At 39.9% G+C, this 72089-nt stretch overlaps 2 protein-coding genes across 2 annotated transcripts; one reads left to right on the forward strand and one right to left on the reverse strand.

The window, feature by feature from the left end:
* The first annotated feature begins 10152 nt into the window (after positions 1 to 10152).
* Positions 10153 to 11457, forward strand: LOC127529226 (uncharacterized protein F54H12.2-like). Its single transcript, XM_051932229.1, has one exon. It carries the CDS (start codon positions 10153 to 10155, stop codon positions 11455 to 11457), a length of 1305 nt encoding a protein of 434 aa, XP_051788189.1.
* A 314-nt stretch (positions 11458 to 11771) lies between these two features.
* On the reverse strand, positions 11772 to 23726 carry LOC127529227 (uncharacterized). The gene is given in 8 exon segments (XM_051932230.1): positions 11772 to 11861; positions 12107 to 12742; positions 13514 to 13763; positions 13863 to 15602; positions 15980 to 17297; positions 17300 to 18366; positions 20515 to 20728; positions 23203 to 23726. Coding segments are annotated over 8 exon segments (5730 nt in total). The 5' UTR covers positions 23618 to 23726.
* Positions 23727 to 72089: the final 48363 nt, after the last annotated feature.

Consider the following 72089-nt stretch of genomic DNA (forward strand, 5'->3'; position numbering starts at 1 on the left):
ATGACCACTTTGCATTAATTGACTTAACAGTTCTAAATTGCATTTTTTTATTTTTTGTAAAGACAAGAAATGTATAAATATGAAAGTTTATTTTTTATCATCTTACACTTACAAATTCTAGAATAACTTTAATGAACAGTATCATGATTTAAACAAAAAAAGTTGTGTACCAGAGTACTTAAAAATGATGTTAGTTTTGGCCTAAAATCAAAAAGAGCCTTTCAGAAAATTACATTTTCTTTTATTAATTCATGGATGAACAAAATTAATTGTAGGTTTACTACTCAGATCATGAATAATATTGCACTGCCAGTGCTCATTGCCATTACTCAGAGTTAAGCAAAAGTAGTTTAGTTATGTGTTTTATGTTTATTTACAAATCCATGAAGTATCTCACATTGGTGAATGAAAAAGACAGCTGTATAATGATTATAATGTCCTCTTTTGAAATAAGGAAGCCTTGATTTTATCTGTTCTCCCCAATCATCAGCTTTCAGAACATGTTACTTAAGGCACAGAGAACGTACAGATTACGTCTTCCTAGTCCTAATGTTCCTATCATTTCCATCAATAGCAGACTTGTAAAGTCTACTCTCATCCACAGTGAACTGATGGCTCCTCTGCAGCAAATTTAGTCATTTAACATGCAATACTTTACAAAGCAACAGATTAAGTGCACTTGCACATTTCTTCTCATTACCATTTGTAGCAAAAACAGCTTTCCACATTACAATCTGGTAGTAAGGAGAGAAAGCACACATAATGTTTCAAATGTAATTTCATAGTCTTCATTGTAATTCCATACAGAGCATGAAGACTTCTAGAACAGTCACAGCTCTCCAATTAAAACTGAAAATGCTTTAAGCACGCATATTGCTTTGGTAATTTTATAACCATTGAAATCTAAAGTAAGCCGTAAGGTTTTCAATTTGCCCAACTTAAATTATAAGCAGCTTTTATTATAAATGCTGTTGAAATCAACAGTATAGAGCAAAGCAGAATGTTCCATTTCTGAAAGTAAAATTAGAAGGAATAACCAGTACATATTCAAAAGATGCAGGTCCTGTCAATGCAATCTGTTGGATTTCTTTGAAGAATTTGACTCTGAAGCAGACACACAGAGCATTTGATGCTATCTGCTGAGGTGCTCAAAAGGCCTCTCACACTGCACCGCATGAAAAATTAATACTCAAGATTTTAAGTCAGTCAGATCTGAAAGTAATTTATGCATATGGAAATGAAGTGTACAGAAAAGGAATGCCATCAAACTGACATCATGTAGCTTTGTGAACATCTGAGGAGCTGCTGAGTGCCACAATATGGAACTACTTCACTTACTATATGCTATATCACAGAAAACGAGGTATTTCTTCTAATACTAGCAATGAGAATTTTGATTTTTACCAGAAATAGTTTAATAATGCATTGGTATCCTTCGGCACCCAAGTTGAGTTCCCTGGTCAAGCAAGTGTTTTTGTCACTTCATGTTTTCCTAATCTCTGCTTGAGTATTGGAGCTTTCTCTTAGATTCCAAACACATTCTTGTTTGGTTACTTGATGTACTAGTATAAAAGAGGATGGGTGTGAACTGCAGTGCACTGGAATTCTCATCTAAGGGGTTGTCCATGGTAGAAAATCATGTAATGAAAACAGTCTTGTGGTACCGAACTAGAGATGAAATAAATCACACATTCTACTCCCATGTTTCCTAATGTTGACTTCACAGATATATGTCTAAATCTCAATAATAGCACTTTCCATCGGTTTTCCTGGTGATAATTAGGTTTTCCTGTCCTGAGCATCTCTTTTCAGCTTATGTTGGCAAATTCTCAGTTGCTCCCATTTTAATCCAATATAATTCCTCTAGTCATTTGTCAGCCTGCCTCTATGCCTTCTCCAAGTGGGCCATGACTGGTATATACCTTCACAAATGCAAGGCACCAGGGGAGTCTAAACTATATGCCCAAACCATCTTAACAGGCTGATCTTGATCTAGAGAAGCAGCAGGTATACTCTAAATTTCTAGCAGTTCTACTCTAAATTTCTTCTATATTGCTGAGCTCCTCAATCTACCATTTCAACATATACCCCATAACACTAGTAATTCCTAAATCCTTCTCATTAAATAGGCCAATAAGCTTTATATTCCAGGCATATGGAAAATATAAACAGAAATAAAAGACCATTTATATGAAAATAAAACACAAAATAACAGTCAGCATGGGATTATGAGAAGAATACCACCACACCAATTTACTATATTTAATATATTTATTTTATATATTTAAATATAAGAAGGACATTACCACACCGATTTACTGTACTTTTTTGAAAAGGTAACTGGAATAGTAGATAAAAAAGCAAAGAAATTGAAGTAATTACTTAGACTTTCAGAAAACCTTTTATATAGTTCTGCCTCTTAGGGTTCTGTGCTACCAAGCATAAGTTTTGTATTCTTCAAGTTGAAGGCATTTCTTCACAATCATGGTATATATTAATTTGCCACATGAAAATTGTGTTCTGAAGTTTGTGACAGGCGGCCTCGGCCATTACTTGGCCGGGACGCAACCTGGATGGAAGGACCAGGGGAGAGAGCATCTGCAGGGCACCACCTCCCCTGGGATGCTAGAGGGCTGCCCTCCTGGGCAGCTGTGGCACCACGGATTCCCGCAGGGCATGCCAGGAGTACAGCCCTGTTCGGTTCTGTGGGGGCTGCCAGGGGGAGCTGCAGAGCCATTCAATGGATTTCCACCACAACTTTTAGTGATTTCAGGTAATGCTGATGAACCAACTGGAGCACTCCCAGGTGCTGAATAAAAGGAGCCGGCCTCACTCCGTTCTAGGAACCAGAGTCGTGAGGAGGTGCGCAAAGCTTGCTGGCAGAGGATTGGAGGCGGCAGAGAGAGAGAGAGAGAGAGAGAGAGAGAGAGAGAGAGAGAAGAGGACTGAGCATTGTGTGCTTTGTGCTTGATGTACTGTATTGAGACAGGGAGCAAAGGAAAAGTGCCAGTCTGTATCCGGGTGTGGGGAGCTTTATACCCCCAGAATTCCATAAATTATAGTAAAAAAAAAACAAACTAGCCTGCTGTTGACTTTAATAGTGAAGCTTAAGGATACCAGAGTAAAATTACTAAGAAAAGCCTTAAACCTTACTAGATACATACATTTTTTAAAGCCAAAAATGTTACTGAGTATTGATCCGCAATTTGAGATTACATACATATTGCAAAACAGAGTATCCATGTCATTTTAAGTAGGACAAAAAGCACAAAGCCAAACATTGTTGTAATATACAGCCATTTTTAAAGGTGACTACTTTACTTTGCTTCTTGTTGGACTCCGTGGCAACTTTCAGGGCCAGGGGCATGGATTCTCCAAGGAAAGTCACCACAAAGCGCCATTATTAACATTTAGTGTTGATGCCCAAATGTGAATTACTGTCTTTGTTCTGTAGACAACTACAAAATAACTGGAAAAGTCAAATTTATGATCACTTATATTTTTTCACTATATGGGCACTTACATCATTATGTCAGCATTATATTCCCAGCTGTTTTGCATCAGTCAGACAGAATACTCTAATGACCAGGAGGGTGCAAGAAATAGAGGAATGGAATTAGCCACTTAATACTGACTGCTGGTGTCCCTAAAAATGTCTTTTTGGTTTCTTCAGTGGCCACCGTTCAGTGGTGACACGTGATCCAAGCTGCTTCATCCTTTTTGACTGGTCATAAAAGCCGCCCTAATCTGCTCTTCCAGAGCCAGAAATGTGTCCAATGTGCTGTGTCTGCGTGTCCCAAACCCTCCCATATCCCCCCGCCCTAAGCGGCACCTGAAGTACTGTATGTTTATGCTAACTTTACAAGGTAACATAGAACTGTCATTCCTGCTTCAAAGCACCAGAGATTGCATGAGTTTTATGTTCACCCCATGTATTTATAGATTGTTATGAGTGAAAGTCAGTGACTTTACTCACTCAAACAAATGTTCTTTTATCATCATAAACAAATATTGAATGTATCCTTTAACTCTTAACTTTTCTAATATATATTAATGATATTGACTGTGATATCATTAGCAACCTTTTGAAATTTGCATATAACATTAAAATTGGAAAAACAGAAAATACTAAGGGGCAGCAAAATAATTAAGAATTCAAACAATCTCTAAATCTTGGACAATCTTTAAAATAGAAGAAACAACTGGAAAAATGTAGTTTAAAGTAGAAAAGACTAACCTTGAGGAAGCAAACTCTCAAAAAGATTTAGAAGTTTACCTTTACACAACATTTGCACTGTCTAGGTAATTGACAGTATCTATTAAAAAGAAAAAAAATGGAAAGGTTATACAGTAATCCCTCCTCCATTGCGGGGGTTGCGTTCCAGAGCCACCCGCGAAATAAGAAAATCCGCGAAGTAGAAACCATATGTTTATATGGTTATTTTTATATTGTCATGCTTGGGTCACAGATCTGCGTAGAAACACAGGAGGTTGTAGAGAGACAGGAACGTTATTCAAACACTGCAAACAAACATTTGTCTCTTTTTCAAAAGTTTAAACTGTGCTCCATGACAAGACAGAGATGACAGTTCCGTCTCACAATTAAAAGAATGCAAACATATCTTCCTCTTCAAAGGAGTGAAGCAAACAAATCAATAGGGCTGTTTGGCTTTCAAGTATGCGAAGCACCGCGGCACAAACTGTTGGAGGCGGCAGCTCACACCCCCTCCGTCAGGAGCAGGGAGAGAGAGAGAGAGAGAGACAGAGAAAAATCAATACGTGCCCTTTGAGCTTTTAAGTATGTGAAGCACCTTGCAGCATGTCGCTTCATGAAGCAGGCTGCACACAGAAGGTAGCAACGTGAAGATAATCTTTCAGCATTTTTAGACGAGCGTCCGTATCGTCTAGGTGTGCGAACAGCCCCCCTGCTCACACCCCCTACGTCAGGATCAGAGAGAGTCAGCGCAAGAGAGAGAGAGAAAAGTAAGCTGGGTAGCTTCTCAGCCATCCACCAATAGCGTCCCTTGTATGAAATCAACTGGGCAAACCAACTGAGGAAGCATGTACCAGAAATTAAAAGACCCATTGTCCGCAGAAATCCGCGAACCAGCAAAAAATCCGCGATATATATTTAAATATGCTTACATATAAAATCCACGATGGAGTGAAGCCGCGAAAGGCGAAGCACGATATAGCGAGGGATCATTGTATTGTAAAAACCGCTAAATACAAATCAAGAGACACATTCTCAAACTGTATAATGTGTTACTGAAATGCATTCCATGGGAACAAAATTCCCAAAGGTGTCAATAAAGCTGGTCCATTGGAATTCTTTAAATTAACTAGTGAATAATATGTTCAAAGACAAAGCAATGGTTTTGAACTGGGAGTGGCAAACTTATTTTGGATGCAGAGGATGATCTCTGGGAGGGATCGTGAAGATAAAGATTGTCAGTTGCACAGGATAGTTTCTGGACAGGAGGGGATGGTCAGTTGCACTTGATGGTTTCCTAGGGTGGGGCAGAGTTACATTTGCAGAGGGTGGTTCCTAACCCTAACTTCCTGCTGTCTCTGCATATAGGGCAAGTGTGGCACAGCCTCCAATCTCCTAATAGCTCTGTTTTTTCGTTCAAAAATGAAATAAATAAACTTTCCAGTATTCAATGAAATAATGTAACTTCTTGTCTAGAAAGAAAATTCTTTTTGGGGAGTGTGAAATTTTTCTTGTGCCTGGAACCTCTAGCCATTTTCCAGGTAGTTTGGGCAGGTAATAGGACACTGCAACGTTCTTGGCATACCATTGCTCAGCCTGAAAAATACAGCCCCAAATCATTGCTTGATTTTTTGTGACACAATTACAATTGTAATTGAATTTGAACATATCACTGTTATGGAGTAGTTGCCACTATATATGGATTCAAGCCTATGAGTGAATCTTTAAAGTTTTTCTGATCATCTCTCTGTCTATCTCTTACTCATACGCAACAACCCCTCTTCAGGTATGGGCAAGCCACAAAACACTTTCTGTGGATTATAGAGTGGCACATTAAAAGTGGAAATGCATTCGCTTTAAATAAGCAAATTTATTCTCAGAAGGCACCTTTATAGTGTAACATTGGTGGCAAGCGACACAACGGATCAATTCTCTGCTCTTTACGTGGCTATTTGAGGTGACTGTCTATCTTTAAAAGAACTGCTTGCCTTTTGCCGCACTAGTTGGAAAAAGCACCTGTGACTGTACGGAGCTGCTGTTTTTATACGTTCTCCAACTATATATGATGTAAAGCCAGCTCATTCTTTTAGTGATTCATCCCTGGCTGATCCAACTTGTCTGGCGTCATTGCAATAGCAATGTGCAGGCAGTTCACAGTTCTGATAATATTTCCAAAACCGGATGTTGCTGTGAATTGCACTTTCATGTTTCTCAGTTCAACCACAGTGTAAGGAAATCTTGTATATCTGGATGACAAGTGGATAATACCATCCTATACAGCTGGCATGGCACAACTTGGTAATGTTTGTGAAATACCACATCAGTCATCAAATTCATATTGAAAAGCTCCAGTGGTTAAAAACCTGAGAGTGGACAGAACTTGCAAAGGAGAAGGTAGAGTACAATTCCTCAAAGTCTGCTTTGGTAAAACCGGCACCAGTTCAGTACACAGCTCCAACTGTATAGTTCTTGGAAATCGACTGAGAAGTCAGTCATCATCATCATCTATAAATACGCACTCTCTTCTAATTCTTCCATTTGTGATGTCTTCTAACAATGCTAAAGCAGGTATGGTAGTTGGAATAGTTTGGCCATTCAACATACCATTACATTGTTACTGAATGGTTAACATCAAGTGAATTACATTTTTGAACGATATGCAATTAATTTCGGTGTATTTGATAAATCCTGTGTCATTGATGTGACTATGAAAAAAAAAGGTAAACGACACAGAAACAGTATCACTGCCTTGACACAGGGTACTGGCAGTCTGCAAAAACGTGCGTACGTAAGGTAGGGGGCTACCGTGAAAATGTGTGTGGCTTTACGCCAAGTTTAGTTTGAGATATATGAAAAGTGTGGGAGGAAACAGGTGTATGCAACATTTTTGTGTATGCGCACAGTTTATACATGAGGCTCCAGGAGAAGTGGTTTCAGATTATGGGATGAGGTGGATTTTTAGACAGGAAAAGAAACTGTTCACTTCAAAATAAATATTAGACCATCTCAGAAGGGAAAGTCCAGGATGGGACAAAAGTTAGTTAAGAAGTAGAAATATCCAAATATTTTGAAGTACGGTATTATGATATAAACAGAATAAAATTTTGAAGACTTTGGAATCTTAAAGATTGATAGTGAAGTCTAAATCTGTGTTTTCATTGCACAAATGCTTTAATATTTTGTTTGTTACTATTTGTAATTTATAGCATTTAGATTTGTATTTTATTTGTATGATTTAATAAATAAGATAAATTCTTAATATTAATTTGGTCTAGATTTTTAGATTTTTCTGTCAGGGGTTTGGAGAGGTGTTAACTTAGGTGTTTCATTAAAAGGCTAAGCAGGGATAGGAATGTCAAATACAGGTCCATGAGACAATGGTCTACAACAGGTAAACCAAGTCTGTTGAAGTCTCAAAAACAGGGACCTCATTTATAAATCTTTGTGTGGATTCAAGCATAAAAATATGCATGTTTTTTTAAAAAAGATTTATAATAGTTGACATAAGTACATTTTTACACAGTGCTAATCAGCTTCATACATATACAATCATGAGGCTGCAGAACTTCATTGGCAACCTTCCACCAAGAAATCACCAACTGTATTTAAGACTATCCGATTGCAACTTAGAGCATAAGATTATGCATGGCATTATATCTCCTCTGTATTCTCAGGTTCAGGGAAAGATGTGAGGTTCCAGCATCTGAGCAGATAGCTGCAATTATCTGGCACATGTAATGACATGATTGCTGTTACAATGAATAGTACAGGCCATATGAAAAACTGAGAGTTTAGCCAGTTACCTTATCAATAAGCATGCCACCAGGTACAGTATCATCACATCTGTCAAAACAACTTTGCTTCAAAACAAATGAATGACAGGTTGACCCAGGCCACTGAGCCACAAAGTTTGTCTAATCTTGGCATCACAGATGACTTGTGCGTTAATGCAATGTCACTACTGACCGTTAACAAATGCAACTTCATTCTTGCCGAGTGCCCTTATTGCTATATGGATACAGTAAATTGCTCCGATTATGTTAGGAGACCTGGACACTGCTTCAAATTGCCTTTTACTTTGTAGTCAACAACATGCTATGTTTAATGTATGTGCACCAGCACCTTACGAAAACTGGATGTAGCACCTCACCAGTTGATTACTAGCTTCCAGCACAGGATGTATGATGGAGTAAAGCTTGAGGCTGAGATATTTCTTTTTTGTTGGTCAGTTCCCAGAGAAGAGACAACTGATATAAACTGACAAATAACCAGAAAAGGATCTTCAGTGCAAATATGCAGGATTGCCCCTATTAAAATGGGAACTAAAATACAGTCCTTACATCATATTCATCTCCTTTAATGTGTAATAAATTTGTCAGATCAATGCACATTATAATGGCTTGGTGATAAACATTATTATGTATGTGAGTGGTCATTTATCTATCCATTCATCCATCCATTTTCCAACCCGCTGAATCCGAACACAGGGTCACGGGGGTCTGCTGGAGCCAATCCCCGCCAACACAGGGCACAAGGCAGGAACCAATCCCGGGCAGGGTGCCAACCCACCGCAGGACACACACAAACACACCCACACACCAAGCACACACTAGGGCCAATTTAGAATCGCCAATCCACCTAACCTGCATGTCTTTGGACTGTGGGAGGAAACCGGAGCACCCGGAGGAAACCCACGCAGACACGGGGAGAACATGCAAACTCCATGCAGGGAGGACCCGGGAAGCGAACCCAGGTCCCCAGGTCTCCTAACTTCGAGGCAGCAGCGCTACCCACTGCGCCACCGTGCCGCCCGTCATTTATCTAGTCTGGCTGAATTTCCCTACTCTATCAAGGGTGTTGTAATTTCCCAGTTTCTCCGAAATGATGCCCACACATGGGTCAGATTTGATGTAAATATATGCAAATTCTCCCATTGTGTTCTCCTTTAGGAATCCTGAAGTTTGCATGGGGAGATGTATATGCAGATTTTGAGCCTCTTTTTGTGTGTAAGTAGTTATATGCATGGACTTTCTGTCACTATGATTTATGACCTTTAAGCCCCGCCCCTTTGGACTTTGGACCGGAAGCCCCGCCCTTCGGGGGGTTAGACCGGAAGTCCCGCCCCCTTTACTCTGATTGGTGGATTTGAAGGACGCGCCCCTTTACTCTGATTGGTGGATTTGAAGGAAGCACCCCTTTACTCTTATTGGTGGATTTGAAGGATGCGCCCCGCCCCTACAACTGTTTGCCCCCCACCCCCACCACCTGTTTACCCCCTCCTTGAATATGCGTACATATTGAGGATGAGATGAATAAGATTACCACAATCACCTACGACAAGCCGCATTACGTTCCGGTCAGCAAGACTCAGTTTGATACTTTGACCGTTGAAATAAAGACGGATCAGAACAAAGCGGTTCCATTTCAGTTTGGCAAGGTCATAGTCAAGTTACATTTCAGACCCTCTAAGAGGTGCGTGCACGACTAATACAGAGATGAGATCTTACCTGGACCTTAGCCCTTACGTGCATTATTACGAATCACAAGCGGGTAGCGGACTCCCCGGGTTCTCTGGGGCTCCCGTGATGTATGGTTCTGGGATCGGAGGAATATTTCGAGGCCTGTTTAGAAGAGCTTTGCCTCTCTTGAAAAGAGGATTCGAAATCGTCAAACCACACATTAAATCAGCCGCCAAGAATATCGTCAAAGACGTGGTGGCGGGGGCCATGTCCGGAGCTATGACTCGAGGAAGCGAAGAAAATCAAGGGGGGTCGGGGCTGATGGTCATGAGGAAAACTAAACGTAAGAGACCTCCTGGGTCACGCGCCGGACCCGTCCTCAAAAAGACGCGCCGTTCAGCTTTTACATCATTTTCTTCTCTCCGCCACAAGGATAAGTCCCGCAGAAAAAAGAAATCGAAAAACATTTTTTAACTCAAAATGTCTTTCGTTCATCGCCTGTCTCAAGAGTGTGTGAAATCCAAATTGGATTTGTTTACGGTACCCTATACTCAGACTAGCATAGAAAAAAGCATCTACGTCGAGGTACCCCCTCTCTCGGCTCTATCTGAAGTCGCGCCGCTAGAGTTTCTGATTACTGGGAACGGTGAAGACTACTTGGATCTGAACAACACGCTTCTACACATCCGATGCAAAATCGTCAACGCCGACGGAACTAATCCGGCCCCCGTGGCCAAGGTAGCCTTTGTTAATTATCCAATAGCCGCTTTATTTTCACAAGTGGACGTGACCCTCGGAGACCGCCTAATATCACAGAGTTCCAGCCTTTATCCGTACAGGGCACTTTTTGAGGGCCTGCTAAATTACAGCAATGAAACTCTCAGGTTCCAATTTGCGTCGGGTCTTTTTTACAAAGACACGGCCAACGAACATGAAAACACCGCCTTGGACGGCCCGAATGAAGGATTCAAAAAAAGAAACGGTTATACAGCCCAGGGTAAAACGGTAGAACTCCTCGGTCCTATTCATTCCGACCTATTTTTTCAAGAAAAATTAATTCTAAACGGAGTGGACGTCAGAATAAAAATGGTGCGGAGCAAAAATGAATTCTGTCTGATGTCTGGAGATGCCAAACGCTACAAAGTAAACATTTTATCCGCCGCTCTTTTTGTCAAGAAAGTTAAAGTTTCGGCGGCTGTGAAATTAGGGCACGCCCACGCCCTCACGACCGCCAATGCCAAGTACCCCGTGGAAAGAGTGAATATGAAAGTTCTCAGTATGCCGGCCGGGATACGTGTGAGCAATCAGGAGAACTTGTTCTTGGGACAGCTGCCCAAGTACGTGGTCATAGGTCTGGTGGATAATGAGGCCTTTTCGGGGGATTACACCAGAAACCCCTTCAATTTCAAGCATAACCAGGTGGAGTTCCTGGCCTTGTATATGGACGGAGAGCAGATTCCAGCCAAGCCCTTTCAGCCCGATTTTGCTAATGACAACGCAGCTCGAGAATATTACAACCTCTTGTTGGCCTCCGGAAAACATTTGAAAGATCTGCCTCTAGCCATCAGTCGTTCTGACTTCTCCCAGGGATACACCCTGTTTGCCTTTGATTTGACGCCCGATCAAGAATGCGGAGACCATTTCTCCTTGGTGAAAGCCGGGAACATGAGATTTGAAATACGCTTTCGACAGCCCCTACCCCATACTGTGAATCTGATAGTGTACGCCGTCTTTGACAACATTGTTGAAATAAACCAGAGAAGAAACATCCTTTATGATTACTAAAAAAGCATGAACACCCTGCAGATCGAGGAACTCCTGGCCGGTAATCCGTACACAGAAAATCTGTTTTACGGAGTGCTGGCGTGCGACGAACTGCCTGAAAAAATACTTACGGATCTCCCGGCCATGATCATCATCAATACTCACCGTCAAAACCAACCCAGAGAACACTGGTTGGCGATACATCTCAGAGAAGACGGAACTGGTGAATTTTTTGACTCTTACGGAGCCCCGCCAGACTTTAGCTATTTTCCTGAGGAAATATTCCGCTTTTTAAACAGAAACTGTAAAGAAATTATTCACCATACCCGACAGCTTCAAAGCTGGTTTTCCAGCGTCTGCGGGTAACACTGTATTTTTTCCTGCACCACAGAGGAAAAGGACTCTCTTATCAAGAGGTCATGAACCTGTATTTTAACGAGGACACCAAAAACGATTATATGGTTCAAAAATTTGTCAGTACCTTGTCTAAGAACACTTCTAGAGGTTTTCATGATCGACCCTGTATGCAAAGTTCTATGGCCTGTAATTATCTTAATAAAGAATAGACAGTCTGTATAATCAAATGTAATATTTTATTAAACAAAAATATAATTACATTTCAATATGGAATCCATTCATTCTTTTTGCGAGATTTGGTTTTCTTGCCAACAGGTGTAGCGGAAGCAGAGATCATGGCAGCAGTAGCGGCAGTGGCAGAGGGTTTGAAACTCTCTAAAAGTTCTCTCGTGTCGGCATTTGGCACGGCTGAGGCCGGAATGTTCAAACCGGCCAGGGCCTTAACAAATTCTTTCCACCCCCGAGGTCTCCGATAGGAGGGAATGTTGTGTCGGGCGGTCAAGTTCCGCATTAGATCGAACATATTTGTCCCGGGTAACGGTTCTCCATGAAGCACAAACTCTCCCAAGCCATTCCAGTAGGTTATATTAGGGTTATACGACATTTTCTGTAAAATAATTTTGATGTATTTCTTTGATTTATCCGGCGTGCTTATCAAAATCTCGTCGTACACCCGGTCTTCGGGGTTACTAGGAGGCTCTTTGAGAGCCCCCGGCGGCTCCTCTTTGCTCTCGGCTGGCAGCAATAGCGTCAGAGGCCCGGTTTCTTTATCCGCTTTTTTCACAAACGTCAGGTATCTTTGCAAGACGGATATATAAAGTTTTACTTTTGCCTTGGCGCTCAAGTCATTACGTTCGAGTATGAATTTCATTTGTTTATCCAGTTCACTTTCCGTAGCGGTTAAAAGGTCGGGGGAAGCTGGGGCTTTCTGTTGCCATTGAGCCATTTGCTGTTGAGGGACCAGGTACATCTTGCATGTGTATTCCATATTTATCCTCTCGAACCTATTAAACTAGTAATGAAAGGAATGGTGGCGCTTAATAGGGCACCGAGAAAACCCCCTTTCTGATTTAAAAGGACTTTTTTCTTTTTAACGGTGAGTTTTTTATCGCTGAGTTTTTTAACGGAGCAACGATGCTTCTTCAGCACCTTGAAATGTCTGGACGTCAGGGGGACGCGGCCTTTTAAAGTATTGAGAGCTATTTCCGACAGAGCGTAAATTAAATCGTCCGGAGCCTCGCTCAGCACCGCTTTTCTTCGGCGACAGGAACCCCTGTGTAGGGCCTTGAGCAGAGGGAAATTTCTTTTTATTCTGCATGACATGCCGGCTCTTTCTCAAATACTGGGAAAATGGCCCGCTTTATCTTTTCACGACGTACACCGCGGGCCAGTCGGGAGGAAACAAACCGGTACGTAAACAAAATTCGTCAGGCGTAGGGGCTTTCAGATCCACCAACAGATAACTGTAAGGTTGTCTGGTAGCGTCCTCAAAGGCCTCCAAGAAAAATTTAAGCCTCCCAGGATACATTTGACGAGCTAAATTGGTAATTTGCAATTTATCTCGAGGGTTTTTAAAGAGGGTAATGTAATTGGCGTTTAGGTTTATCGTTCTACTTTTCTTGCCTTGAAAAAATAAATTTTGGACCAAGTAAATGATGGACAGATTCCTGTGGTGAGTATATTTTGTGAAGGCCTGCTCTATCTCTTCGCTATGACTCGCCTGTTCCATCAAATCGTCGACGATCACCAGGTTAACGCGGTCAGGGGGCAGTAGTTCGTCGTCGCTTAAGGAGACGGGTAATCCCTCCAAAAATTTGATTTTGGGAAATCGGGCTAGTAGCTCGTCGTACAGAGGCTGCCAGCAGCTGTAAAACCAAACTATATTGTCGGGGCGACGAGAAAGCACATGGTCCACGTGTTCCAAAACTTTTTCGCATAATGCGATTTGCCCGAACAAGAGGGTCCCGAGACTATTTTTGAGAACGGATGCTGAAGTCTAACGTCAAAACCCTCTTTAGTATCCATAAGGGAGAGTGGTGAAATCGGGCAATAGCACCCTTTTGTTGTACACCACTCTGAATCTTTTTCTGAGTGGACGAATTTGTAACGTCAGGTTCTTTTTGTTCCTATGAATCTGGGAGCCCTGAACCGTTATTTCTTTTGCGAGATTGTGTTCCACAAAACTATGCACTAGATCCATTAGCGAGTATAGGTTTACCTTTTGAGCCGTTTCGTGATTGAGAGTAATGCCCTTTACCTTCATGCAGACCTTGCCTTTGAACGTTTTGTACGCGTACGTTTTCGGACCCCCAGAAACAAATTCTTCTATAAAATCGTCAGGATCTAGTTCGCTGGTGAGTTCCCCTAAATAGTCCCCGAGCGGCGGGGTGTACTGCCCGGGCGTGGCTGTGAAAATAACGGAATCTGTATCATAATACAGAATCCTCGACCCTAAGTGTTCCAGCACATTGTACAATTCTAGGCGGGCATAGGCTGTGGTAAAAGCGGCGATCACCACGTTGACGGGGCCGGGTAGAACGTATCTGTCATCCGAATACCTCCACTGCACTTGAGCGATTTCGTCACTGACAAAACCAAAATAGGACACCCTATACACGTCTGAGAACAGGTAATCGAAAAATTCTTGGGTGTGTTTAACAAACGTCGTGGTCGGTTGATTAGGCTTCTGACCGAATTTTCCCCAAAGAGAATTCAGAAATAATTTGGAAATTTGTCTCTTAGTGGGGTTGGAGGCGATGTTTTCACTCTCCAATAAGACGCCTTCTTTTATAAAATAGTCGTCAACATAGCGTCGGCGGGAGGCCTCGTCCTGGGCCCACGAGGGCCACCCAGAGGCTTCCTGTTTGCCTTTGAGATGAATTTTGATGTAATCGGCAAATAAATCGGAGGTGCTCTGTTCATAGTGCCATGTCTCGTGTATTTTTAAAACTCTATACCCTTTATCTAAGGCTTTTAGTATTTCGACGCTGCACCAGGTTCCTGTTAAAGACCTTTCCCGGTCATTGTGACGGCAAAGGCCGGTGGTTGTTTGGGTTTCTGCACACGTACGACACAGAGTGAACATCCATTTACCGCAAATTCTTAAAGGGAGGACCGGAAAATACAGATTGCGAGGGGGTAGCATGGTGATTTTAACGAGCCCGAAGTAATGTTTAAGATCCCCAAAGTCCTCAAAAACAAAGGTTGGATGGCCGATCGGGTAGGTTTTTGTTTTGTTGACGTAAGGGTACAGACTTGTAAAATCGTAATAATGCATCTGCTCGTCGCCTTGAACCTTATGATATAATTTGATAGCGTTGGTGCGCCCTCCATACAGGGCATCACGGGGATTGATAGGTTCAGGAAACTCAAAGCGTCTCAAGAAATCCTGAAGCTCCGAGTCTTCTTTTTTCATGCTTTCCCATTGATGTTCCCAGAGCACTCTAACCGTCAGATTAAATTTTTCATGCAATTCCTTCAGCTTGTCTTCAAACGTCTTAAACAAATCGGCAAAAGGCGCCCCCGTGAGAGGATGTTTAGCATACACCTCGTAGCATTTGGGGCAGCCGTGATAAAAGCATCCGGCAAACTCAAAGGCTGTCGGGACGCCCTGAACTTCGGTGTAGTCGTCTAGATAAAAGGAACCCATCTTTACTTCACCGTGATTCAGGGCGTGTCGAATGTTTATATTTTCCTTCTCGGAAAGAAACATCAGCCATTGAATAGAGGCGTTAGAATAAGCTTTGTGAGTGCTTTTGTAATGATCGCTCGGAATTATTCCAATCGCGTTATCAGGCATGCAATTTTGTCTGTACATGGACAGGCAGAGAGAAGCTAGGGTCATACACTGAAAAGGATCGATATTACCGATCCTGAGCACTTCCTCTCTAAATTTCATGCACGCCGTTCTCAAAATAACCATGTCGTTTCTACAATAGTATGCCATTTCTCATCTAAAGTTGAAGGTGCCGCTTTTAATCGAATCATACCAAGACAAGAATTCCTCTTTTTCCCAGCTCATCATGTGCTGAATGCCGTAATATTTAGGCTCGGGGTACGGGCCGATGTAATTTTGATTTTCAACGGTATTAAAGAAATGGGGAAAGTATCCTTTTTGAGCCTGGAATCCCAGGGCTTTGGGCATCCCACTCAGTTTCATGGGTAAGAAGCTCACTTACTTACTTACTTATGCCCTCCACCCCTTCCGGGGTATGGGCTGCCAAAGGTAAATCTCCAGAGGTTTCTGTCCTGAGCCATTCTTTCTAGTTGACTCCAGGTGTAGCCCATCCTTGTGATGTCTGCCTCGAGGTCGCGTCGCCAGGTGTTTCTTGAACGGCCTCTCTTCCACTTTCCTTGGGGGTTCCATCTGAGAGCCTGTCTGGTAATGCTGGTTTGCGGTTTGCGTAAGGTGTGCCCCATCCATCATCATCTTCTCTTCCAGATTTCTGCTTCTACTGAATGTTGGCAGGTCCTTTCCCATAGATTAGTGTTACTGATGGTGTCTGGCCAGCGAATGTGGAGGATCTTTCTGAGACAGGTGTTGGTGAAAGTCTGGATTCTTCGGGTGGTGTTTTTGGTTGTCCTCCAGGTTTCGGCCCCGTACAACAGTACTGACTTCACATTTGTGTTAAACAGACGGATCTTGGTGGTCAAGGTTAGTTCTCTGGAAGCCCAGATGTTCTTGAGCTGGATAAAGGCGGCTCTTGCTTTGCCGATCCTTGCCTTGACGTCTGTATCTGTTCCACCCTGCTGGTCGATGATGCTTCCCAGGTAGGTGAAGGACTGTATCTCCTCCAGGGAACTTCCATTTAAGGTGACTGGGTTGTTGCTGCTGGAGTTGATCTTAATAATCTTTGTCTTCTCCGTGTGTATGTTGAGTCCAACCTGTGATGATGTGGCTGCCAACACATTTGTCTTTTCTTGTATCTGCTGCTGACTGTGGGAAAGAAGTGCAAGATCGTCTGCAAACTCTAAGTCTTCCAATTGGCTCCACAAGGTCCACTGGATTCCATTCCTGCGTTCACTAGTGGATGTCTTCATGATCCAGTCGATAGCAATGAGGAAGAGGAACGGGGATAACAAGCATCCCTGTCGGACTCCCGTCTTCACTTGGAAGCTGTTAGTGAGCTGCCCTCCATGGATCACTCTGCAGGTTATTCCCTCATATGAGCTCTTGATCAGATTGACCACCTTGGCTGGGATGCCGTAGTGCCGGAGGAGCTTCCACAGGGTCCCTCGATCCACACTGTCAAACGCCTTCTCATAGTCGACAAAGTTAATGTACAACGGTGTATTCCACTCCAAAGACTGCTCGACTATGATACGTAGCGTTGCAATCTGGTCTGTGCATGATCGATTCTGCCTGAAACCTGCTTGCTCATCTCGTAATTGTGGATCGACGATGTCCTTCATCCGCTCTAGGAGGATCTGGTTGAAGACCTTGCCTGGCACTGACAGGAGTGTGATACCTCTGTAGTTGTTACAATTACTTAGGTCCCCTTTTTTGGAAGCTTGACTAGGTAACCCTCCTTCCAGTCAGTCGGTATCTCTTCCTCCTCCCAGATCTTCTCGAAAAGGGGGTACAGCATCTCCACCGATGCTTCCAGGTCTGCTTTTAGGGCTTCTGCTGGTATGTCGTCAGGTCCAGCTGCCTTCCCATTCTTCATCAGGGTGATGGCCTTCCTGATCTCTTCTCTGGTCGGCTTACCGCAGTTAATGGGGAGATCTTCGTTGGCTGGGTTGATGTCTGGAGGGTTTGGTGGTACTGGTCTGTTCAGAAGTTCCTCAAAATGTTCAGACCATCTATTCATCTGCTGTTCTAGTCCTGTGATGGCCTTTCCCTCCTTGTCTTTGACGGGTCGCTCTGGCCTATTGTATTTCCCAGATAGTTTCTTAGTTGAGTCATACAACTGTTTCATGTTACCATTGTACACTGCCTGTTCTGCTTCAGCTGCAAGTCCGTCTATGAAGTCTTTCTTGTCCTTCCTAATGCTCTTCTTCACTGTTCTATGGGCTTCTGCGTATTCCTCTTGGGCCGTAGCTTTTGATGCCCTAGTCCTGCTGTTATTGACTGCCGCTTTCTTCTGTTTCCTCTCTTCTATTCTTCCCAAGGCCCCAGCTGTGATCCACTCTTTGTGATGTTGTTTCTTCGTTCCAACCATTTCTTGACAGGCTGTTCTCAGTGTCTCTTTTACTGCCTGCCAGCTGATCTGCACCCTACTTCCTTCCTCTTCCTGGTGCCGTTCTTGTAGCACCTCAAACTTGTTCTTCAACTGAAGTCGAAACTCTTCCCTGACGTTGGAGATTTTCAGACGGCTGACATCGTACTTCACTCTACACTGTGTTGTTTCCTTCCAGTTCTTCTTCAACTTCAGCTGTATGCTGGCTACTACTAGGTGGTGGTCGGAAGCCAGATCTGCTCCTCTTCTAACTCTAACGTCCTGAAGGGATCTTCTAAACTTCTTGCAAATGCAGATGTGGTCAATCTGGTTCTCTGTCAAGCTATCTGGTGATACCCAGGTGCTTTTGTGGATCCTCTTGTGAGGGAAGATGCTGCCTCCGATGACCAGGGGCCTCATGTATAAACGTTGCGTACGCACAGAAATGTTGCGTACGAACCTTTCCACGCTCAAATCGCGATGTATAAAACCTAAACTTGGCGTAAAGCCACGCACATTTCCACGGTAACTCATTCCTTGGCGTACGCAATTTATCCGCCCGGTTTTGCAGACTGGCGGCACCCAGCGTCAAAGCAGTGCTACTGTTCCTGTGTGATCACTCTTTCTTTCTTAAATCCACATTCCTGGCGCGGCTTTATAAATACACTGAAATTAACTGCATATTGTTTATTAGTGTAATGCATCTGATTGTAATTAACCTGTAGCAATATAATGGTCCAGGGAATAGCCATAGTATTCCAAATACCATAACTGCTTTAGCGTTGTAACTCTCACTGCATGTTCTTTCAGCTGATCCCGTTAAGGGCTGCCACAGCAGATCATCTTTTTCCACATTACTCTCACTGTACCACTCGGAGTATTTATATTACTGTATCTGAGTGGGAAATCACAGCAGCAGCTGATTGGAAACAGAATTATCGGTACACAGCATGAAGCAGATGCTGCCTGAGCCACAGCAAACGCTTTAGTCCCTGTACGGACTTCGCGGTTTAGAAACAGCTTCATCCCAAGAACTCTAAACACACTAAATCAGTCCATCAAGTGCTCCTTGTAGAAATATTTGGACTTATAAGTACAATTACCCCACTGTAAACTTGCACTACAGTTATAATATTGCACAACCTGCGCCACTTTATAAAGCGCGTATTTACATGTGATGACGGTATTCATTTCTAAGACAAAATGCAGCAAAACATGTTGATTATATTATACAGATAAAACTTTAACTTCATTTAAATAATCTGTATTGTTAATAATTAAACATGTGAGGACACGGTGCCGCAGCGCTAGCTAGTTCAGTAATTGTTCCTGCCTTGCGCTGTATTATTGCTGGTGCTGACGCGACACTGGAAAGATAGACGGATATAATAATTAAACACTTACTACTAAGATATTTCAATGTTCCTTAAAAGTTTTGAAGAATCGAAGTTCTAAGCTTACAGATGGCTTCACGTCTATTACATAGCTTATTGTGTGGCGATTGAGTTTTTGGAGAAAGAAAAGTAAGGACAGGAATTGGAGGTTAGTACGTTTGAAAGAGACAGTACTGCTGTGATAAATTATTTAACTGAAGGTTGCGCCATGGCGCAGCAAGCCTCTTGCGTGAGACATGAACAAGCACTGCGCCACCGTGTTCTCATGTTTAATAACATGCTTTCATTCCTATCATCATGAAAAAGATATCACGTATACATCTCAGTATTTTAATTATTCAGAGAGCTGTAATATCAAGAATGTAATGGAGTATGTGTCCCGTCGGAGAAAGAGAAAGCCCGTTTAAAAAGCAGGTAGTGATTCATACACATAGAGCACATAGAAGATCAAATACAGAACAAAGCATTTAACATGCCACTTTAGTTACAATAGGATTTGAGAAACTAGTAAATTAAACGATTTTAAGATGAAGTTTAAGATGTTCTACTTTAATGGCAAAATAAACTACGTGATTAAAGTGGAAATTTCAAGATTAAAGTTGACATTTCGTGCTTTTTTCCCCACTGTGTGCCTTTTTTTTTGTCTGTACCCTAATAAGCTTTCATATGACACTCAGACGGTGGGCTACGACTCGCTTTTTCACGGCGACTTTGATATGTGATTTCTTTTTTATTTCGGGCACTGTGCGACTTTGTGAAGTTGAGCCTTCGAGTTTCTCCGACACACTGTCACTCGACCAACTTCCTTTTGTTGATTATACCACTGTTTAAACCAACAAATAGTACGTTTTTCATTTGCCTCCACTTGGTATTCGCTGAAATTCTTATATTTTCTCCCGTGCGTTTCCCATTGTCTTTTCACAGAAGGCTATTTATATTGATTTGCATATTCAAAGAGGCGTAATTCTGGGAGGAGTTGGGGCGGGACAGAAGGCGCGTGCACGTGCGTTACTTTTCACGCAAATCGGGATTTATGTAGTAGAAGAACGTGAAAGTATGCGTGCGCACAGATTCCTGCATCTGGATTTTTCTGTGCGTACGCACAATCCCGCTTTTGTGCTTACGCCATGTTATAGTGTGAGTTCTACGCACGGCGTTATACATGAGGCCCCAGGTTATTGAGCGCACACAGTTCCGTAAATCTCTCTCCATTATCGTTCATCACTCCCAGCCCGTGGATCCCCATGACTTTTTCAAATCCTGTATTGTCGGGTCCGATCTTGGCGTTGAAGTCTCCCATAAGGATGACAATGTCTCTGGCTCGAAATGTCTCTACGATTTTCTGCAGTCTGTTGTAGAACTGGTCCTTTTCTTTTTCACTAGGGGGCTCCGCCCCCAGCTCGCTTCGCTCGCCAACCCCTGGTGTTGGGAATGACAAAGAGCGTGATGTATGAATGAGATATAGAATAGTGTGAAGGTGTAGATGATGCAAATAGAAAGCAAACAATAAAGTGTGTGGCACAGTGTAAAGGTTTATTTGAAAATTTCTTTGTACATGCCGTTTAAGTGTAAAAGGTAATTCCAGGTCAGAACTTGTAATGTCAATGAAGATGGTTATTGTTGTGATCAGAGTCAAGTTTGTCAGAGCTTAGAAAGAGTTGTGTCTCTCCAGGAAGTAATGGAATGACTTGGGTATTTATGTTTTCCACATTAATATTTTTTGGACATAATATAGTGCGTTGTGCTAAAAGGGGCATTTGGTCTAATGAGATTGCTGTTGCAAATCCGTCTGTCAATAAGTCGTCGCAGATAAAGGCTTGAGGAATTGTAATAATATGTGGGTGAAGTCCATCTGTATTGGTGAGTGTACCATTTCCCAGTTGTAATAAGCAATTGTTATGATCTGGTTCTGGACATCGTATCTTTTTTACTAACTGTATCTTTTGAAAGCAATGCCAATTGTCTGCGTATTTTAAGGTGCACTGAAAAATAGCTGAGCGCATGGCATGTGGAAGAATAGCTAAGCACTGTCTAAAATCTCCTCCTAATAAAAGTACCTTTCCTCCAAAGCGAATATTATTATTCATAAACGTTTGTAGAAGTTTATGAATGGTGTTGAGTAAGTGACTGGATGCCATTGTACATTCATCAATAATTAACATTTTTGCAAGACGGATGTCACGTGCAGTGCCACCGTTAATGTTCATAGTGGATACCGATTTGTAGGATCTAATGCAGTTGATAAAGATTTCACTTTCAGGTACATCGTTAGTTAGAAGCTTCTGTAGATATTCAGGATATGAATGTAAAGGAGGCAGTCTAATTTGACCCTTTTGACAACAACGTGTAAATGTATTACTTGTATTGCCAGTTGTTTCTTCAGGGAAGTGAACTGAATGACAATGATTGCAAATGACATTCATTAATCCGAATGAATTTTCCTGGTGTATGTTTTGCTTGTGCCATTTGAGAGGTGCGTTGTTGCATGTGTAGTATTTGGGACGTGTTGTTTTGGAGCTGTAATCGATTTGCCTGTGCTGTGTGAGAAGCCCGTTGTAGCCTTCCTTGCCGTTAACGTATGTCTGAGACGGGAGGTGTTTCGTTTTGAATCCATGCCTGTTGCGATGCAGCAGTTTGATTGATAGATTGCGTCATGTGGATCTAGGATGTAGATTTGTGCATATTTGCGCTGTTGATTTGTTTCAGGGTGCACTGTTCCAATGCGATTCAGTATTTGTGCACATATGCGAAAGCAGTATGGGCCATTGCCTTTTGGTGGCCTGATATTTACTCCGGTAGATGCAAAAGCAAATGAACTATTGTAGGATCTAATGCAGTTCATAAAGTTTTTACTTTTAGGTACATCGTTAGTTAGAAGCTTTAGTTGAGCTTTGCGTTTTTGGAGCCGAGACATTTTTTCTTCTAGAAATATGGATAAGTAATAAGGAGTATTGCACTCACTGTTAATATGGAGCCTTTTCTGCGGTTGAACGGTTAATAGAGCCTTATTGTAATGAGATCCACCTATGCTGCATAGTGTGAATTGTGTTTGGTCCCGTTATCCGAGTGGTATCGATTTGTACCTGTGATCGTGAATTCATGACTTGTTTGTTCTTGAGCGTGAGAAATATGGATAAGTAATAAGGAGGATCGCACTCACTGTTAATATGGAGCCTTTTCTGCGGTTGAACGGTTAATAGTGCCTCATTGTAATGAGATCTACCTATGCTGCATATTGTGAACGTGTTGAGATGACGTATGTTTAATACGGACGGTTCATTTAGAAATGGGGCTTTGTGTGTCATTTGTTATTTATGTTACTGTGGTCGTGGGTCTGAATCGTCGTTTTTGTGTACGTTTCGTGTGCTATGTCCGTAGTCTGTCCCGTTTCGTGTCCAATGGGCTTTGTGTGGTGCTCGCGGCTTCTTTTTTTTTGTGTGCTTGTGGCTTGTTGAATCCTCCTCTTTGTGTGCGTCCCGTTTCGTGTGCAATGGGATTAAATCCTCCTCTTTGTGTGTGTCCCGTCCGTTGCTTGTGTGTGTGTGTGGGGGGGGTTTGCGGGCTCTTTTTTTTTTGTGTGCCAGGGGCTTGTTGAATCGTCCTCTTTGTGTGTGTCCCGTCCGTTGCTTGTGTGTGTGTGTGTGGGGGGGGTGTTTTGCTCGTGCGGCGCTGTGTGCGTCGCCTGCGTTTGACTCCTTTTTTCTGTGCTCACTCCTTTTTTCTGTGGTCTTGTCCGCCTCTCGCGGCGCCTCATTTCTTGGGGCGCCTGCGCAGTACGTCTTTTTGCGGCTACGGCCCATGGCCGGATGTCCCTGCGTCCATCCGGTTTAGCATTCTCGGTTAGTAATATGGATCAGAGTCATTAGTTGGAGCGTAACTCTGGATGACTTTGAGTTTTATCTTCTTGTGTTTGGTTCTGAAGGATGCTGTGATGATTCTGGGGCCGTGTGCCTCCCATCCAATCAACGCCTTCTGTGCTAGTTTGGACAACATGAGGCCTACTCCCTGCGTATGGGTTGCATTATTCTCTTCATGCCCAGAGTACAGCAACAGTTCTCTTGTCTTCAGTTTTCTCTGTCCGACTTCTGTCCATCTGGTTTCACTGATACCCAACATGATCAGGTTGTTCTTTTTCATCTCGGCAGCTACCTGTGCCGTCTTTCCTGTCTCGTACATGGTCCTGACATTCCATGTACCGATAAGGGTTCTCCTGGTCGAAAGAAGGTTGGTCGGCTCGATGGCTTCCTTCCGGCTTTCACCCTCTAGCGTCATATGTCTCCGAGTTGTCGGAGATCCTTCATTTCCCAGGAAGTTAGTCTCTGTTTCTCTTTTTGCCGTTTCTATAGCAGTTAGAGTTTTATGGGGTGGAGTTGCTAGCCCAACGTCCAACCCTCCTCCTTTTTCATCCGGGCTTGGGACCGGCAATGGCGGAGTTTTAAGAAGCTCAACGAGTCGATAAATCTCAAATCATAATCTTCTTCTATAAAACAAATTAGTTTACAACCTTGAGTGTAACCGTCGGAGTTTGCCCGCTCTCGACGAAATATTTCATTAGGAAATAGCCGTCATACCCCTTAGAATTATGAGCTATGAACGTGTACTCTTGGTATTTCGGACATTGATATCTGTGGAAGAACTTTGTGACGCAGTCCTCCCCGGCCCAACTCCACGATTGACTGTTCCAATGCATGCAGTGAATGTAATTGGGGACGTGGATGCCGTCATCTTGACGACACTCAAAATCATAGAACATGTACTTTTCCTGGAGCGGTCTTTGCGGTAAACATTGAATAAAACATTGATGATTTTCATCCGATTTTTTCAGGACCATTCTACAAACTCGACAGTGTTTGGCTCGACACTTGTGAGGTTTTGAATCAGATTTCAAGCTGTATCTCAGTTTGCAGAGGGGGCAGACTTTATGGACGTCGCAGATACTTTCAGACCTGCGCGTCTTTTCATTCCATTTGCGCGTTTTGTGGACTTTGAAGCAAAGCCTTGATCGACAGAAACGATGGCACTCGGCACATCGAAAAGCCTCCCCGTCAACCCTTTGACAGTCTGTAGATAAACAGACGTCACAGTGCTGCTCACAACGATGTCGTGACGGATTAGAATACCCCGTGTAGCAAAAATCGCAGATGTAGTCTCAGAAAGCCTTTTAGATTCAAAATACCATAATAATGCTCGTGATGCAAAAACAGGAAAGCCATCTTTGTATTTCTGGCCCTGGATGTTTCAAATTTTAAAAAAGCGCTAGTGCTCGGTTCCCGGTACCAGACGATAATTTTTATTCCCATTAAACTCTCAAACTTTTCAATATCTGAAAACGTTACTTTCTGATCCGTCATTAATCCGACCCTGACGTGTATTCGACAAGCCTCTTGTTCACACAATTTCTGATTGTTTCTGAACCTATCGTTTAATACAGCCAGCAAACATCTGGCAAAACAACACTGATCATCCGGGTTGAAGGAGATCCATAGATGTTTCCGTTTCTTTTGAACGATTATATCGTTGAAAAGAGTACGGGCTTTACGCCTAGATCCCCCAGATGGAACCCTGACTACCTGAACGATTAGCGTCAGACTGGAATCGGCTAAAATAGATAGCGTGGCTCTGAAGAAGTAATTCAATTTGATTAAAAAAATCCTCCACAGAAAGCATACCCGCGGGGATTAGGGAAAAAACGCTGGGGTTGAGTCATTCGGCCTGTAATTCTAACTGCACTAGATCCCTAGGATCCAAAGTGCTCGTAAAACTGTCTAATATTTGTTGAAGGGTCTCATGTATATGATTAAAAACTTCGGCGAATGAATCGAGTGTGTAGGCCTCAGAAAAATTGAAACGGTGTCTAATCTCGATATTGTTAAATTTTGGACGCTCCGTTATAGAAGTTGAGGGCTGCGGGGAGTTTACTGACGGGTCTGGAGAGGAAGGATTGACCGTATGTGATGTAGAGGACTGTGGAGAGTTGAGACTCGAGATTACCCCGGACGGCTTAGTCACTCCGGAGCCTGTCTGAGGAGTTAAAGTATCCGACCCTGTTAAATTGTCATCAGGCATGTGCTGATGCGAGGTAGAGGGCTGTGGAGAGTCTGTTTTGGAAGTATCCGGCCCTGTTAATTCATCGGCAGGCGAGTGCTGATGCGAGGTAGAGGGCTGTGGAGAGTCTGCTTTGGAAGTATCCGACCCTGTTAATTCATCGGCAGGCATGTGCTGCTGCGAGGTAGAAGGATGTATTAACGCTTCGCTGACAGGGTGGTGTCGAAGCGGGGAACTACTTGTCCCAGAGGTACGTGAAGTAGAAGGTTGTGGGGTCTTAGGTTGTTGAGCCGGACCTAAAGACGTTCCGGCCTCAGAAGAGGTATTCTTCAAAAGCTCCAGCAGAACGTTAAGTACGGCTATTTCATCATAATTTAGAACCTGGAGCGCATTATTAATGAGATCAAAATTGTCGATCGGATGTGTCACCGGATGTGGTGACTGAACCATTTGAGGAGATCGCGGAGGGGTGGGAATTTTAGGGGGCTTTATGGAATATTCTAAGTTATCAGACATCTCTTTTAATAGTCTCAGGTTTTCACTGGACAGTCTTTTCCTACCTTTACGCCCTTCAGGATGTTCACACTCACTGCCACTGTCGTCGCTGCTTCCGCTAGAGCTGTTTTCAGGCATGACCTAAATTTAATCAAAGGCAACAATTATGAACACAGAATATAATATACAATTATGAACACAGAATAATAATATTTTCATAAATATAAAACGGCTCCTTTATTTACGGGTTAGATGGATGTAAAAGGCATTCATATGCATCAAGTCTAAACACATTTCGGGTGTGGAGTTGTACACAGGAGCCTCCAATTCTACAAAGTCCGCCAGTAATTGGCGAAGTTGTACGGTCAGTTGTTCCAGTCTTTGTCGATGTCTCTGCTGGTAGTCAGGACGAAGGGAATAGCGGTTTATAAGCCGATATCCGTGTTCAGAGTGAAGCGGCGCCGACAAAGGGGTCCGCCTATTAGAAAAAGAGGGTGCCGGAGAATACTGAACGCCGCCCCCAGAGGGCGCCGGAGAATACTGAACGCCACTCCCTGAGGGTGCCGGAGAATACTGAACGCCTCTCTCAGAGGTTGGAGGTGTTTGTAGATTCTGCCAGTTACGATACAAGTTTATATTTTCTGATCCGTCCAGCACGTGCGTTAAAATACCCGGGGGACTGGGGCCTGTAAATAAAACGTATGAACTTTTTAGTTAAAGGCCTCATTTCACAATGTATGCCTTCAACAGTTCTTCGATAAACTGAAATGACACTTACTGCGATTGGTCAACCCGGAGGATGCCCTTTGAGAAACTTCTTCACTCTGTAAAGGACTAGCTTCTAAAGCAAAAACAAAAAACAAAAATTCTAAGCTTCCAAAGTTTGCGGCGCTTCATTAAAAAACAGGCGTGCTCTCTTTAAATCAAGCAATCCACACACCCACAGCTCATGCATTATCAACCTGCAGACTCTATTCCACTAGATGCTTGTCCATAAAAAAAAAATCTATTTTACGTTAGCTAGACAGCCTCTCGAACTAAATAGGTTATTTTGTAACTACCTGAAACACTATAACAAACCTCAATCCCTACACCAACATGGGTAAAAAATTATCAAAACAGACAGCCTAGTTCTTAAGATACAAGTCCCTTAAACCTATTCAAATACACTGGATACGTTTACAAGTCGCCCGGACTTTGGAAATCTAGAAGGTATTAAAATAAATACATTTAGCGCAATGAATGAAAGCTTCGGACACCAGCGCGTGCCCAAGCTCGCGCACACACAAGCGCGTTGACGCTCTGACGCTCTGAAGCTGCCAGCAGCCGGCTATTCCATCCCCCCACCGACTTAGAACGTGAGCGAAGTTTTCCCAGCTCACGCCTTGATTGATTATGTGGGAGTGAAGTGGAGTTTTACAGTGGAAATAAGAGATCATTATTCTAAAGTAATCTGTGTAAACACATTGTTAAAACAGAAACTTTGTCATATTTTAGTAATAAATGTTACAAAATGTAGTAGGCATAAACTATAGAACGTGTAAAGCCCGAGTTCCAAAGATCAAATAAACACTTTTACAAAAGCGTCAAGGACAATACAATAGCCTCTGTGGCGTAGCGTGTTAAGATTTGCCTCTTAGAGCACAACAGCTCTGCCCCCTCTCAGACCTGAGTTCGATTCCCCGCTAGGGATAAAATGTTGCTTTTTTTTTTTTTCTTTTTAACCTCAAACGGACATAAAATTTATAAATTGGTATGCACTGTCAGTTAATGAGATCGTTATATTTTCATGTGGGATGCTCCTTTTAAAATATTTTTTTAACAATTGAGACTGCAATTAACAGGAACAACTGTCCTTATAACTGTTATTTTTAAGATCCATAACACACAGACAGATGAGCACTGCGTAATAGGGAGACAGACAGGGAGAGATATATAAATAAACAGGGAAGGCACATGTACTGAAAGAAGAGATTCAGATGGGGGGGAGGGGTGATGTTAGAGCGGGTGAGCTCATTCAGTGCTACAGGAACAACGCACGTTGATCTTTTTTCTTCTTTGTAAGTGCTTTCTCATACCAAATATTTACAATCATTTTAACCGGACACGCTTGTAATGCCCAGTTACCCTGTTGCCCCTTTGTTTGGAATGTCCAAAAACATCATTTCTTTTACAAGCGGCATTCCGCAAGGCAAGGCCAATTTTCACGTCGGGTCTTACCTGAAACCGTATAATAAATCGGAGACTCTAAGGGGATATAATTCTCTAAAGATAAAAAATTAAAGGATTCAAACACTCATATTTTTACAACAAACTTTATAATTTCGTGAACGTTACAGATAGATAGAAACATGCCCATTTATAATCTCACCAGACGGACTGAAAAACTGATCATAACCAAATACGTGCACTCTTACACATGCACTTTGTAAACATCTATCATTTTTAAAAAGGCTCTTACCGCTTTCCAAGCCGGCTTGAATGTATATTTCTAAGGAAGAAATGTAAGGATTCAAAATTCCGTTTTTTTTTAAATATGCTCATTTAACGCTTATAAGAATCATGAAAGGGACTTACCATGATTCGGAGACAGACCGCTTTCTGCGGGGAATCCTGTATAAACGACAATTATTATTCATTTAGTTCTAGTCGTTTGAAGAATACTTCATTTAAAAAGTCGTGAAATTCATCTTGCTGTTCTCAGGGCGAGCTAAGATATGTGCTTGATTGTAAAAGCCACTCTTTTTATTGAGAAAAGAGCGGTATTTTTGTAAATGATTTCTAATAGCAGATATTTGACAAACATTTTAACCGGACACGCTTGTAATGCCCAGTTACCCTGTTGCCCCGTTTGTTTGGAATGTCCAAAAACATCATTTCTTTTACAAGCGGCATTCCGCAAGGCAAGGCCAATTTTCACGTCGGACGCTCCGAGATGGGTTTAAAGGTCAGGACACAATCTGTTACCTAGGATCTGTAAAAGCGCTCACCTCACACATACCCTTAGCTTGGCAAAGATTGACCGGAATTTGTAAGTGCTTTCTGATACCAAATATTTACAATCATTTTAACCGACACGCTTAATGTCTCATCTGTTTTACAAGCGGCATTCCGCAAGGTAAGGTCAATTTTCACTTCGGACGCCATCTGTTGCCTAGGAGCTGTGCATCGCTCCCCTCCTTCCCCTAACCTGTTACCTAGGAGCTGTAAAATGCACCTCCCCAACGCCTGGGATTGGAGGAGGTGTGGTTTACACACAGGGGCTGTCAGTTTGGATCTAACGGGTGCGCTCAGTCAGTCTCTGTACAGACAGAGAGCCGGCAACTTCTATTTCCGAGCTTGCCGGCTTGGGGCTTCGACCTCACACAGAAGCAGGCAAGACCCAGACTCCTGCCTGCTAACAGCGTGGACGGTTTCTCTATGCTTGACTTAGATCAAATAAAAAACGGTTTACATGTATTAAAGTAAAGGATAGATATTTTAAATCATAGATACAGGAGATCTTACCCAAAACAGTAGAGACCGGCGGCTCTGCCCCTTGAAACGCTCGTGTGTGTGTCTTCAAGAGCAGTGAGCTACCAACAGGCCTGGACTTGTCTTTGGGAGAAGGGGGGCTGCTCTTGACAGGTGGATGGGGTGGGTTCAAGGAAGGGGTACCCAACCGTCAAATCCACCAATCAGGTAGTTAAGGGGCGGGTTCAAGGAGGGGGTAAACAGGTGGTGGGGGTGGGGGGCAAACAGTTGTAGGGGCGGGGCGCGTCCTTCAAATCCACCAATCAGAGTAAAGGGGCGCGTCCATCAAACCCACCAATCAGAGTAAAGGGGCGTGTCCTTCAAATCCACCAATCAGAGTGAAGGGGCTGGACTTCCGGTCTAACCTCCGAAGGGCGGGACTTCCGGTCCAAAGTCCAAAGGGGGCGGGGCTTAAAGGTCATAAATCATAGTGACAGAAAGTCCATGCATATAACTACTTGTGTACACAAGCTTTATACAGTAAGCGAGGCTTCAGGTGGTAGAACATAGAGATCTGGAACTGCAGGGGCAACCTTAAGGTTACCATTGCTTCTGAAGCGTGATTGCCGCGTCTGTGGAAGATTGTTTGTCCGTTATCGGGGCAGGGCAACAGCAGGCTCACAGCGCTGCAGTGAAGCGCCACAGAAGCGAATCCTAAAAGACCATGGGCGCGCTATAAGTCCCTGTCTTACACCCTAAAACACGAGGCTGAGTCTCAGTACTTTAGCAAAACCAGCTTTATTCAGCTTGAAACAGGAACAGCACAGTTATTTATTGTAGCGTGATCTGCCACTCTCCTATACTCAGAGACAGCAGTCAGGCAGGGTTGTGGCTAGGTTAGTGCCCAAGTAATACTGTTCCCTGCATTTACAATGTTCCTTGCATCACCCATCGAGATCTTTTCTGTTTGCTTCAGTGAAGAGCTGCAGCTGAGCTGTGAGCATGCTGTTGCCCTGGCAACAGATAAACAGTCTTCCACAGACGTGGTGATAACACTTCGGGATGCTCTTCGGCGTGTTGTCCAGTTGGGGAAGGTCCCAAGAGAATTTAGAAAAATCACATTTTCTTGAATGAGTGCTGTACTAATAGGAATGTTTCTTGAACGAGCATCACTGAACCACATAAAAATGGCTTTTTCAGCATCTTCAAATGCAGCAGTTCGCATACATTTGCAACCCGAGATTTTTCTTCTTTTTTTGCTCTGTCTTTGAAGAAAGTTGGCAGTTTCGATGGCAAAATTCCGAAAGTTTTTTTTTTCTAATACAGTATGAACTGTTATTGTTTTTTCATGTCTTCCGTTTCTATAAGAGGGTCACAATGAGTTAAATTCCAATGGATGTTTTTCAAATGTTGATGAGCAATAAACAAAAGGTATCACTGAAAACCACTAAAAACAAAAACAGCAAAAAAAAAAAAAAACAGTATGAGAAAAGTTCAAAGAAAGAATTTTTTTTTTTTACAATGTTTCTCTTTGGGGATCATTGTGCACAACTGAGCTGCGACCACAGAACTAACTGCTCTGTGGATGATTCATTCAAGCATTTCAAGGTCTTTTGGGCACTTCGTTGTAATGAAAGTATCTGCTGAATGTACTTCATAGTAACAAGATTTCTATAGACTTGTGTCATATGGGGAAACTGTCAGGACCATAAAAATACTTTGTTGTAATGAAAATTTCATTGTAAAGATACTCATTGTAAAGGAATTTTACCTGTAAAACAAACAATAACAGACCGATCAACTTAAAATTGCTCAAACTCGAGTTGGTCTCATCCATTGCGGGAGATGAACGTCTGAAGCTGAGCTCCGTGAGCAGCAGTATTATTATTTCTTATTATTTCTTATTTTTCCGAGGTATCCTGTATTTATCCAATCCGAGGGTTCTGTTAAAGTATATGCAAGCATATATAAACATGGTCGTCAAGAAAGGGGGTCAGAAAGAAACAGAAAAGAAACCTAAAGATACATCCAAGCCTAGACAGGCAAGTCCAAGTTCAAGGTACAGCCTATCAGAGACTGACCTGGAGCAGACAGGCGAAAGCCCAGACTCCTCTGGACCATGGTCCGCTGCATCATCTCCAATTGAGAGCAAAATTGGGAGTGAATGCGCAAGTGATGCAGGTCACGATAGCTCGCCGATTGGAGAAGACCACTTGAAACTGGAAAAGGCCTTGCAGTCCGCGCTTTCACCTACTCCTCGCGAGCCGGGAACATCGGCTGTAATAGAGCCCGCAGCTTCACCTACAGTGCACGAAAGCAGAAATGATCTGTCCGAAATGAAGGTGATGATCGCTGAGCTCAAGCAAGAGATAAAGACTGATATAAAGAAAGAAATAAATAGTATGCTCAAGACAAACGAGAAGACAAGCGAGAATACAAGTGAGACATTGCTGCGGGAGCTGCAAGAGCTGCGGCAGGATAATAAAAACTCGGAGAAACGCGTATATAATCATTTTGAGGCGGCCTTTAAATGTATGCTGGAAAAAATTTAGGAGCACATTCTGGAAAATGCGTCTAAACTGAGGACATTTGCCGATCAGCTGGAGGATGTTAAGCAGACATTCACGACTCAAATTGAAACAGCCGAAAATCTAGCATCCACAGCTGATGGAAAAGCAACAGCTGCAAATTCGAATGCAAAAAAATTGGAGACAGACTTGCTGCTCTGGAAGATGGATGCAGAAGGAATAATATTAGAATTGAACGACTACCTGAAAATGGTGAAAGCCCAAACCCAGTGAAATTTGTAGCTGAACTATTCTCCAAAATAATTGGAGAGGACACCGAGATAGCTGCAGCTTATCGCATATGGGGATCGAACAACTCTAAGCATGGGACTTTTATTGTGCGCTTCGAGAAGTTACAATCTAAATTAAATGTAATGTCACTTCTCAGACAGAAACAAGAGATTATATTTGAAAATAACATAATTCACATTTTCCCTGACTTCTCACCTCAAAAGTTGCTAAGCGTGCCTCTTTTTATAATATTAAACAGCGCTTATGAAAAGCCGATATCAGATACAGCCTCTTGTATCCTGCCAAACTGAAAGTGGAGATTCAAGGCAAACATTACATATTTACCAGTAGAGAGGAAGCAGATAAAGAGGTAAGAAAGCTGATCCCGACACTTTCCTGAAAGAAGACCATGAGTCGCATCCTGTCATGGCATCATAAAGAAGATGACACTGGTACCGTAATTATACATCCTTTTCCCTTCTCGGTCACTATCTGATTTTATTTTAATTACAATTATACATGTTTATGTATGTATGTGTGGAAGAAATTAAATTAGCAACCCTTTTCTTTTCTTTAACACCATTCCCTGGGTTTATTATCTTAACATTTCAAGAATGTTGAAGATTTTCTTTCTTTTTTTTGTTATGCTTATACTATTTAGACTGTATTGGCAATAGATATCTCTATTTTAATTCACATACACCTCTGCTGGGTTTTGTTTTGGACATGCTCTGTCTCTAGGTATGTCAGAGGACTGGGACTTTATGAAGTGGGGTTCAGCCTCACGTGAGGAGGCAAAGCAGGAAGGGTGGGGGGACTAGGGAGGGGGAGAAAGAGAGCAAGATATCTCTAATCTATCCTTTTAATCTTTATAATTATAATTACCAACGTAACAATAGACTGCATGGCAATAACCCCTGGCAAAACTGGAAATAAAGGTCAAAGCTGTCTCACTTTTGGTTAAGACTACAAAATTACATCAAAAATTCAGAATCAATGTCTCCAAGATGGGACAGTTAATTTTGTGAGCTGGAATGTTAAAGGCCTGAATCACGAATTAAAAAGAAAGATTCTCTCACCTAAGTTTAAACGCTAAAATGGTATTTTTACAGGAGACCCACTTATTAAGCAAGGATCAGTCGGGCTGCAAAAAGACTGGACTGGTCAAATGTTCCATTCTAGCTTTACAAAAAAAAAACTAGAGGTGTGGGAATTCTCATACATAGAACAGTCTCATTTGTAGTATCAGATGTTGTATCTGATCCTGAAGGGAGATACATGATTGTTGTGGGTAATTTATTTAATTATAAAGTGATTTTGATAAATGTTTATACACCCAATGTGGATGATAGGGAATTCATCCAAAATGTATTTGCATCCATTCCCAATGTGAACACTCATAAAATTGTAATGGCTGGGGATTTTAACTGTGTTTTAAATCCAGACCAAATAGGTCTCTTGCCACAGGGGCATCTAACACTGCAAAGACAATTACACAGTTTGTAACTGACCACAACTTATCAGACCCCTGGAGATTTCTAAACCCAAATTCAAGAACATATTCCTTCTACTCACCAGTGCATCATTGCTACTAAAGAATTGATTATTTTTTTGTAGATAACCATTTCTTGCCTACGATTAAATCCTGCAAGTACAACGCTATTGTTATTTCCGACCATGCCCCTCTGATCTTGGAGGTAAAATCATTATGCCCCACATACTCATCTCGCAGATGGCATCTTAACCCACTTTTATTAGCAGACAAGAACTTTACAGAATTTATATCAAAACAAATCAGTTTTTTTCTAGAGACAAATATATCCTCAGAGGTCTCTGCAGGAATACTCTGGTAAACCCTGAAGGCCTTCTTAAGAGGACAGATTATCTCGTATCTTTCCCACAGAAATAAATTGGAAACCAAGCAGGTATCAAAGCTAACCAACGAAATTACTAGAGTAGATCAAGAACATGCCAGGTGTCCAAGTGAAGCTCTTCATAGGAAAAGGCAGGCTCTGCATTTAGAGCTCAACCTCTTAACAACTAAATAAACTGAACAACTCATTTTTAAATCAAGACATCATTACTATGAACATGGAGAGAAAGCTAATAAGCATTTAGCTCAACAAATCCACAAGCAAGAGGTTCACAATGCAATCCCAGCAATTATCAACACAAACAGAGACATAATCATTGACCATAAAATCTTTATATTCTACTGAGTTTAAAAAAGGCAAGACACAATCTAATGCATTTCTGGATGCATTAGAGATACCACAAATATTTAGAATAAGCATTTAAATTGAGGAAACAGATTCTCTCCCCTATTTTTTTAATACTCCATGTATCTTTATTCATTTATTAATTTATCTATTTACTGTTCTTATTTTTACTAGCTTAAAGTTTTACTCTGCTGGCCTAGCTCTCTTTCTCAGGGGTGGGGGTTGATTTGTTTCAAACTTATTTTTGTAAAACTTGATTTGTTTGTATGGAATGCTATTTGATTTTAGTAAAATCAAAAAAAAAAAAAAAGTGTGCGTCAATCCCCTTAATTTACAGGCAATGCGTACTGTGACACAGGCTATAAAATACAATACTCCCACAGTACTGTACATCTTTGAAACCACAAGCTAAATAATAGATAAATAATATTTTTGAAAAAACTGAAAAAAATTTAAATGATTAGCTTATGTATCTATAAACAAACAACATAGGCATTAAACACAATAAAACGTATACATTTTTCACTGCTTCTGTTTTACCCAAATATATATTTTTTAGTTTTGCATTGGCAAATCTGAAAGCAAAGTGAAATTCAGCTAATTCGCTCATCCCACTTGCTTCTATAAACAGGCAAACTTGAGACACTTAGCAGTCAATTTACATATGGCCCAACACCTTAATTAAATTCCAGAAACTAACAAAATTTTACGAAATGATAAACAACATATGCAAACAATACATGAAAAATCAGGAAAATGAATACAAAATCAGAAACTGACATGTAGCCTCAAAATGTGCATGCGCCATTTTGATGCTTGAAAGCTGACAGTGACAAAACAAAAATACTTAAGAGGCAGTTTATGAATTAGGCACTTGATATGTATGTAATATATCCTGGCACCATGGAGCTCGAATGGCATTTGCCACAGAATACCAGAATTGGCAGGTCCACCACTGGCACCCTGTGCTTTTCACAGATGAAAACAGGTTCACCCTGAGAACATGTGACAGACGTTAAAGGGTCTGGAGAAGCCATGGAGAACATTATGCTGCCTGTGACATCATTCAACATGACTGGTTTGGTGGTGGGTCAGTAATGGTCTGGGGTTGCATATCCATGGAGGGATGAACAGACCTCTACAGGCTAGACAACGGCACCTTGACTCCCATTAGGTATCGGGATGAAATCCTTGGACCCATTGTCAGACCCTATGCTGGTGCAGTGGATCCTGGGTTCCTCCTGGTGCACGACAATGCCTAGCCTCATGTGGTGAAAGTATGCAGGCATTTCCTGGGGGATTAAGAAACTGATACCATTGACCGGCCCCCACGCTCGCCTGATCTAAATACAATAGAACACCTCTGTGACATTATGTTTTGGTCCATCCGACGTTGCCAGGTTGCACCACAGACTGTCCAGGAGTTCCGTGATGCCCTGGTCCAGATGTGGAAGGAGATGTCCCAGGACACCATCCGTTGTCTCATTAGGAGCATGCCCTGACATTGTCAGGCATGCATACAAGCACGTGAGGGCCATACCAACTATTGAGTACGATTTTGAGTTGCTGCAATGAAATTTCAGCAAAAAGGACTAGCCTGCTGCATCATTTTTTCACTTTGATTTTCGGGGTGTCTTTGAATTCAGCCATCTGTAGGCTGATAATTTTCATTTGTATCAAATTATGTGGCATCTTTTCATTCCTAACTCGTTAACCAGTCCATATTAGTATAGATATCCAGCATGATTTTTTTTTTCCCCATTGAGATCTGTTGTGTTTGCAAAGTGTTCCTTTAATTTTTTGAGCAGATTTATATTGTACTACAAATATAAATGAAGCCTAGAATTTGTGCTTAATAAATCTTTTATTTTAACTCGAGAGTGTGGTTGTGTCTTAAGTTTTGGGTGCTGCAATGCCCCCTATATATCACAAGTGACATAGTCGTCACCCTAAACACCAGACATAAAACCAAAAACATAATACAAAAGCACCAAAAACTCTTCTTCATTCTCTCTCTCTCTTCTCCTCCTAGGTATACTTTGCTTGTCCTCTACTCCTGACTCCAACTTGCCTGGATTCCTTTTATCTCAGACCTGGGAATTTTTCCAGTGGAAGCACTTCCGGGTCAAGCAGATGTCTCCTAAAATTCGGATTATAAATCCCCACATCAACCCCTAGCAGCACCAACGGAAGCCAGCAGGGCTGCACTCTGGAACTCCAGTTCCCAAGGAATTGATGGGAGAGAAAGTACTCCAAAGTTGGTGTCTTCACCAGCACTTGTTAAAAACGAAAAAGTTTTTGTGTATTCATGTGTCTGCAGTTTCATCAATATATGGACCTTTTAGACTTTCAAAAGGAGGGCTTCATACAGTAAATAACCAACAATACTGTGATGTGTCTTGCCACTGCATGGGATGTAGGGAGTGGAAGCAGTGTTGGGATGGGGTCTTGGGGGAACACCTCCCTAGAGAGAGAGCTGAGTGACAGGGATCAGGGTTAATTAAGGGTTTGTGGAGTTAAAGGGAGGGGGGTTGTTGGAAATAGTTGTTGCTGGAGTGAGAAGATGACAGCCTCAGGTTGAGAAGGGAGTGGGCAGGCAAGAGGTAGACAGAACAAAGGCAAATAATTTTTATTATTTTGAAGGTGTCCCTGTGACCCAGACAATGGGCAGCAGTAGGGCACCTTTTATATTGCAGCATATCAAATAAAAAGCCAGTCAGCATTTGGAAGACTCCCCCGGACAAGCAGCTCCGGAGTGTGTTTTTTTTTTCGACAGGACGTCACAATACTTATCTTATCCCTAACACACAATGGTCAAATTAGTAAAACTTACACACATTTTGAATCTCTTTTTGTGTGTGTGTGCGTGCATGCAACTTTCCACACAAAGGTCAAGATTAAAAAAAAAAAAAAAAAAAAAAACCTGACTAGAAAACTTGCATAGATTTATGGCAACTCTGACCCAACAATACACATCATTTTGGAAAAACTGGAAAATGATAACAACCTTGATCAAGCAGGGCAATGAAGCCACACAACCTAAATGATGAATCAGGCATGTAATAATTCATATCAGAATCGTAATGATGTGTATTGACATAAGCATACTACACCTCAAAAGTGCTGAATATAATGTGCAGACTCCTTTTTAGCTCGCTGTTAAGAGGGCAAATGTTGCATATTTTCATTGGAGAACATTTTTGGTTTTTCATCAGTTTAAATAGCCCACCAGTTGTCACATCTCAGGAAACTGGATGACAGGTCATTAGTATCTTAGCCAAGCTTCACTCCATCAACTGTCAACTGTCCTGGAAGCCATTAGCTGATTAAAAAGGCATTACATCCAGTTTTCATATGGTGTAGGTGTACATATAGTACGTAAAACATTACATATTTTTGCGAACATGAAAAGACAATTTGCAGCAGTGTCCTGTTCTCCTAATGTAATAATTAGAACACTGTACTGCACTCAGAGCAGTAAGGCATGCAGAGAAAATAAAGCTGGTTTTGTTAACTGTAAGCTATTACATTCCATTAACTCACATTTTATGTGATGTCAAGATGAAACTAACAAACATCATGTCTCTGTGGCCTGGGTCATCCTGTAATTCATTTATTTTAAAGCAAACTAGCTTTGGCAGATGTAATGGTTCTGTATGTGATAACTGGTGGAACCCTCAGAGTTTCATATGGCCTATACCATTCATTGTAACCCTAAACCCAATCAGATGCTGGCACTGTATGCCTTTTCTGGATATGCAGAAAGCACAGGAGAGGTTTTAGAATGCCGCGCATGATCATGTGTGCTCAGTTGCATAGTGCAGCTAGATGCTCTTGAATGCAGAGTGGAGTCCTGCCACGTGCAAAAGTTCGCTGACGACACTGCTATTGTGGGCTGCATCAGGAGTGGGCAGGAGGAGGAGTATAGGGACCTAATCAAGGTCTTTGTTGAATGGTGTGATTCAAATCACCTACACCTGAACACCAGCAAAACCAAGGAGCTGGTGGTGGATTTTAGGAGGCCCAGAACCCTCATGGACCCCGTGATCATCAGAGGTGACTGTGTGCAGAGGGTGCAGACCTATAATTACCTGAGAGTGCAACTGGATGGTAAATTGGACTGGACTGCCAATACTGATGCTCTTTGTAAGAAAGGACAGAGACGACTATACTTCCTTAGAAGGCTGGCGTTCTTCAACGTCTGCAATAAGATGCTGCAGATGTTCTATCAGACGGTTGTGGCGAGCACCCTCTTCTACGCGGTGGTGTGCTGGGGAGGCAGCATAAAGAAGAGGGATGCCTCACGCCTGGACAAACTGGTATGGAAGGCAGGCTCTACTGTAGGCACAGAGCTGGACAGTTTGACATCCGTGGCAGAGTGACGGCCGCTGAGCAGGCTCCTGTCAATCATGGAGAATCCACTGCATCCACTAAACAGTGTCATCTCCAGACAGAGGAGCAGCTTCAGCGACAGACTGCTGTCACTGCACTGCTCCACTGACAGACTGAGGAGATCATTCCTCCCCCACAATATGCGACTCTTCAATTCCACCCGGGGGTGGGGGGGGGGGGGGTTAAACGTTAACATTATTCAAAGTTATTGTCTGTCTGTATACCTGCATTGTTATCACTCTTTAATGTAATATTTTCTTTATCAGTATGCTGCTGCTGGAGTATGTGAATTTCCCCTTGGGATTAATAAAGTATCTATCTATCTATCTATCTATCTATCTATGCAGGTGGTAGAGCCTCAATGCATCAGGCAGAAGGCTGCTCCACTAGCCACTGAATATCTGCAGCATCATGACTGTATATACGTATATGAGGCTGATGTACACTGAGGTCCATTCATGAACACACATTTATAGGATGATTGTGATATTTTCATGAACAAATCCAGGCAAAGTGTTTTTAAATGAGGCCCCAGATGATAAGCAGTATGTAGGTTAATAAAACTGAAAAATATAAATCTAAGGCAGCCAGTTCCTCATAATATGGTCATTCTTTTCAAAGAAAGTTTGAGATTTTTTTTCTCACTGTTAATATTTAACATTAAAACTAAATTCTTGTTACCAAGAAAGAATATCACACAAGTCTTGTATTTGGATTGGTACTTAGCGTTTTTATAGGATTTTTGTAGACTTTGCAGTAAATTATAGATGTATCATATATTTATATATTACTGGTATTTGTGGTGGCAGTTGATCTGTTTAGAGCAGGTATATCTGCATATGAATTATTTTCCCCCCACATATCTTTTGTTAAGTGAGATTGTCATCATATGTCTACAAAAATCCTTTTCAGAAATGGCTGCAGATCAGAACATAGCTGGAATTACTGCTTATCTACCTCTTTTGTGTGTGCACATCCATAAAATAAATATATGATATATATGATGTTACTTTTTTATTTAGTGTGGAAAACTTTAAAATTTATTTACAGCTATATACATAGAAAACAGGTCTACATTCCTATAAATACATATTTTGGTTTACCTTGACGCATGTTACAAAATAAGCCTGTGTAATCCTTAATGGACTAGACTTATAATTTGAAGGGCACTTAGTGATAATACATTAAATTGAACTAAATAGAACTGAAAATGTTGTGTGTCATTTAGAGTTTTGGTAGCTGAGCAAAGCAAAGATAGCCTCTATTGACAGCCTTCTCATACACTGAATAGCTACTTTTCAGCACTGTCCTCCTAGTTCACTGTAAGAATATGGACCAAAACTTCCTGTCAGCTGACATCTGAGGTGTCATATAAAAGGTGTCCAGTTCAGACATCTTGAGTTCAATTCCAGCACGACAAGAGAGAAAAATTCCACCCTGTGCCATATTGGGTGTACTACAGAATGCCCTTGTTTTGATAACTAAGTTCAAAGAAGAAAAATAATTAAAAAGGAGGAAATCTAGGACTATAAAAACACAGAGAACCTGGACTCTTTTTTTTTAATTGTGTGGTTTATTTTGAATTTTTACCAAAAATAAAGGCATCTTTAACATGTACACATGAAAACTCTATTTAAAGATTGGATGGAGGGGCACCCTAGCATGCATTTAATTATATTGACAGAGATATACTAAAATGATCAGGCAAAATGGGAACAAAGGTGCTTCCATCTGGCTTTTTTTTTGCTCACATTTAATAGACTTGGTCTGCAATTAACATCAAATGGGATCCATGTGAAAATATTTACACCAGCTGCAATAAACCAATTTCAAAATATATGCTTAAATTTATCACAAATATGGGAAGGTCTATGAGGTGAGATTATACTGATAATTAAAAAAATGTTTTTTTTCTGATACTAATATTTTATTCATTTCTATCAGCTTTATAATTTTCTTTGGTATTGCTCAGAATATTGTGGGGTTTTGCAACATAGTATTCTTTGTAAAGTTCTGGTACCTTGGGCTACTTAAGGAAACCATTTCTGCCTTTGATATCTATCCAAACTATATAATCATAGCTGTAATTGTTGTAATACTACATTAGTAACAATCAAAACAGTTATCTATCATTACCTCCAGCTACCTGGATTATCAGGCATGGTCACAAAAGCAGACTTCTTATGATGTCCAGAATATTGCACAGGTGTGCAGAGCTAAAGAAGTCGATCACTCCACTGGTAAGACTTATAAATGGATGTCATCTGCGCAGATGGAGGATGAATAGCTTCTGGCTATAACTTATTGAGTCACACAGGGTGCCCTGGACCAATTACCCAACTCCTCAAAAGCCCTTTAGCAGAAACTGAAACTTTAGGATGGATTGCTTTGTTGTAGGAAAGAATTAATTTTTGAATCTACTGAACTGCTTGCTATTGGTATTTCCTTCCCCATATTCACCTAAAGCCATCTAAGTTGCCCCACAGGAATATAAGGTTCAGATAACCTGACATTTCTGGAGTATTCCCAACAAAGATGTTGGCTTGTTAGGTTTTCTCAGCTGTGGAGGGAGATGAGGCTACAAAAACAAACAAACAAGGCCATCCCTCACTAAATGGACAGTGCCATGCCAATAGGGATAAAACAAATGGTTCAGACTATATCTATTTTTCACTCTCAGCAGAACTCATAACACCTCATATATAATAGCATTTTCAAAACTAACAGCATTTCAGTACCAAAACAAATTTCAAGGATATCCAATTGATTGTCATTTTTTGCCCACTTACATGATTAATTGATATTTCATTGACAAGTCTAATGCTGATAGTATTTGGACAACTTGGTTTTCACTAATCTGACGGGTTAGTTTTCATTAGGTACTTCGGTTTTTAGTGTTGTATTAGATATTTTTATGTCTTCTCACTAGCACACTGGAGTTCATATATTAGACTAAGAGTCTAAGGCAACCGAAACTGGCCATACACTAAAAATGTCTGCTTGTCATAATGCTTCAGGATGACATCATCTAACACTGTGTTTTCATCCATAACTTGTACTTAATCCATTTTTTTTATTAGACCTTAAATTATGTAAGCATGAAGGACTTGTGCCAATTTTAAAATAAACTCAAGGATATAAAAAAACTTTCTTTGAAAAGAATGAAAAGAGATCATGGAAAGACAAAGATAGGTCAACAACAAATTTGTGTAAATCTGGCAAAAACAAAACACAAAAGAGCAAGAGAGGTTCTGGTCAGAATAAAGCAAAAGTTTAACATAATTCAGGAGAAAAAATACAACAAAAAAAACAAGACATCACTGCAGTGGACTGGGATCCCAACTCATCTAGTGTGCTTGTTGCTTTCAGCATTAACTCTGCCTTCTTGTGAAGCTGAATTTGGATTAATCAGGGTTTAAAAAAAAAAAAAAAGTACTCTCACATAACCAAAAACTTTTACAAAAGACTAATGACTAGAATGTCACATGTTAAGTTTCTATTTGCACTGGAATACTCTAAAGTTTTTTTTTTTTTTTTTAATTTACCGTATATACTCGTGGATATATTTTACCACATAATTTCTGCTATTTAATAATGTCGGTCGTATAAGTCAAATGCGGAAAACTCACGCAATTGGTCCAAGAGATTATGATATACTAACGCCCACCTGAGAGAGTACACTGCCTTTTTTTTTTCCAATGTGGGTGTGGCAATGCAGTGTATCAACGGGTGCTCCTAACCTCTCTCTCTCTCTCTCTATTGTGCCTATGTGACCACTATTCTGAAGCAACGTTTGCATTGATTTGTGTTTTTTGTATCTCACACCCTCATACTTGTTTATCGTCAGAACATCCCTTATCTACAATGGATCACTCGATCAGAAAAAAATATGAAGCTGGTTTTAAATTAAATGTCATTGAAATAGCAAAAGAAATTGGTAACTGCGCTGCTGCAACAAAATTCAATGCATCTGAGAAACTGATGCATGATTGGAGGATGCAAGAAGATGAAAAAAAAATTTAAGTGTCGCATTTTTGAACAGGCATATAAGTCGGGGTCTGATTTTATGATCGATTTTTCTGGTTTCAAGACCCGACTTATACGGTAACCAAAATTTCAGCCATAGGCATATAGGAATTGTCACAGGAGGCTGGGGGCCAGACCCAGCCGGGATGCCTGGAAGGACCGGGAGGCTGCGAGGGGGCAACCGCCCTGGATAAGCAAAGCAAGGGACCACCGGGATGGATCAAGGAGGCACAAACCTGTGGGGGCCTGTGGCTACCGCCAGGGGGCGCCCCAAGTCTCCTAAAGCCCAAGAGCTCTTCACTTCGGCCACACCTGGGAAGGTGGGGGAAGGTCCTTCCAGCAACACCCGGATTGCTTCCAGGTGCTCATGCGGCTCTTCCACCACACCAGGAAGTACCGCTGGAAGAACATCATCAAGAACCTGGAGCACATCCGGGTTATTATAAAAGGGGTCGCCTTCCTACAGTCAGGGAGCTAGAGTCGGGAGATGGAGCAGGACGAAGCTCCAGTGACAGGAGAGAGAAAGGTGTCCCGAAGATGACATTGGGAGAGGTCCATGTTGGGAGTGATTGGTGCGGGAGCACTGTGTGCTGTATGAACTTTATTGTAAGAATAAATGTGTTTTAGTAAAGTGCTGGTATTTGTCTGATGGTGTTCGGACCCATGCTCACAGAATGTACACTCATTTCTAAATACACATTTTGGTTTATCTTGAAGCATGTTCACAGCTGGCTTGTTTAATGCGTCAAAGTAAGACAATTATGCAGCTGTGAATTTAAACTGAATTTAAGTGAGCACTATTTGTCCACATTTTATTTTTCATTTCTGTATTACAGCCCAGTGTGGCATAGCCTCACCAAATGGTGCGCAAAATAAGTAATAAGCTTGCCTCAGTAATGTATTAAATTAAAAGAACACTCACCTTCATCTTCTTAAGCTGTTTTTATTTCTAATTTTCTATCATATGCTCAATGTAACTCCTTATCTAGAAAAGGATTTTTTTGCATTATGTGAACTTGTCTTCATGTCAGGTGCTGCAAGCTGTTTCATGTTTCAAGCTGGAACAGCTCACTCTGTTGGCCATGTGGGGTACAATGTTACCCTAGGGCATTAGTGTGCATGTACAACCTGAACATTCTAGTTTAGTGATGGAGCTTAAAGTCTACAAATACTTATTCTAGGTATTAAAATGAGAGCAGTTTTTTCTTTTAATCACGTTTGCACTTCTGGTTCAATTTTTTCCACAGTTAAGGCTATCCAGCACAAGCCATTGAAGAGGCACAAAACATCCAGTACACTTTTCTCCCTTGAATGCAATTACAGTAATCTGAAAAAAAAAAATCACACAACAGGACTGTATCAAGCATAACATATGTTTATCAGAATGGGGCTAAAATTTTCGGTCAGGAGGACTGCTTGATGGCGGTACTTCCAATTCATGGAAAGGAAGTCAGCACTATGATGCTACTGTTTCAAAGAAGTGCAGAGTCCTGGTGCAGAAAAAAACTGGTACTTAGGAAATTTTCTGGGCAGCTGGTCGTTGCAAGGCTCCCAGGTTACTTAAGATTTAAATTTATATTGCTATATTATGTTACTTGATGAATATGATGTTATACTCAGTTTTGTCACTTGATTGTATGCAAGCAAATACATAATCAGTCCCTCTCTAATGTCACAGGATATCCAGAGCATATGCATACACGCTGCAATACTTTAAATAAGGCAATAACTATTGTGAAATAATCCAAGTATAATTATCACATCATTGATGGTGATAGACAGTTGAGGATGGCATTTGCAGAGTTTTAATGTATGCCCATTAAAAAATATATGCTTTCAATTAAATCAGTCTTAGCAGTGCATATAAAGTCCACACTAGTTTTGATCATTTAATTTTACTTTGACATGTCTGCATCTCTAAAGCTATGCCAAACTGAGAATTAATACATTTGCCTCATTTTCTTATTGCCTTCTTTTCGATACTGTGATCTTCGCAGAGTCAAATGAAAGCTCTGATTGGAGCGCTCGAGAGACTGAGCGAGGAGACTGAGTGTCTGGGCTTGCGAGTGTCCTGGATAAAAACCAAGATCCAGGCCTTTAATGGCCTCTTGGGCACAGCCATTAGCAGTGTGTCTGTTTGCGGAGAGACTGTCAACCTTGTCAAGAGGTTTACTTACCTTGGCAGTGACATTCACGTCTCTGGTGACTGTTCCTATGAAGTCAGTAGATGGGTTGGGAGAGTATGGGGGGTCATGAGGTCGCTGGAAAGGGGTGTGTGGCGCTCCCAATATCTATGCAAAAGGACGGAGGTCCAAGTCTTTAGAGTCCTGGTGCTTCCTGACTTGCTGTATGGTTGCGAGACATGGACGCTATCCAGTGACCTGACACAAAGACTGGACTCCTTTGGTACTGTGTCTCTCCGGAAAATCCTTGGGTACCGTTGGTTTGACTTTGTGTCGAATGAGCGGTTGCTCATGGAGTCCCGAATGAGGCACATTACCTACATTGTGAGGGAGCGTCAGTTATGGCACTACGGCCACGTGGCTCATTTTCCCCCGAGGGTGATCCAGCTCGTAAGATCCTCATTGTTAGGGACCAGAGTGGCTGGACCAGGCCAAAGGGTCGCCCATGTAACACCTAGCTGCGGCAGATAGAGGGTCATTTCCGAAGGGTGGGACTGGACCGCATATCTGCCTGGGGGGTTGCCAACCGGGATCCCGAGTTGTTTCATCGTGTAGTGGGTGCGGCAATGCACTGTACCAGTGAATGATCCCTGACTTGACTTGACTTCTTTTCATGTTGCCTTTTAGGAAGGCTATCAAATTCAGGTTGTTCTTGTTTTGTTAAAAATTGAGGTTTCAGGTCATTGTTTAAGTTTTTTTTTTATGTTGATTCTACATTAATTTTGTGATCTAGTGTGTATTTATACCATGATTTATGTGTTATTTTATGATTACATGTTTTAATGTTGGATGCAATTAATTAATCTATTCCCAGCCCTAAAAACCCAATAATATAGACCAATGTTCATTAATAGACAATATTTTGTTGAAAAGCACTGCATTTCAAAATAAGGAGAGGCAAGGTTGTGGATAGCCTTAAATGTTAATGGGAAAATTTTGAAATCAATGTGGTACTTAACCAGGAGCCAAAGAAGCTGCTGCTGCAAGATGGGAGTGATATGATGAATAAAAGGGGTTCTAGTAATGATGCGGGCAGCTGAATTCTGGACCAGCTGAAGCTTATAAAGAGATTTGCAAGAAAGACCAAAGAGAAGGGAACTGCAATAATCCAGACAAGAAGTGACAAGGCCATGAACAAGGATAGCACTTGTATGGATTGAGGGAGGGGTGAATAATATTAATGTTACGCAAGTGGAAATATGCAGACTGGGAGATGTTACTGATGTGAGACTAAAAAGATAAAGTACTATCAAGGATGACACTCAGACTCTTAACCTGTGTGGAAGGGGAAACAGAGAAATTATCAATAACAAATGAAAAAATATCAGTTTTTCATAATGTTGATTTTGTACCAATAAGGAGAACCTCAGTTTTGTCACTATTTAATTTAAGAAAATTTGAAGAAAACCGGGATTTAATTTCTGCTATGCAGTCAATAATCGGGGAGAGTGGAAAGGAAAAAGTAGGTTTGCTAGTGAGGTAAAGCTGTGTGTCATCAGTGTAACAGTGGAAGTGAATATTATATTTACAAAAGATATTTCAGAGGGGAAGGAGGTAAATAATGAAAAGGAGTGGCCCCAGGACGGAGCCCTGGGGCACACCTGAAGTAACAGCGGTGGGTTGGGATGTGAAAATTTTGAGCGGAACAAACTGAGTGCAGCCTAAAAGATAGGATCTGAACCAATCTAGTGAAGTGTGGGTAATGCCAATCGAAGATAATCTATTGAGAAGAGTAGTGTGACAAATAGTGTCAAATGCCACACTTAGATCAAGAAGGATGAGAATAGTGATTAAACCAGAATCAGCTGCCATAAGGAGGTCGTTAGTAATTTTGATAAGTGAGGTTTCTGTACTATGGAGGGGGTGAAAACCAGACTGGAACTGTTCATTCAGATTATTTTGAGATAAATGAGAATGAAGTCAAATAGCCACTATTTTTTCAAGAATTTTGGAAATAAAGGGTAGATTAAAAATAGGACAAAAATTACTGAAATTAGTAGGATCGACACCAGGTTTATTTTTAGTATTGGGGTTATTGCAGCAGTTTTAAAAGATGAAGGGACAGTTCCAGTGGTGAGAGAGAGAGGAGTGAATTATAGCAGAAATAAGAGGAACCAAAGAAGGGAGGCAAGCTTTGACCAGAACTGTGGTAAGGGGATCCAGTTGACAGGAGGATGGCTTAGACTTACAGATGAGATCTAAGATTTCTGAGAAAGTAGGAAGCTGAAAAAGTGGAAAATGAATGAGTAGGTGGATGAAATTCACAAGAAGTACTGGAGAAATCTGTACCAAGAGACTGGTTTATCCTCTGGATTATTTCATTAAAAAAAGGACATATGGGAATTGCAAAAATCAGTTGTATAAAGGTGAGAAGGCAGAGAATCCGGGTTGCATGATATTATTAAGCAGTGAAAACAGTGACTTGGTGTTACCTTTATTGGAAGAAATTATGAGAGTATAAGAGTTAGATTTGGTTTGAGCAATACAGTCCTTGTAATATAGTATATGGTTTTATACATCTCTTTATGAACAAAGAGTCCAGTTTTGTTATACAACCATTCAAGTTGCCGGCCTTTGGCTTTCAAAGCCAAACCTCAGGCATGAACCAGGGAGCAGAAAAGGAGAAAGAAACAGATCTAGTTTTAACGGAGCAAGGGAATTAAGAATACCATAGAGACCAGTATTATAGTGTGAAACCAGTTCTTTAGGAGTGGATAAATTATGAATGTCCATAAGGAAATCAATACTAGAGGAAAGAAAATCCAAGTTAATATTCTTAATATTACAGAAAGACATAAGACAGGGAAGTTTAGTAATAGAAAGAGAAAGTTTAATATTGAATGAAAGAAGAAAATGATCAGTAATGGGGAGTTCATCTGTAGTACAATCAAGGGGGGTTAACTCCAGAGCAGCAGATCAAATCCAAGATATGTCCTTTAGAGTGAGTAGGAACTTCAGTATGCTGCTAGAATCCAGAACTCTCAAGGCAGGATGTAAAGTCTCTAGTAAGAGGGACACTGATATTATCCATATGTATATTAAAATCCCCCAGAAGTATTATGTTTGATGAAACAGTAGATAGGTGTGTAAGAAAAACAGCAAAGTAGTTCAAAAAGTCATTATTTGATTTAGGGGGGCAGTAAACAGTTGCAATTATAGTAGGAATAGGTCCAGTCAATTGACACACAATGGATTCAAAAGAGCTGAAGGCAGGAACAGACAACGACAGGACTTTCCACTTAATTTATAATAATATATAATTTATCACGAGACCTCCTCCCAAGCCAGAGCCACGGGGTTGACAGATATAAACAAACCCCGGGGGAGTGGATTCATTAAGTTGGGAAAAGTCATGGGGTTGTTGCCATGTCTTGGTTAAACAAAAAAATTCAAACTTACAATCAATGAAGAGATCCTGGGTGAGATGCCCCTTGACCATAAGTGAGCGGATGTTCAACAAACCGATGTTGACAATGGTATTATCGCATTTGAAAATGGTGTTAGCCAACTCAGCTAGGCTGGATAACACACTGTGGTCAGCAACCCTGCCTATGTTATGTGGAGGACGTCGAGAGTTGGACCAGATGGAGTTTATTATTTTCGAGGTGTCAGCCTGGAGACTCTGGTGGGACCCACGGTGGATGTATCTCTTATGGGGGAGGAATATGATGTCTGGGTAGAGATACAGTGCGGTCAGAAGAGGCTCAGACAAGTGGAAGCGCAGTCAGAGGAGCTTGGCAGATGAGTACTGAAGCAGGCCCATCGCAGGCTGGATAGCAAGTGACAGGAAAATATCCTACCAATCCACATTGTAGGCGAGAACGCAGGCAACTCATACATCAGGAGAACAGAATCAGGTAAGTCTCAAAACAGGGTTAGGCTGAAATTAATCCATACACAGATACACTGGAGTGTCAACAAAATCACCAGTCGAGACAGAAATAACTGAAATATAATACTTGAAGAATAAGTCTGCCAAATGAAAACAGTTGCTCAGTCCATTAGATCATAAACTAATCATTTAAAAAGTTACCAGCAAGCGGCAGTGACCAGTCTCGCCAGTGTTCACTCAACTGGAAGTTCTGATATTGTTAGGCTCAATTTATGTTAATCAGTTCTGTTCTTTATTCCTATGTATTTGAACAAATTTATGTTTTTGTGTAGTCATTATGTAATCTGTCATTTGTAAAGTTTGCAATTGCATTAACCAGTTAAGAGGATACCAAAATAAACTGAATTGAGCAGAAACAGAACTGATTTTTAACTCTCCACTCTCTAGCCACGGATTATATTGAATTTTTTTCACACTAATATTTTACCATTTTACTTTATCATTTTATTTCTTAAGCTTTGTGTGTGTATGTGTGTGTGTGTGTATATAGATATTATACACACAGTTTCATATGAATTTTGCATTGAGCTTCAAATCTGAAAATGATTAATCGAAGAAGGACCTGTGTTTATATTTGTTTATGGGTGTTACTGTGTGTATTCATTATTCTTTAGTTTGCTTTAATCATTAGGCTATATTTACCCTGGGCAAATAATATGGTATCTCTTGGCAATTTTTTTTTCCTTTTAATAATGAATCTAACATTATGTGATTTGTTTTATGCTACTCCCATAATCAGTGTTTTTAAGTGTAAGTTACTTTTAAAATTGCTTCTGTAACCCCAATGTTAAAAAAGTCTGGCCTTGATGCTGACAATCTTAACAATTTCCGGCCTATTTCCCACTTACCTTTCCTGTCAAAAGTTCTTGAGCGTGTTGTAGCTTCCCAACTCACCAATTACCTAACCTCTAATAATTTGATGGAACCCTTTCAGTCTGGTTTCAGGGCGCGGCACAGCTGTGAAACTGCTCTGCTACGGGTAACCAATGATTTGCTTATGGCAGCAGACTCTGGACAAACTAGCATATTAATTCTGTTAGACCTCAGTGCAGCATTTGACACAGTCAGACATGACATCCTACTGTCCAGAATGGAGAACATGCTGGGTATCTCTGGCACTGCCCTCCAGTGGTTCAAGTCCTATCTGACTGATAGGCAAGAGTTTGTTAGTCTTGGCAACAGCAGATCCAACTCCGTGCCAGTCACACAAGGAGTCCCTCAGGGCTCTGTCCTTGGTCCTCTGCTTTTCTGTGTTTATATGCTTCCCCTTGGCCATATTATCCGTAGTTATGGATTGGGTTATCATTTTTATGCAGATGATACCCAGCTCTACTTCAATGTTAAAAGTGGAACTTCATCAGAGCTTTCTCAGCTCACAACCTGCCTTAGTGAAATTAAAACCTGGATGGAGCAGAACTGTTTAAAATTAAATTGCAATAAAACTGAACTCCTGCAAATTGGGACTAAAACGCAACTTAATAAAATGAGCTCCTTCCCAGTCCATCTTGGCAGTGATCTCATCAGACCTGCCTCTACTGTAAAAAATCTTGGTGTCATTTTTGATTCCTCCCTCACTTATTCCACCCACATAAATCACATTAAGAAACTTTCTTACTTTCACCTCCGTAACATATCCCGTGTTCGCTCCTTCCTCTCCTTCTCTAATGCTGAGAAACTTGTCCATGCTTTTATCACATCCCGCATCGATTATTGTAATTCCCTACTGGCAGGTGCCCCTTCTAATCTTATATCACAGCTCCAGCTTATTCAAAACTCAGCTGCAAGAGTCCTTACTCGAACCAGCAGCAGTGAGCACATCACACCCATCCTGCTCCGTCTTCACTGGCTCCCTGTGTCCTACAGAATAGAATATAAAATCCTACTAATAACCTACAAAGCTTTAAATAACTTCGCACCAAACTACATCAGTGACCTTCTCCATCACTATGTGCCTGCCCACCCACTAAGGTCCTCTGATTCTGGTAATCTTGTTGTGCCCCTCACTAATCTACACTCTATGGGTGAGTGGGCCTTCAGCTGTATAGCGCCCAGACTCTGGAATGACCTACCAAAATTAATCAGGTCAGCTGACTCCATGAATTCCTTTAAAAAACAACTCAAAACTCATCTGTTCAGGAAGGCTTTTAGCTCTACTTGACTTTATTACCTTTCGCTCAGTTTACTTCTCTGTCAAGATGCTAATGTAACCTGTATGTGTGTGCTAGACCATCAGTTATGTTGTCTGTTTTTTTCAGAATTTACTGTCTTAATCTTCTTTATTTATTTATCTGGTTTGTACAATGCTATATACTGTATATTCTGCCGTTCTTTATTATATTCTGTAAGTGCCTTGAGCATGGGAAAGGCGCTATATAAATAAAATGTATTATTATTATTATTATTATTAAGTTTAAAGTGTAAGTGTAAGTTTAAGTGTAGTTTTGCATCTACTGCTCTTATTCGCTTTATGTTTTCTCCAGGTTTTATCTTATTATTGATACGTGATATTTGCAAGGTGGCAAAGCTTTTTAAAATGTTGTTTTGTTGCTTTTGAAATTCAGAAGACATGAAAAGATGTTAAGAAAAGGGATTTCTTTATAGAACAAAAGGTTTTGAAACAACCATGTAGGAAAATCTGACATTGCTCACTTTGTTTTACGTTAGGACACAAGTCTACTACTGAAGCTACAGTTGCAAAACCCCTTTTTCACAGACACTTAACTTCCCATAAAGCATAAGTTCTCCTCAGGCCCTCTCTGGAATGCGATTTCCGAGTCTCATCTGGTAAGACTGATCAGTCACAGGTAAATGATTGGCTTATGTGCACGTAAGACCCACACTATTTCTCAATAACTCATTGCATTCATTAACTCTCTTCCCACTGTCTGAAAGACCTTTACTTCTGATTTATACTAGGATCCTCATTGCTTATGGTGAGGCGGTAAGAAAGTTAGCAGGCCCCCTGTAAGAGAGTTGGGTGTATGTGTTTGATAAAAGGTACACAAGAAAAAGTACTTACAAGCATATGAAAGCCTATGTAAGGTACACATTCACCTTGTTGAAGATGAGAGCCAATTGATGTCCCTCTACCCTTCAGACATACTGTACATTTTATACAGGGCCACTGTAAACTGCAGAACAGTCTGCAGCCATAAGGTACAAGAAGCCAATAGAAAAATAGAGAGAAACATATGGACAAAAAAAGAAAAAGGGTGCTGAACATCTTCAAATAGAAACTCTCCATAAATGCATAAAGGACAAAGTATCACCACCACCTGGAGAATGGAATCGAACAGACACAAAAGTACTTTATATGTTTTATTCTTAAATTACTGTTACTTTGAAGTTAGGGTAAAGCCAGTGAATGTATAAACATATATATTTCTGCTGATTGGTATTGCCTCAGCACAGTTTATTACTTTTGGCTAAGGGTAGGTTTTCAGCTTTTATGTTTCTCCTTCCAGATTCAGTGAAAAAACTGAAGTAATCCTCCATTAACTCAAAGCAGTGTCAGTCATGCAGCACTTTAAATGTGCTGAAACACACACACATCTCCACAGAGCTGCTGTGTTGGGAGTAGGAAGTGCAGGTGAACTATGAATAAATCAAAACATAAGCGCTGAGAAACTTTAAAGCCAGCTAAGAAACTTAGGCATCTAACTGAAGGACCATATTTTTCAAAAGAACATTCAAAACCTAGTCATAAGTGAATAATATTTCCTGTAGCAATTTATCAAGGAAATAAACATTGCCTCTTTCTCTAAAGGAGAGTAAAGGATACCAAGCTAAAGAATACTTACGTTCTGTGATGCTCTTTATTACCTTATGTACTGGCATATATCATTCCATTATCCTCCTGTTTTGAATTAACTGTTTTACTTTTGTCCATTGCAGCAAGTTTGGGTTATTATTTGAAAAATAGCTTATCAACAGGTCCAGACCACAGACAAAAAACAAAAACAAATGCTGATTTGTATGCACTTTTGCCAGTTTATGAACTTTGTTTGAAAACAGAACAGATCTCTTTGTTGTTCTGATGTCCTGGCTAGAATGTGAAATGGAGTTCTCACAATCAATTTTGTAAATGCTGTTGGAAAACTCATTTTGTCATTGTTGAAGAAACCGTAAATAAAGAAGAGGCTTGAGTCAGTGGAGCATAGCCCTGTGATCTGCAAGGCTCTCTATGACAAGACTGATTAAACTAATAGAGCAGTGTCTTATCATTTAGGTTAATTTACATAACACAGTTAAACATATTTTAACTCACAGCACACAGATAAATGGTACATTCTAGTAACATCTCCTATGTCACCAAGTACTATGTAAAGTCCCAAATGAGTTAAACATATTAAAAGTCTTACACAAGTATTGGATTCATAGAAATAAGACATCTTCAATGTTACCTGTTACCAGAAAACAAAATATGAAGTTAAATGTTATATATAACCACATCTACTAATAAATATGCGCTAGTGCCAACAAAGTTTAACAGGCAGGCAGTTTCAAGAGCATTTTCCCTTACAGTCATACATTTTATTTTAGAAGACATTGTTTCTCTCCAAGCTATGTAAGCCACACATTAGTCTTGTTCTCTCCATCCAAAAGTCCACTAGTATCATAATGCAATGAATCCAAATCAGAAAAGAATATTCTTAAAGTTGATGGTTTGCATATATTCAAAGAGAATCATGAGCTTATATAAAAATAAGCATATCCTAATGCACGCTAATATAGTAAGGGTTAAACCAAAAAAATACCTTGCTTGCCCATTTTATTAATTTTCTCTTTGCAGCTGCTAAGCTTAAAAACTACAGTCAAGGACATTGTGTACTTTTAGAGGGCTAAACTGGCCATTGTTTTAAGAAATGCAGCCATTGAGGCTTTAGCCATGAGAAAAAAAAACAGATAGGCCATTCGCTTCCATTTACAGTGGCTGGGCATCTGCCTCCCTGCCTGGACAGGTGATGACAAGTCAAGGAAAATGCAGCTTATAAGAAAACACCGTTATTGTTTTAGGGGCGCAACTGCCTCAAATTCTAACCCAATATCTAATGTGTGGGTCTGTCTGATTCTGCTTTACTGGTGGGAATCGATTGATAAGTTTTGGACACCTGCACAGGGTATGAATTAATGATGGCAGTTTCGGTCATGTGATGGACATTAGGTAATGAAGGGAAGAGCCAGAAGGAGGAGAATATTTTGAATACTTGATAAGAATTGTAATAAATGTAAGCTCACTGAAATTGCAAACTGCTCATTTCACTTGCTTTGGATCCATGTATGCATCACGCAATAAAACTTGATTCTGCCTCCCTGAAACTCTATTTGCCTTCTTTGAACAGCACGTTTCTGCCACAAAAATAGCCACTTTACAAAATCCTAGCAAACAAATGCAGTGAAGGATTTTAAACTATCAATCTTTTTTCAACTTCAGTATTCCACATGCAGATTTTTATATTTGATTCTTACTACTTACCATTTTTAAAAATTGTTGCATATTAAGAATGGTCAAAAGTAACAAGCCATTTTTCTGAGATTCCAGTTGATATTAAATTTTCCAGAATTTGGCTGTTGTAAAGATGTACCAGCTATTGTAAATGGTAAACAATAGATGCTCTAAATGTAATTGTGTAAACTTCTTTAAAGTTGAACTGTATATTTTTGAGCTCTTTCCATTCATTCTTCATTGACATGTTCTGGTTAGGGTCAAAACAGTAAGATCCCAATATTCAAAAAAAATAAATAAATAAAAGAGTCTGGGTATATCTATAGAATCTGTAGGAGTATGTAAGGGAGCGGAGATATATCATGACTTTGTGCGTCCTGGGTGAGCTGGTACATCACCTTCCAGGAGCATGGAGAATCCTCATTATTTGAGAAACTACCCTTACTGGCTGCCTTCAAGATAGAAAAACAGCATTTATGTCTCCTCCCATTTTGTATCTCTCCCATTTCTGTAATACAGTACAATTGCACACTATCCCACAGTGAGAACAGAGACACAGATGTTCTGCTTTAAAAGCCTGGCCTTTCAGTTGAGGGGTTTCTTCACATTAGACTGCAAGAATGTTGACGCCATGCTCAGATCACAGCCTTTTGAAGTCCACACCAAAATTATATACAGTAAAGCAAGTACATAAAGTCAATTTTTTTTTTTTTCCAGGTAGTGATTTTTGAGAACAAAAGCTGACAACCCATAATTCTGAATTACCCCTTCAGCCATAGAGAAAAACATTCAAAGAAGAAAAATACAAAGTACATTTTAAAATCCATAACTCCATAAAGATATCATAGGTGTTTGAACAAGTATGTACCAGGTTCTGCCTAAGAAGGGGCAAAATATAAAAATGTTTACACTAAGGAAAATAATTTAAAAAGTAGAAACAAACATTTTCGTGTTGATTCTTTATCAAGTGTGTACCTAAAGTGAAATATGCAGAGAAGTATTAAAGAGTAGGAAGGATGTAGGAAAAGAAAGAAAAAAAACACACACACACACACACACAACAACTTGAAGGGATGAAAGGCCAAGTTATAAATATTATAAAGTAATGTACTAGAACAGAAAAAAGATAGATAACAAAAATAAACAGACACATATTGCTTAGATGATGCAAGAACAGAGACCAACATTAACTTTTCTTTTTTTGTTTAATTTTTGTCTTTCAGTCAGACAGATAATGTGGGTGTGATGAAGAATAGTGCAAAAACGAGCATGAAAAATTGTCTGATACTGACATACTTCATGAAATGAGCAGCAGGTTGTAATGTCTGGTAACTTTATCTTGTACATTTTTGGACACTTTCAAGAAAAAATAGGTTATAGATCAAGCGAATGGCTAGAAGTGTTAGATAGATAGATAGATAGATAGATAGATAGATAGATAGATAGATAGATAGATAGATAGATAGATAGATACTTTATTAATCCCAAGGGGAAATTCACATAATATAGAGATAATAATAATAAATAATAATATCCCATTCCTCAGATGGATCAGATATGATTGCACGTTGGAGTTTAAAGTTATAATGCAGCTCCTGCTTTGGTGGTGGATCTGGATTGGTAGCAGGAAGTGATAATCGGTAGATCCAAAAGGTTCATATTAAAAATGAGTATATACACAATAGAAAATCAATTTTTGATGAATTGAAAAAACTAGTATTAAGGTGAAAGGAAAAGAAATCATAACACAATTTTAGATCCACAAAATGGTTTGGCAGAAGATTCTATGAACAATGTAATTAGTATACTTTATTAATTTAAAAAAAAAATGTATATTCAAATACAGAACATTCCTAGTCCAAAATAATTGTACAGTATACACCTTCTAAAAATTGCATAGGCTAAACAATGAGATCAACTAGCTAGTTACACAAAAGCAACACAAAATCTTTTATTGACAAAGATTCATTTTAAAAAATATATATAAATAAATAAAAATAAGCTCCGTGGAGCACACAAGTCAAAAGGTGTTCTCTGAAGCAATAAAGACAATCCAAGGCAAACAAACTTCCACTACAAAATCTAAGGCATAGTCAAAAACCAAGCATAAGTTCACAGAAAGTAAATCATAAAAAAGCACAGCAATCAACAAAACTTGCCAAATATCAAAGCGCATTCTGTAGACCACAAGAGACTGTGGGTTGTCCTGCCTTTATAGGGCTGAGGCTAGTCCCTTGGGCAGGTAGTTCTGCCTCTTAGAGAACCACCCATAAAACACATGGTACGTAGGGTAAGATGCACAAATACATAAAAACTAAATGACCAACAAATAAACAGAGGAATCAAAACTGAACAAAACAGACATTAAAAACAGCATTCAGAATCCCAGCAGGATGTGGACATTAGCTGAAACATTACAACACTGATCTGTCTGTCATGCTAAAAGGAGTGTAAGACTATAACTGTAGCACTAACTAAATACAACCTTACATTAATTTCTTACAGCCTTCCAATACTGAACATTCAAGCAGTCATTGTTTTTTTTCTATGTTACATACATTTTATCTCCTCAGTTTGCCAACTTCTGGTCTTCAACCCATTTAACTCTATATCCCTGCTCATCCCCATGTCTTTTCTCTCAAAATTCTTCTTCCACTTTCCTCTCACTGGCATATTTAAAAAAAAAAAAACCCATACTGCATCCCAGTAAGTATTCACACCTAATGAAGGCAAAGGGAAACTAATAATTTCAAATGTATATAACTTTTTTCCTCACTGGGTTTGCCTTTATTAAATAACACTTTTATATTGCAATAACATTACTTAATTTACATTTTTCTATTTTTAAATAAAGTCATCCTCATATACATCTAATATGAAGAATAAAGTAAGAAGAAATAAACCAAATAAAAATGAGACCGATCAGTATGTTTTGACTCAACAACTAGGTCAATGCTTTGAAAATGTTAAATAACATTCCTCAGTATCTTCTCATGTATTGTACAAAATTTAAATAGAATCCTTGGGACTTATTTTAAATTCTTATTTTATTATGCTCAGCTCAGCTTTGTATGACAGAGGAGCAGATCATGACAAATCAAAAGGATTATTTTACTGTGATTTAAAGGAATTCAATCAGGATATGGGATTAGGCTTGATCTGTGGTCTGAAAAGCAATACTATCTTTCTAGGCATGTACCTTGGTCTTAAACCCTGCAGGAAAGTAAATTGCTGCTATACCCACTCTATGACAGCCTTTATTGAAAAAAATGTAACTAATAACAAATGAGCTAAGATCTATAACTGCAAAGAGAAAGAGTGTTTCCAAAGTTTTCATTTTCTACTAGAGAAACTAATGTAAAGCAAATTCCACATTGGTTAAAATACAAAAAGTACCTTACAAATTTGTAAAGTATATAACATATATAAATTAATGGTCTAATGGAGGCTGTGACCAACCAACCAGGCCAAGCTGAAATTGACTCTCTTTCATCCAAGTTTTCTCTTAGCCTACTCTAACTAAAAATGCCTTTATGTTCAGGGCTCCTTGAAATGACTTATTTTTGGAACCTATATAAAAGAAAAGTTTGCCAGATTCTGTGATGCACCCATATGTGAACCTGAGGAAGCAGGAATTTCTTTACCTTGTGAAAGGTGTGACAGTAATTTATTTACTATTTAATTTAGTGATGAACATATTTCAACTTACAGGTACTGCTTTAAAAAAATGAATGATGGGAGAAAATTGCATTGTTTGGCTTTGTTGTTTTAAACAAATGAGGTTTGTTCAGGTTAATTGTATAACATCAAATGGATAAAAATTTCAAAATATTTGGGTGGTCTGCTGATACATTACCCAGAAATAAAAATGCAGTCTGTATATAATGAGATATGATTTTTGGAATGTTTCATTATTATGAAAGACAGCCAGAGATGTACAGAGAAATTTGAAAAGAAAAAGTAAACGTAATTGGGGACAACCGTCAACCAGAATATGTAAGAGAAGTGTTAAATAAAACACAACTCTTTAAAATAATGGCCTGAATGACAATGCCAAGACCTTTACAAAGAATAGTTTATTAAATAAGATAAAGAAACCTTCAGAAAATAAGATTTAAAACAATTCAGACTAAAGTACTAGCCAAAAATACAAGTGGGTCTCATTCATAACCTGAATTTTCAAGTTGGATTTTATACTGAATGTTGACCATTAATGAAAATTTGGAAAAAATACATAATGCTCCTTAATTTACAAAAAAAAAAAAAAAACTTAAAATGATAGTGTAGCAACACTACTGCATTTTAAATCACAAAACACAAATAATTTAAACTGAACCATAGGTATTCCCATTATGTCAACTTTATATTTAAGGATCCCACAGTTTTAATAATTATACAGTAACTCATGCACTTCAAAAAAGGCATATTGATGGCACAAAAATCCACCACTAGCTGATGAAACATATACACAAATTGTGATGTTGCCTAGACACTGCCCAGTAGCATTACTTGAACATAAATATTCAAGCTTGAAAATTTCTCAATTACTTTCTGATTAAATTGAGTAATTTCAGTCACCAGTCTCTTGACAGCATGGCAAATGAATTCAGCCTCTCCCGAGTCATGGTGTTTCAGAGAAAAGTTTATGTACTTTGAAAAACTTCCTAATATGAAGAAAAATACGTAAATGTGTAATGTTTGATAGGCTGCAGGACACCAACAGATTGACTTTGAAACTTAGTTTTCTTAATCGTGGCAAATTGACCATTTAATTAAAAAAAATGCCTATTTTCAGAGTCACAACAGACATTGAACATATTTACTTAATATCTCATGTCACGTGTCATAAGTTGTATGTAATATAAAGTTAATATAACCCAAATATCACTTAAAACAGCACGTTTAAAACTTTGAAGTTCTATTAGCGATATTTAAATTATGCTTTTTTTGTTTACTTATTATGCTTGAGGCAAAATAAACATCTTGTTTAAGTAAAAAATATTTATAAAGCACCTGTAATGAATAAAGTCACAAAGCACTAAACAATAAAACACAGAATACAATAAAAGTTAAAACAACATACAGAACAATGACAATGTTAAAAAAAAAAACTGATGACAGCGCTACCCAAATGTCAGTTTGAACAGATACGATTTTTTTGATCAAGTTAGAAAATGAATGCATTGCGTCAAGTGTGCTGGGGAAAATTAAAAACAGTGGCATGCTCAAGGTGTTCTTTCAAAACTCCATCAAGAGAGCCAACAAAATCCACCAACCCACAGAAAATCCCGGGCTTATTGGAGCCCTCACTACCATCATGGTCACGCAAAGCCACTTCAAATGCTCTGCAAAATTTCAGAGCCTATTATTGTGTGCATGATGTGTCAATTTTTGGTCACCTTTTTTGTGCATTTTAATGCCAATCCTGTAACCTTCGCCTAGCTGTTCAGCAATAATAAGCCTACCAAAAAATTACTCTGAATTTAGGCTAGATGATTGTGGCTACTTTCATACCGCTTGCATTTTTCAGAAAGAAGTTTTAGGTTGCATACCCCGTCATTGTCTACAATGCACAAGTAACAACACTTTGAAACAGCAAACATGGAAACAAAAAAACAAAACAAAAAAAATAAATACTTACACCACATCCAGATAGCTTACTTTGTCATAACAAGAGCAGAAAAATGTCTGTGTGTAAGCTTGTCCTCGATCACGATTTATGAAGGGGTGCTTCATTAAAGAAATAACTGAATTTTCTTTGATTTCTGAAGTTTTACTTGATGCAGCCATAGTCATAAAGTTATGGGTGCTCATCTGTAGTTGTGAACCAACGTTAACTTGTAATAGTGCGTCGACGATTGTCCAATCACATTAGATTAAAAAAACATAACACAACACTAATTCGCTGCAATTACAACCCCAAAACACTATCAAATGTACTATCCCAACTTTTTTTGAAATGTGTTTCAAGCCTGAATGGCAAAAATGGAAATTTATTTACAAATCAAATGATGTTGACAAAAAAAAAAAAGAATTATTTTGTGTTCATACTGTCTGCAATGAAATAAAATTTGAGGAGAATTTATAATTTGCTTTTTTCTTTTTTTATTCACATTTTCCACACTGTCCCAACTTTTTCTGATTTGGGGTTGTAAATGTGGGAGTGTTCGGGGCCCCACAGAACAACGTCCTCAGAAAAATCTGGAAGCAACCAATTAAACGGGATACTCAAGTCACCTGCTTGCGAAAAGTTTAAAGACTTATGTGGATTTTGATTTAGCTGGTGCCCTTCACTCAGGAAGTACAGGTACAGGTATAGGTATTCACACAGAATTTAAACAAATACAAGTAAGAACCAATTTTTAATGGTGACATGCGCTGACACCAGGCACGTTGTGCAAATAAACTTATTTCATATTTATTTCACGTTATCTAATTAATGTAAGTAGAGGTTTTTTTTAATATATGTGGGGGCACATTATAAACCGCCACTGGCTGCACTCTACAATACCACAACGATGGTGATGGCTACTATATATTAATCCATGCCAAAACTAGTTCCCTTCCTGAGTTATAAATGAAAGCTGCTAAATAAGAATTAAACTTTAGTTAATAAGGAAAATTTGGGGGTTTTATGTGCTGATTCATATCTACAGAATTGCTGTAAGTCAAGACTAAAATAACCTGAAACCTGCCTGTTCAAATTTTAATTAACTAAAATATCTAAGAAAAAGAACCCAGCCACAGGGAATGCACAAACCAGTGTGTTTCTTTGTGCAGGTCCCAAGCCTGGATAAATGGGGAGGGTTACATCAGGAAGGACATCCAGTGTAAAATTTTGCCAAATCAATATGTGGACAACAATACAAATTTCCATACCGGATCGGTCAAGTCCCGGGTTAACAACAACCACCACCAGTACTGTTAGACAACAGGGTGCTGGCGGAAATTGGGCTATTGCTGGCCGAAGAAGAAGGAGGAGAAGAAGAGGGGGGAGACGTGTCCAGAGGCAGGAGGAGAGGAGGAAAGTAAAGAGAGTGGAACTGAGGGTAGGAACTTTGAATGTTGGCAGTTTGAATGGTAAGGGGAGAGAGAAAAGAGGAGACAAGGAGGTGATGGGTAGGTATTGTGTCAAGGAGAGGAATGAAGAAGGTCAGACGATAGTGGATTTTGCAAAAAGGATGGACATGACTGTGGTGAATATGTATTTTAAGAAGAACATAGGGTTACGTACAAGAGTGGAGAAAGATGCACACAGTTAGATTACATCCTATGCAGAAGTGTCAATCTGAAGGAGATTGAAGACTGCAAAGTGGTGGCAGGGGAAAGTGTAGTTAAGCAGCATAGGATGGTGGTCTGTAGGATGACGTTGGAGATCAAGAAGAGGAAGAGAGTGAGGGCAGAGCCAAGGATCAAATGGTGGAAGTTGAAAAACGACGACTGCAAGGTTGAGTTTAGGAAGAACGTGACACAAGCACTGGGTGGTAGTGAAGAGTTACCAGACAGCTGGGAAACTACAGCAGAAGTAGTAACGATGACAGTAGGAAGGGTGTTGGCGTGACATCTGGACAGAGGAAGGAGGAAAAGGAAACCTAGTGGTGGAATGAGGAAGTACAGGAGAGTATACAGAAGAAGAGGATGGCAAAGAAGAAGTGGGATAGTCAGAGAGATGCAGAAAGTAGACAAGAGTACAATTAGATAAGGCGCAAGGTGAAGAGAGAGGTGGTGAAGGCTAAAGAAAAGCATGAGTTGTATGAAAGGTTCGACACTAAGGAGGGAGAAAAGGACCTGTACCGATTGGCTAGACAGAGGGACTGAGCTGGGGAAGATGTGTTGCAGGTTAGGATGATAAAGGATAAAGATGGAAACATACTCACAAGTGAGGAGAGTGTGTTGAGCAGATGGAAAGAGTACTTTGAGAGGCTGATGAATGAAGAGAACGAGAGAGAGAACAGATTGGATGATGTGAAGATAGTGAATCAGGAAGTGCAATGGATTACCAAGGAGGAAGTAAGGACAGCTATGAAGAGATTGAAAAATGGAAAGGCTGTTGGTCCAGATGACGCACCTGTGGAAGCATGGAGGTGTTTAGGAGAGATGGCAGTGGACTTTTTAACCAGATTATTTAATGGAATCTTGGAAAGTGAGAGGAATGCCTGAGTAGTGGAGAAGAAGTGCGCTGGTGCCAATATTTAAGAATAAGGGGGATATGCAAGACTGTAAAAACTACAGGGGGATAAAATTGATGAGCCACAGCATGAAGTTATGGGAAAGAGTACTGGAAGCTAGGTTAAGAAGTGAGGTGATGATTAGTGAGCAGCAGTATGGTTTCATGCCAAGAAAGAGCACCACAGATGCGATGTTTTCTCTGAGGATGTTGATGGAGAAGTATAGAGAAGTCCAGAAGGAGTTGCATTGCGTCTTTGTGGACCTTGAGAAAGCATATGACAGGGTGCCTCGAGAGGAGCTGTGGTATTGTATGAGGAGTGGCAGAGAAGTACGTAAGAGTTGTACCGGATATGTATGAGAGAAGTACAGTGGTGTGAAAAACTATTTGCCCCCTTCCTGATTTCTTATTCTTTTGCATGTTTGTCACACAAAATGTTTTTGATCATCAAACACATTTAACCATTAGTCAAATATAACACAAGTAAACAAAAAATGCAGTTTGTAAATGGTGGTTTTTATTATTTAGGGAGAAAAAAAATCCAAACCTACATGGCCCTGTGTGAAAAAGTAATTGCCCCCTGAACCTAATAACTGGTTGGGCCACCCTTAGCAGCAATAACTGCAATCAAGCGTTTGCGATAACTTGCAATGAGTCTTTTACAGCGCTCTGGAGGAATTTTGGCCCACTCATCTTTGCAAAATTGTTGTAATTCAGCTTTATTTGAGGGTTTTCTAGCATGAACCGCCTTTTTAAGGTCATGCCATAGCATCTCAATTGGATTCAGGTCAGGACTTTGACTAGGCCACTCCAAAGTCTTCATTTTGTTTTTCTTCAGCCATTCAGAGGTGGATTTGCTGGTGTGTTTTGGGTCATTGTCCTGTTGCAGCACCCAAGATCGCTTCAGCTTGAGTTGACGAACAGATGGCCGGACATTCTCCTTCAGGATTTTTTGGTAGACAGTAGAATTCATGGTTCCATCTATCACAGCAAGCCTTCCAGGTCCTGAAGCAGCAAAACAACCCCAGACCATCACACTACCACCATCATATTTTACTGTTGGTATGATGTTCTTTTTCTGAAATGCTGTGTTCCTTTTACGCCAGATGTAACGGGACATTTGCCTTCCAAAAAGTTCAACTTTTGTCTCATCAGTCCACAAGGTATTTTCCCAAAAGTCTTGGCAATCATTGAGATGTTTCTTAGCAAAATTGAGACGAGCCCTAATGTTCTTTTTGCTTAACAGTGGTTTGCGTCTTGGAAATCTGCCATGCAGGCCGTTTTTGCCCAGTCTCTTTCTTATGGTGGAGTCGTGAACACTGACCTTAATTGAGGCAAGTGAGGCCTGCAGTTCTTTAGACGTTATCCTGGGGTCTTTTGTGACCTCTCGTATGAGTCGTCTCTGCGCTCTTGGGGTAATTTTGGTCGGCCGGCCACTCCTGGGAAGGTTCACCACTGTTCCATGTTTTTGCCATTTGTGGATAATGGCTCTCACTGTGGTTCGCTGGAGTCCCAAAGCTTTAGAAATGGCTTTATAACCTTTACCAGACTGATAGATCTCAATTACTTCTGTTCTCATTTGTTCCTGAATTTCTTTGGATCTTGGCATGATGTCTAGCTTTTGAGGTGCTTTTGGTCTACTTCTCTGTGTCAGGCAGCTCCTATTTAAGTGATTTCTTGATTGAAACAGGTGTGGCAGTAATCAGGCCTGGGGGTGGCTACGGAAATTGAACTCAGGTGTGATACACCACAGTTAGGTTATTTTTTAACAAGGGGGCAATTACTTTTTCACACAGGGCCATGTAGGTTTGGATTTTTTTTCTCCCTAAATAATAAAAACCATCATTTAAAAACTGCATTTTGTGTTTACTTGTGTTATATTTGACTAATGGTTAAATGTGTTTGATGATCAGAAACATTTTGTGTGACAAACATGCAAAAGAATAAGAAATCAGGAAGGGGGCAAATAGTTTTTCACACCACTGTATAACAGTGATAAGGTCTGAGGTAGGTGTGACGGATGCATTCAAGGTGGAGGTGGGATTACATCAGGGATCTGCCCTGAGCCCTTTCTTATTTGCAATGGTGATGGATAGGTGGACAGACGAGATTAAACAGGAGTCCCTATGGACTATGATGTTTGCTGATGACATTGTGCTCTGTAGCGATAATAGGAAGCAGGTTGAGGAGACCCTAGAGAGGTGGAGATATGCTCTAGAGAGGAGAGGAATGAAGGTCAGTAGGAACAGGACAGATTACATGTGTGTGAATGAGAGGGAGGTCGGTGGAATGGTGAGGATGCAGGGAGTAGAGTTGATGAAGGTGGATGTGTTTAAATACTTGGGATCAACAGTACAGAGTAATTGGGATTGTGGAAGAGAGGTGAAAAAGAAGAGTGCAGGCAGGGTGGAATGGGTGAAGGAGAGTGTCAGGAGTAATTTGTGACAGACAGTTATCAGCAAGAGTGAAAGAGAAGGTCTACGGAACGGTAGTGAGACCAGCTATGTTATATGGGTTGGAGACGATGGCACTGACCAGAAAGCAGGAGACAGAGCTGGAGGTAGCAGAATTAAAGATGCTAAGATTTGCACTGGGTGTGATGAAGGTGGATAGGATTAGAAATTAGTACATTAGAGGGTCAGCTCAAGTTGGATGGTTGGGAGACAAAGACAGAGAGGTGAGATTGCATTGGTTTGGACATGTGCAGAGGAGAGATGCTGAGTATATTGGAAGAAGGATGCTAAGGATAGAGCTGCCAGGAAAGAGGAAAAGAGGAAGGCCTAAGAGAATTTTTATGGATGTGGTGAGAGAGGACATGCAAGATAAATTACAAAAATAGATCTGCAATCCTGACACTACTGAAGGGGATGAATATAAGTTTTAAATCATTGTAATTGAAGGCTGGGATAGACTGGCCTCCCAAGTTAAATGGATAGACCTTTGCATGGCTGGAAGGTCCATATTGTGGAAGGACACTGCAAGACCACTTATCAGTGCTATATACTCCCCAATGCACTAAACTGCAGCCTCCCTTTGTTGGATTGCCTATGTGCATTCCTGCAGGGCAGCCTTGGTATTGTAGCCCTGTAGGGCAGCCCTACTGGGTGCTTTGGGTACCACCAGAGGGATCTACAAGAGCAGGTATCCCTACTTTGGAGAGTTTCTGCCTGACCCAGAGGTGCTTCCTCTGTGCATTTTGTGGCACTGGGAGTGCTCCCGGGTCCAGCATAAAGGGAGCAATGTTAATTTTGACAATACATTTTGATTTAGTTTTGACTAAATAGCATTTTAATTATATGAATATGCACAAAATGTACTGAACCTCTAAATTATTATGCTAACATATACACTAATGAGCCACATGTAGTGATTATTGAACAAAAAATGAAGAGTAGGTGCAGAAAGGATTTACACCAAAAGCTCTTGGTCAGATGATGGCAGCTCTGGCCTGTCATCACAGTTTTCTGGCCTTCAACATGCCTTAGTTATGCTGTTGTAAGATTTTACCAAAAAAGGCTGAACCTAGCAACACACATTTAATTTCAGTACAGGGTTCAGAAAGATCAGATCATCATGGACTATTGGATTTATCTGACCACGTGCACATTTTAAATTTATTCAATGATAGTTTTACACCAGCACATGAGAAATACTGATTAAAATAACAATTAAAATTAAAAAAAATCAACAGCACAGATATACTGTGACAATGTTTAAATTAGTGAATTCCAAAATAATGAAACTAATTTACATTTAAACAAACCCTTAAAAGTTGTTAGTGTAACAAAATACTTCAACATTTGCTATCGTTGGATTTATATTTACATTATTAGCTTGTTAGAAACTCACTAAAGAGTAATATTTAAGTTTTTTTTTTTTTTACGTTGATCCAATATTTCACATCTCTTGTAAAAGAGCCTTTGCTGTGCTTCTTCCAAAGTGTGTCACATGAGTGATCAGAATTTGTTATTGTTTAGCTATGTGCAAATCCACAATTACAAAAATAACCAAGTGTAGTTGATTAATCACAACTGGGAGACTGCATTATATTCAATAACATACCATTCCAATATCTTACATAAGTGCTTTTCCTACGTTCTTCACATTTTAGGGGTTATACTCAAACATTAGTTTGCCCTCAAAAACCAAAAGAATAGCACAAATTTAGTGTTTGCACATTCATATTCGGCAATGACCTGTACATATTGTATTAATTGGGCGATGCGCTTCAAGCACTAAAATCCTAAATACATATTATGTTAGTATTAACAAATGGAACTTACCTCAATTTTTAATTGCTACGACTGTTTCATCCCTGCCACTGTGCCCATAATGTGTAAGTGGATGAGCACAAGGTGGTTTCAATCAAAACCCTAAACTGTGTCCACCAGTTACAAAATGGATGATGCACGGACAAAAGTGTAGATGCGCTCAATACAATCAAAGAATGAATGCGAAGTTTCCATTCCTTTATCAGGAATGTGTAGATCACTGTATTAAAAGCGATTAATCCCCTGTCATTTCATCTGCTGTAACAAATGTGTTACACTACAAGATTGTGCTTTCAAAGTTGCATGAATCTATTTCTTAAGCAACTCATAAAGGGATAAAACTGGCAATAACAAAATCCTGTGTGTTGGCTTTTTTTTTCATTAATAGGCATGTTTTCCTCAATCGCACTTGACTAATTAGTATTATCTGGGTAAACAAGCGCTGGAGGTATTGGCATTGGGCAAGTCATCATCTACATCTACATAATATTACATACCTTGGCATTAATCTCAGGATGGCACGCCTCTAGAAGCCTCAGTTTGTGGTGTTCTTTCATGTGAGCTTCATTCCACATAGTTTACACTGGGTTTTATTTTTGTCAGTGTTGTAATTAAAGTTGGTCCATGTGTCTGACAACATTTATCACGTGAGAAATATGTTGGACCACATAGTAGAACAGAGCAGGACTCTGGCTTACATGATGATTTCTTGATGGATAACTATTTGTTATCCAATTACAAGCGTGAAGTTTTTTTTTTTTTTTTTTTTTTTTTAAGTTGCACCACTGCATTCATGTTCGTTATTTGTTGGCGTACCGTGTGATTTTTGACAGGGATGTGCAAAAAGTTTCACCATGCTCATTGACCAGTTGTCTGTTTCTAACATTTTTGTTTTGTTTATTTTTCATCAACTATGACTATAAAAACATTCATCTTAGTTTTTGTCATTAACGTCGCATTTTTATTTAATTTTTGTTACATTTTCGTCACAGAAAAATGTTGACGACAAGTATTTTTTGTCTTAGTTTTTATCTACAAAATGAACACTGAAAGGGAGCCAATTCACCTCACTTGGTAAAGTGGGATCAGCAGAAGATGGACAATGTTTGCCAGGAAGAAATGGGGGAGTGAAAGCAGAATAAGAAAAAAATGCTTGTGAATTGTAGAAGAAACCAGGGAAAAGGTATTTTGTGAACTAAAAACAGTTTAATGGAACCAGGGACTGTTGTGGTGCAGGTGCGTCTGCGGTATGGGGCTCTGTTATGTCCCCTACAGGCAACACCATATTAATAAATCCTGGACTAAATCCTTTATGGTCACGTACACTCCAAAAGGTATTGTTATGATATGTTTAGGTCTTATGCAGAAGCTTTTCTTTTTTATTATTTTTTTTCTGTTTTTCTTTGATGCTTTGTTTAAGATGCATTTCTGTAATTGTTAATTTTGCTAGGTAGGTAGAGATCTCTGTTTACCTAATTATTCACATGTGCTGCTATTTTTACAACAACCCTTGATTACTATATGAGCCATTACTGCTACTGCCTAGATGTAGTGGCATAAACCTTTGTGTTGGATTCTTCTTCTTCTCCTCCTTTTTGCTCCTCTCATTTCTGATTTTGTTTTGGAACACATGAAAGTAAAAATAATACACTATAAATAAGAATAACTTTAATTCCAAACTAAGATCTGAAATAACATTAAAATAATGTTGATTAGGATATACCATTCAGCCCAAAAGGAGCATGTCAATCCTATTCATCTAATTCTCCAGTATAAATTGGGTTATGAAATTCCCCTGAACTACTACTGTCTAACATACTATTAGTAACTTATATCTCCCTGGGTTTTATATTTCATGCCCACGCTCCGCCTCTTCCTGTTTAAAAACAAAATTAATGGCAGCTCTGCCTCCATTCAGCAGTCTAACTTACAACCTCATGTTTAGAAAGATGTCATCTGAAAATTCTGTTTCAACTCTTTTCTTTTGCCAACACAATATAAGGGGATTACTGGCTGGTACCCCAACTCTTTATCCTTGTTGTGCATTTTTATTTACAACATATATAGATTCTAGCTATAGTACAATATATGACTGATAAGGTAAGTGTTGTCTATACTGTATGTTTTTAAAGGACACAACACAAATTTATCAGGAGCCATACACCTTGAGAAAAAAAAAATGGTTTATTATAATTGCAGTAGAAACCACAAAATTGAAACATAAGAAGAAATTAGTATTTTTAGCCACATAACTCTATATGTTTAATGTGTATGTCACCATCTCCTGTTCTATTAGGAAGGCATTATAAGATGCAATTTGATAATTTCCCACACTTCGGAGAATGCACGTAAAGCACTTATGCATCACAGTATCACAAATTTGTACTTTGGAAAGTGAGATAAATTTCTATGAAGATAGATTTAAGGTCTAAGAGCATTTCCATCTAGCTAAGAGATTTATTTCTTTACAACAGTAGAAAGTCATTTGTTTTGTGAATACAGATGACAAAGACTCTTTTTCAGACATTTTGCTGTAATAATTACAAATATAATAAAAAGTAAACTCTTTTAGAAAATGAATTAGTACATGATTTAAAAAAGGGATCGATAATATTTCAGAAAAAGAGAAAAAAAGTTCACCTTGGAGTCAATTTAAAATAAAAGCATGTAGATCTAATTTTCCCAGATAACTTCTGTAAATGAGCGTCTTTAGGAAAAAAAACAAACATTTCAAATATTTAACTGATTCCGGATATTTTCAGTGACATTTTGTACAATAAAAAGCTCAACTCCTCCTTTTAGCTTTAATCTACTGCATGATAGCTAGTGCCTTTTATTTTTTTTTATCTACAACGCATCCGTCTTGACTCTCTTAAATCACTTTTTGCCAGTATTCCTATGCTGCTTGCACTTATAGCTCATAGAGTGAAAAATACAGCAGCATCTTTTATGGAAACAGAAAAAATACCATGACATATACTGTATAAGTTTAGTTCAATTCAATTTATTCTCATTGTGCTCAGTTCCACTTACGAGTCAAAACCTTTATACAATAACTATAAATATGGTAAAAAATAAAATGCAATTTCAACACTGAACATTATTTTGAATTATATATAGAGTAACATCATTTAATTTATGCAGAAATCAACATATACATTATCATAGCACTGGAAAGTGACAACATGTCGTATGGTTGAACAAAAAAGTTCAAATTTTATTGTACTCAGTACATGTGACAATACTGTTACTACAACTAAGCTACTACTACAACTGCAACTTTGCCTATAAATACAGTATGTAATGGCTTGCAATGCATATTCTCGAACTCACAAGTTTTGCTTTTCAAGTATATTTGGACACACAGATTATTACTTACAGCATAAGTAACACCAATAACCAGAAAAACATATCTGGTACATTCGCTGGCTTTACTCTAGCTATGAAGTTACAAGCTGTAATTGCTAAAAGTACAAAGTACTGATATATACTTCTTTATTCTAATTCTGAAGGGAATAGAAATGATGCTTTGTCCTGAAGTCTTTAGAGCCCACAGAGAGATTTTCACTGGAACAGCTGGAAGTAAAGAATGTTTCCTTATTCAAATGTCTGTCTTGCTTTGTTTGTATGTTGTGCTGGCCAGTTGTACTGCAATTACAATAGTATAAAATAGAGATATGTAGTTGCCGAAACATGAAGTTAGCAGGGCAAATTAAATAGCATACTTCTTTGTGAAATACAAATCTGCAAGCTCTGAATTTCTGTCATTTGTTTGGGTTCTGAAGGTAAACTATCATTAATTAGTATAACCCATAAATGAAAGCACACTTTATATAAATGAATGGTACATTAATGAATATAATGCTGCCTCACAGTTACATATTTTTTTGAGTACAGGTAAGGACAGGCAAAGAAATTTTCTAATAAATTTAGAATGTGCACATCTCTATATATGTAAAATCCAATGCCTTTTCGCTTTTCACAAGAGAACTACTTAACGGATTTAGATCAGGTTTTTTTCTATAATTTGCTTGAATATTCTGGTTGATTTTACAGCTTCTCTCATTGCGCTATGTATCATAGTTCGCTTGAGGTACCAATTTATTTGCACAAATCTGAGACACGCAGCGGGCTGAGGGGAGGGGAGCATGGCGTACCTTACCTCCGCTTAGCTATCAAACATGAGAACTACTTAACAGATTTAGATTGGGTTTTTTTCTATAATTTGCTTGAACACTCCAGTTGATCATGCTAAGAATCATAGTTCGCTTGCAGAAGCAATATATTTGCGCTAATCCGAGACAGAGGCTGCGGGCCGGGGGAGTGGGAAGTGTGACGTCGGGAGTGGGGAGCCCGGCAGGGCTCTCCTCACTGTCCTGTTTCACTACTACATAGGTGGAGCCGCGGGGGATGGCTAGTTCTAAGATAAATTAGGAAGTTTATGATGATACCATTCTTTATAAACCCAGTGCTGAAATCCCCCTATTGTTTTTTACACTGTGGGGATTGCTACATATTAAAGTTCAAGTCCTGCATTGTATTTTGATATATATGGATGCCAATATTAATTTACTTAAATGCTAGTTGGGTAACTACTTGATGGATGTACCAGTATTTTAAAGGTGTTGTTACTATTAGTATTTATATATTTTATGTTGTATTTCAGAAAAAGACACAATATTGTTAACTTCAGTATTGGAGATACTTTATTAAAAAGCCATCAAACTGGAGTTCTGCTTTTGCTGTGGTATCGAAAGCTATCAAGTATGGTAAAAGTTCACTGGTATTTGCATCAAATCAAAATTTCTGATATTGTAACATCACTTCTTGGAGGGCACTTCCCATCCTTCCACCCCCATAACACAACACAGCCCAACCTTGCTACATTAATATTGAGTGTAACAGCAAAAAAATTAAGGGAGTCATAATGACCAGCAAGTGAAGAAAGAGAACAGCACCCACCCCATTAGGAAAATGAATAGCTAAGGTTTAGGGTTGTGGCCAGGACTGGGGGACATACATACTCAGACCAGCTATACTGTATCCAACCATTTATCAAAATAAATGTCCCATTGATCCCCACCACTGAGAACACCAAAAGGATCAGATTTAAATAGGAAAACTTCAAAACAGAAGGAGAAAAGGAATCAGGAAATTCATTTTAAGGCAATGACAACTTTACCAAAGATTGTCCCTAATGCAAATAGCCTGTGCTGGATAGCAGATAAATAAAACATGGAAAGGTCTAGAAGTAAGTAAGAAAATATGAAGAAGCAAGGAGATGCTAATAGAGAGTATAAAGGTAAGAACTTCAAATACCCCAGACCAAAAATTAAACAAAGAAGGGTTGTCCCAAA

The sequence above is a fragment of the Erpetoichthys calabaricus genome, chromosome 9, assembly GCF_900747795.2.
Source record: "Erpetoichthys calabaricus chromosome 9, fErpCal1.3, whole genome shotgun sequence".
In the NCBI taxonomy this organism is placed as follows: domain Eukaryota; kingdom Metazoa; phylum Chordata; class Cladistia; order Polypteriformes; family Polypteridae; genus Erpetoichthys; species Erpetoichthys calabaricus.

Bases quoted from the DNA above. Each gene is read 5' to 3' on its own strand.
- LOC127529226 (XM_051932229.1), top strand. From the start codon at position 10,153: ATGTCTTTCGTTCATCGCCTGTCTCAAGAGTGTGTGAAATCCAAATTG.